At 34.9% G+C, this 72,089-nt stretch overlaps 3 protein-coding genes across 3 annotated transcripts; 1 reads left to right on the forward strand and 2 right to left on the reverse strand.

Annotated features, from left to right (window-relative positions):
- Nucleotides 1-21,049: 21,049 nt before the first annotated feature.
- LOC133315742 (squamosa promoter-binding-like protein 14) lies at nt 21,050-26,445 on the forward strand. The gene is made up of 10 exons (XM_061517402.1): nt 21,050-21,214; nt 21,306-21,980; nt 22,066-22,865; nt 22,990-23,064; nt 23,205-23,312; nt 23,391-23,508; nt 23,736-23,871; nt 23,957-24,101; nt 24,237-24,839; nt 25,375-26,445. Exons 2-10 carry the CDS (start codon nt 21,308-21,310, stop codon nt 25,801-25,803), a joined length of 3,087 nt encoding a protein of 1,028 aa, XP_061373386.1. The 5' UTR covers nt 21,050-21,214; nt 21,306-21,307; the 3' UTR covers nt 25,804-26,445.
- A 14,506-nt stretch (nt 26,446-40,951) lies between these two features.
- On the reverse strand, nt 40,952-56,386 carry LOC133315749 (structural maintenance of chromosomes protein 2-1-like). Its single transcript, XM_061517413.1, has 20 exons — nt 56,069-56,386; nt 54,920-55,600; nt 54,633-54,776; nt 54,230-54,520; nt 53,952-54,137; nt 53,708-53,872; nt 53,498-53,557; nt 53,222-53,284; nt 52,662-52,753; nt 52,329-52,425; nt 50,681-50,797; nt 50,327-50,545; nt 49,493-49,633; nt 49,249-49,416; nt 48,988-49,172; nt 48,777-48,870; nt 48,616-48,704; nt 43,710-43,935; nt 41,515-41,589; nt 40,952-41,195 (listed from the first exon to the last, which is right to left on the reverse strand). Exons 1-20 carry the CDS (start codon nt 56,384-56,386, stop codon nt 41,076-41,078), a joined length of 3,531 nt encoding a protein of 1,176 aa, XP_061373397.1. The 3' UTR covers nt 40,952-41,075.
- Nucleotides 56,387-68,262: 11,876 nt separating this feature from the next.
- On the reverse strand, nt 68,263-68,937 carry LOC133315728 (pentatricopeptide repeat-containing protein At3g04130, mitochondrial-like). Its single transcript, XM_061517390.1, has one exon. It carries the CDS (start codon nt 68,935-68,937, stop codon nt 68,263-68,265), a length of 675 nt encoding a protein of 224 aa, XP_061373374.1.
- Nucleotides 68,938-72,089: the final 3,152 nt, after the last annotated feature.

Below are 72,089 nucleotides of genomic sequence, written 5' to 3' on the forward strand. Positions count from 1 at the left end.
AACTTAAAGACAACGCCTTTCCTTACGTTTTACGACTTAAGGCTCCATACCAAGCCATAAGTGCTTAATCACAACGATTCTGACTTAATTCATTAATTACAGAAGTTCAACTTCATCAATCTAGGGTCCACAAAACCCCCAATAGCCTACTGTACACACATCACAACTACTGTTTTACGAAATCGCAGAATATCCGGATATTCCTCAGGACCATATCCGGATATGCAATATCCAGATATCTCACTGGACATATCCGGATATGCAATATCCGGATACCCAGAATCCCATATCCGGATATCTAATATCCGGATGTCCAAATCCCATATCCGGATATCTAATATCCGGATATTTCTCGGGCAGATATCCGAATATTTCACGACAGAATGCAGAAACTGCATTTCGTGAAGATATCCTTCCAAGGTTGGGTTTTTACCGATTTTAAACACCTAAACATGCATTTCTAGGTGTGTTTGACCAATCCCAACATTAAGTTATCATCTTTTAACCTTTACATCAAGGTTCCATTTTTAAGCTCAAAGACTCAAGATCAAAGGTGGTGAAGCTTACCAAGCTCAAACTCAGAAAAAGGGTGCTCTTGGAGCTCACACAACAACTCCAAGGTTCTGTCTCTCACTATACATGAAAATAGTGCACAAAGGTGGTTCTTTTACACCACAAGGAAACTCCTCGAAGCTTCAAAACACCTAAGGAAAGCTCCATCCTTCCCAAAACGTGAAAACAACAAGCTCACCCTCTCAAGACAGAAGCCAAACTCAGAAATGAAGTCTCTTTCTCACTCACAAGGATTGTTCACACTCACCCAATGTGTTTACAAGAGAAAAGGTGAAGAATCAAGGAAGAAAAGGCCTTGGACCTCAAGAAAAGGAAGGAGAAAACCCAAAGACTGTGTTTCTGGTCAGCCACCAACACAACTCACGTAGCAAAATCTGGTATCTAGGGAAATGTGCCCTTAATAAGGGTATTTATAGCCACTTACCCAATTAATACACAGTATTAACTTTAATTGCTACGCTTAGCATTTTAATACCAAACTTTGGAATCTGAAACTACACATTTTTCCAAGAATTATCATATTTTTCTTATAATTTTCTGAGCACCTTTCTGGTACGCTCTTTTCAAAGCCAGTGCCGATTTCTAGCACCAGTTCTCATTATTTGGACTTGAAACTCGTTTTACAAGTCCTACATATCATTTTAGTAATTATCATGCACTTATTATAATTTTTCGGGATACTTTTTCGGTACGCATTTATACCGACTAGCAGAACCGGTATCTGCACTTTTCTTCCGAAAAGCGACTTTCAGCATTATTACCCACTTACTATAATTATTAAAGCCTCTTAATAATTATTAGGGTCAATTATGAAATCATTTCCTATTTTCTCATAATTTATTAATTAAATTCTTTAATTAACGGTGCAGGTTCTTACAACATACGTCTTAGATACTTGATCAGCTCCTGTGAGTTGTATCTGTACTTTGAGCCTTTTTGGCAAAGTTCTATCTTTCAAACTGACATTGTAATTTGGAAAGTTGGTTAAAATCACACTTCCCTCATGAAGAGTCGTCCGGACAGTTCCAATGACAAAATTTTCATAATGGATAAAGCTAGAGTCTAGCAGAGCAATATGATCTATAACTGGTAGGCATTTTCTTCTATGAAGTGAAATGATTAGTCTGATTGCACCAAAATGAAGTGCAGTATAGCCTTCTTGCCTCTAGTTAGTGATTAACTCTGTCAGAATCTTCAGATCTACATATTATTCTTGAGAAGTGGCTTGTAGTTCACACTGATCGATTTTGGAAGACTGGATACAATCTTTCATGGTTGGTCTCCTGGTGGATCAACTTAGTGATACTTTTAAACACAGATCTCTGTCTTTTGAAAATATTATAAGGGCTGAGCAATGGTGGTACTGTTTCAAGGATCTTTGCATCTTCAGGGACATAAGAGTATTCTATGAGATTTTCTATCTTTGAGGATATTTTTGAGGGAATGTGTTTAGGAAGGGACAAGGAAGACTGTAACATAATCGACTGAGTATTTTCAATGCCATGATCTGAGAAGTTCTTCTCCTACTCACCTCATATAATTTTTTACTATCTTTATCCTCTCTCTTGAAGAAACTCGAAGAGTTTCCTTAAAGCTGCCTTCATCAGGCAGAGAGCCTGTCATCGGAGATCACACAATGTTAGGCTATGATACCAAGTGGTCGGGAGCCTCACAATCCATAAGAAACCATGGACTAGTCTTTCTTTTACTTGAGCATTTCATGGCACCCTTTAGCCTCTTAGCTCTTTTACCGGAGCCTATCATCATGAATCCTTAATGATGAGAGGAGCGTAATACTGGATCATTTCATAGTCCATTTTTTGATACACAGGATTCCTTTGTAGGGCAAGTGCAGAGCATACTATATAATTTTACTGTGAAATTTGATAAAAAAAAATATATTACATTATGAAATTTTTATCTCAAGAAGTTAAAAAATATGAGTAGGAGCATAGAAATAGATATTCTGGTAATTTTTGTCTTGTAATAATGGAAGTGACCACATAAATGTAGATACAATGTATGTTTTGATGATAACAAATTGGCAACAACAAAAAGGCAAGATCATTGGATCAAGAGCAACAATAGATGATTAGAAGAGCAATAACATGATCAAAGACAACTAACCATGGACAACATCTAAGATAAGCTCAATATCATAACCATGATGAAAAATGATCAAAACCAACAAAGTGTCAAGCATTGTTATATTCAACAAGTCAAAGCATCAAGTTCAAGAAAAGATCTAAGACACAAGACATGAAGCTAAGTCTAAAATCATATTTAGAATATATCTTTAGGACTTAGAATATATGTGAGGGTATATGATAGATTGCATTGCATGAGCTCAAAGTTTTTCTCAAAGTAAATGTGTTTTTCAAATTGCATAATCATAACCTTTATATACTTGAAAGAAATTTGAAAAATTCATGGAAAAGATCCTTGACATATTTTATAACTTCAAAACATATTTATCAAGTCAAGAACTTTCACAAAAAGTGGTTGGAAGCAAGCTAGAACACATTTGAACTTAAAATTTGTTGCTTAATTTTGTTGCTTCCTTCCATACAATTTTTCATATCTAAGATGATGGATTTGGATCTTGTGTTCTTCATAAAAGTTGTATATCTCTATTTTATCTTTCCAACGAGACCAACATCACATTAATCTGACAAGTATAACTCAAATTATACCAAAATACGAAATAGTGTTCTTGCTGTCAAGTTGGAAATCGATTACCACTGCGACAGATCCCAATGGCTATAAAACGGCTAGTTTTTCAAAGGAGATCTCAACGGCTATAAACGACTATAAAATGGCTAATTTTTCAAATGAGATCCCAACGACTAGTTTTCCAACAGCTATAAACGACTAGTTTTTAATAAAAACACTATATATGCATTCCCAATTACTCAAAAACATTTGGGCATCATTCCTACACATATTAAGCATACTTTGAGAGCTTCTACACTGTCATTTGCATATTCTTTTATATCTTTAAAAGATCAAACATATTTGAGCTCATATCTTGAAAATTCATATACCCATAGTACTTCAAGTTGTATATCCACACTTTGAGAGTGTATATTCATTTTCAAATATTTCTCTCCTTGTATTCTTGAGTTGAAAGAGTTGTGAGATCCATTGTTTGAGAGGTAGTCAAATCCCTAAGTAAATTTGGAGTGAATTGTAAGGTTGTCAAGTACCCGTAAACTTGGAGATTGTAAGGTATCCAAGAACCCGAAGTCTTGGAAGATTGTAAAGGTTTGTCAAGCACCCATGAAGGTTGACCATTAGTGAAAGAGTTGATCGAGCGGCTTCAGTCTGGATGTAGGTCACAAGTGGTGGTGACCGAACCAGGATATATTGTGTTTGCAATTCTCTAAACTCTAAACTCTTTATTTCTAGCACTTTAATTGCTTCTTTGATATCTTGTATGTGTTAGAATAAGTTCTATAATTGCGATATATTATATATTATATATTATTTGAATGTATTGATTAGCTTTTCACATATCAAAGTTTGTTTCAAATGATTATTTAGAAACTAGAAGGGGGCGTTTGCGAAAATCTTGTAATACTCAATCCCCCCTCTTGAGTATTGAAGCCACATTCCTAACAAGTGATATCAGAGCCTAGTGCTCAGTTAGAGGTTTAACCGCCTAGAGTTAAAGATCCTTGTTGGGGCTTCCTATATAATTTATTTTTAAATCAAAAAAATGCAAGCCTTTGAATGTGATAAACCACCATTCTTTGATGGTGAGGATTTTGAATATTGGGTAAAAAGAATGGAAGTTTTTATTCAATCAATTCATCTTTATATGTGGCATGTTGTAGATAAAGGTTTTTCATTGAAAATAGAAGAATGCATGAATGTTTTCAATAAAAGATGTTTTGTCTTCAATTTAAAGGCTATGCAAATGCTTAGAAAAAGTTTATATGATGATGCATATGTCAAGATCAAACATTGTAAGAATGCTAAAGATATATGAGATACTCTTGTTGCTATCTATCTTGTTAATGATAACTTTGTGCATGAAGATGTATATAGAGAGCAGGTAGACCTATTGGAGGAAGACAATATTGATAGAAATATTCAAGAAGGAATTGAAAGTAATCAAGGAATCTCAAAATCTCTTTTTGAGGACGATGACATTCAACTTAAGGTAACAAATACCAAACTTGATTATATTCCTTCACATGATAACTTGCAATGAGCGTATGATAATTTGAATGATAGCTTGTGGAACTTGAAAAATAGAAATTTGGCTTCTATACAAAGTATTTGCTTCTTTGAAAATCAAATTGAATCTTTGAAAAATATATATGATTTTCAAGAAGAGGACATATCCTTGAATTGTGAACCCTTAACCATTCTTAAAAATTGCATTGATGTTGATAATCAAGTTGAGGAATTATCATCCAAACTTTCCATAATTGATAATCTTACATGCTCATATTCCATGTTTGAAAATAAAAATAATAATGATACTTTTGTACATGAAAACCTATAAATGATTGTGGAAATAATAGCTTGGATAATGATAATAGTAAGAAAGCAAAATTTTTGAGAGTTGAGCTTGAAAAGAACAAGTTATCTTGCAAACACATTGTATGTAATTATTGTGATAAAGTAGGACATATTTCTCATTTGTGCTATCATAGAAGAAATTCTTGCATGAGAAATAAGTTGGTTTGGGTTGTCAAAACTTCTATAATTGTTATTCCTAACACTCAAGGACCCAAGATTAAATGGGTACCAAAAAGTCCTCCTAGTTTTTTCAATGTGCAGAAATTATTCAAAATGATAGACAAAAAAGTTAAGAGAAAAAGAAATCATCAAGGAAAATGCTTCCTAGGCCGAATGATAAAATTATCAATCAAAGAAGTAATGAAACTTCAACTGTAACGCCCGGCCACTTGCAAGCATCAACGACTATCCTCACACACTAACACGAGACTTTTCAGCGTGCTTTGACCTCGCTCGCACACTTTCCGGGAAAACTTCCCAGGAGGTCACCCATCCCCGAATTGCTCCAAGTCAAGCACGCTTAACTGTGGAGTTCTTCCGATCCAGGCTACCGAAAAGTAGATGCATCTTGTTAGTATAGGTAGTACCAATTAATTCTTATAAGCTATCCTCAGCTGTGCTGTCCTATACCAGCACAATCTCTGGAATCCCTCTATTTCCAGTGTTATTCGATTCATTCATGTACCCCTCCCGCTGATAGTACGCTAGCTCTTCCACTAATCATACATTCAATTGTACATTAGCTCTTCCACTAACCATACAATTGTCAGCACTCAGGATGTTACATGCCCACCAGCTTCCGCCTGGTTCGTCCTCGAACCACACCGTACTGGATGAGAGGCCCTACTCTGATACCACTTGTAACGCCCGGCCACTTGCAAGCATCAACGACTATCCCCACACACTAACACGAGACTTTTCAGCGTCCTTTGTCCTCACTCGCACATTTTTCGGGAAAACTTCCTCGGAGTCACCTATCCCTGAATTGTTCCAAGTCAAGCATGCTTAACTGTGGAGTTCTTCCGATCCAGGCTATCGAAAAGTAGATGCATCTGTTAGTATAGGTAGTACCAATTAATTCTTATAAGCTATTCTCAGCTGTGTTGTCCTATACCAGCACAATCTCTGGAATCCCTCTCTTTCCGGTGTTATTCGATTCATTCATGTACCCCTCCCGCTGATAGTACGCTAGCTCTTCCACTAACCAAACATTCAATTGTACATTAGCTCTTCCACTAACCATACCATTGTCAGCTCTCGGGATGTTACACTAGCCCTCTTTAGGGTTCAAGAGAATAAATCATCAAATTAATCCAGGAGAGGTGTTGAAATATACTCACAAGCTTGGCCTAGGACCCCTCCAAGTGATCTCTAAGCAATGGCTTGAACACACAACTCCAAAATCACAAAAATCCCTCCAATTTTCGTGGCTGGTTTTCGCCCTTTTCTAAAAAATGAGAGGGTTTCAAGGGAAACTAATCGGTGGGTTGTGTTCGGATGATGATTTACAACAACTTTGCTCACAAACTTTTCTTGAATCGGAGGTGTATTGAAGGAGTTATGATGAAAAGAAATTTTGAAAGTAAATCTCCCCTTCCATGGAAGGCAAGCACGGTTTGGAGGAGGAAGGAGGAGAGAGAAAAATCAGATTTGTGGTGTTGTCCAAGTGGCAAGGTCCACTTAAGTGAGGTGAGTCCCACATGCGATTTAACTTTAATTAATCACCTGATTTAAATCACCAATTCATAACCTACATATTTTTCTCGTCCACGTCATATTTTTACTTCCTAAAAATACTGATTATATTTTCACGCTTATCAGTACAATTATACCGCAGTATTTTACACCGGAAAAATCACTATTCATCAAAATTTTTCGAAACTTGCCTATCCACTCGATTTTTCGTTTTGAATTCATTTCCAGTGTTATTTTTATCATCTGAGACCTTCTACTCAATTTTTATCTGCCTAGGGTTGCGTGTTGGCTAATTACCGTTTTGCCCTTTCTTTGTATTTTGGCCTATTTTTCAGGATTTTCACTAATCCTTCCCTTTAATTCTCATTTAATATTTTAATATTTGATTTAGAATTGCGAGGTGTTATATCAGCCAAAGCTTCTCACATGAAATATATGGAACCTAAAAGGTTCAAAATCCAAAGAGAAAAGCAATGGGTAAGAAAAAGTTTTCACTTGATTACAAAGGCCAAGATATCAAATATCTTTACCTCTTATGCTTATTCACATGTGAATCTAATGAGTATGAGGTATATATCCTTTAGGCCTTAGGTAATGGATAAAATCATATGTGCTTGGTTGGAATGCTGAAAATTATGAATAGCACATATTATATCTCTAGTTGTTCACTTATATGTTGATTTATGTCACAGTTGAATTGTTTTACGCATATCTTGAGTTACAGAAATTATTTTTAAGTGAAACCAGTGGTCATTGAAAGCTATCTTGATAAAATTTAATTCTGAAATTTTCATAATTTTTTAGTCAAGTATAATGCTCCAAGAAATCTCGTGAACACGGTTGTTCTGTCATAAACTCTATTCTTGACTAGTTTACTTAAAATGAGCATAACTTGAGCTATACAAATCCTTTGAGCATGAAACCAACGACATTACAAAGATAGCTCCATCAAGTTTAATACTGGAAATCTCTAGAATTTTTGCATGTGTACATTGTTCCAGTAAATTCGTGATTGTGACTGTTTTGTCAAATACTCTATTTTTAATGCAGTAAATTTAACTGATCATATCTTGAGCTATAGAACTCCGATTGACATGATCTATATCTTGTTAGAAAGCTTGAGATGCATACTATAACATATCAAAATTTAGATTTTTGAAGTACTAATGAATTCCCAATTTTAATTACAAGATTACGGGTTTATGAAAAAGAAACTGTGAAAATGTTATTGACTTTGTGCTTAATGCTAAATTGATTATTTAACTTATTATGCTCAATTTGTGTGTGATATTATTGATCTTCATGAGAGCATAATAAATTGATAATCAATGACTAACCCCTATGGATCCAAAGCGGATACCAAAAGTGCTTTGAGTTATAGGATTACATCTACCTCAAGAATGTATTCAAATGAAATAAGTTTATTCAACTTGAGACTTGGAAAGCATGAAAGTATCCAACATATAAGAGGGATGCAAGCATAATAAAGTACAAGGATATTGTTGATGATCTCAAAGAGCCATATTCTAAATTGAAAGAATTCAAATTCGGTTACTTTTATCCCTCTTTGTGCTCTAAATGCTATATACATGATAATTAGGGAATTCTTTGAGATTTAGTTGCTATGTTTACATATTCTATTTATTGTGTTATTCTAGCAATATGCCCTAAATGTTATTATATATGCTAGTAGGCACATATATTTGTTACAATAGCATGATAATCTTTTTGAGCTTGAGCTTTAGAGTATATCCTTGTTTTTATTTGGAGTTATACATGCACAAAAATGATTTCACTTCTTTGTTATGTGCTTAAATGTATCACATGTTTACTTGAAGATTAGAAAATTAAATATCTTCTTGTATTAATTGCTTGACATATGTCACACTCTTTGAAACAAGAAGAATATGATTAAAATGCTATTTCCATGATCTTTCAAGTATTGCTTTTTGAAAAAGAATTGTATCTCTTGGATTGGCATGTGTTTGTGTTTGAAATTGTTTATCTATCACAACATGCCTTATATGATCATTACTAATTTCAAAATGTTTCAATATGTTTTGATGATAATTGTGTACTTGTTAATCTTTAACATGCCTTAACCATGCTTAAAATATTCCTAAAGATTCAAGTGCATATATTCCATGGTTGATAATGTAATACATGTTTCATATTGTATATCAACCAAAATTATGCTTGGAGATGTGTTTAAATGATATTTGATGCTAACCTTTGATTTGGAAAGCTTCAAGAGATAGCTTTGTAAATGGTAAACAAATATGACAACAAAATCTTGAAGTGTCAAGCATACATGACTAAGAAAGACATGCATGAAGGGAAACAAAGGAGACTTTCTTCAAATGCTCACAAATGAAAAACTCAAAGGAAGAAAGCTCAAGTGGCTAGGACACTATAAACAAGAAGCTTCACACTCAATCAAATTTGATAAGTATCATCAATCCTAAACTTTATTGGTATTCTATAATTTAAATAGATGATTGTATGATACTTGTTGAATTTACACTCTTACATGACAGATGCTTTCTTTACTTGATAAGTATACTTAGCATGATAAAAATGCCCTATTTGATCTTACTACCTTGAGCTTGTCTTTGCATATAAGGTAAATTTTGCTAGAATATAAATGCTTTGAATGTTATAGCATATTTAACCGTGATGAGATTTTCATCCATAAATCCCTTGTTTTTTTTTTTTTAAATATTATGAAAATAATGTCATTGTTTTAAAATAAGTTTTTGAAGAAGGAAAATCTCCTTAGGTCATTTGAAAGAAGCTTTTAAAAATCTTATACCCTTGAGAACTATTTCAAGATGTTGAAAGTATCTTTCACCTTTTTGTTATCTTAAAAATTGGAAAAATGTTTGGATATATGATATAAATGTAATACTCTTTCCAATTGCTTTGAAAAAAAAATGTTATCTAATCTTGAGAGAAAATTTTAGAAAGTTCCAAACTTCAATCTTTGAAAATCTTTACAAATGAGAAATTAAGGAAAGATACTTCAAATGTTCTTAGTTTACACTAAAGGAATATGTGCTTTTGATGCAAAACATTTTCATCTTTCTCACATGCTTACTTGGTTAGGCAAAATATGTTTTATTTGATCCATCTTATGTTATAATAATGGCTAGTTCAACCTTTTCGTTTTGAAATTCTTATGACTTGCCATCATCAATTATTTAATTTTTAAAATATCTTACATATCCATTATTGATTGATATTTTTATATGCATAACAATGGATATATTTCTCTTAATACGTGCATGTGTAATCACGTGACTTATATTTTACTAGTATGCATGATTTGAGGGGGAGCCTAGCATTTATTTGTTATATCTATTACTTGGCTTATAAAATAATTATGACAATGGAAGGTTCAATAACTTTTGCTTTTAAAGAGACTAACTCCATTGTGCCTAGAAAGGATGTTTGTGATGATTATATTGTAGGAAAGTTGACCTACATCCTTTTGGTGATAAGAAAAGTGAAAAAGAGGAGAACAAAAGAACGAAGTCATAATTGAAAATTCACCTCAACAACAAGAACAAAGCTAAGAGCTTACAAAGGAATGGAGAATAACGATATTTGAGATACTTCAAAAAGGTTTAATTTGCAAAATACTCCATAAATTAGCTAAGTTCCTAAGCTCTCTATTTGCTTGCATATGACATGATATTGCTATAAATATTTGTGTAGATATGTCAAATGATTTATGCTATTAAAGCCACTTGCTTAATACATGTCTACGAATCTTATGCTTGCTATTATCAAAGTCATGATAGTCATATGCCTACAACTTGCACATACTATTTTATGCTAGCAAAAATAGGAGAAAATAATTTGTCATATCTCTTGCCATATTCTATACAATGTTCAACTAGGATTTGATGCTTAGTATTGCATTATTATTTGCATATCCTAGATCTTTGTGATATAATTGCTTTGAACTTGGTCTCCCTGCTTATATTTGTATGTTTTGACTTGAATGGATCATTTATGTTGGATTTATGATATATTGAGCACTTGATGATTTAAATCAACTTCCAAAGCATATTTGCACTTACTTGAATCATTTGAATGCTTTGTTATATATCTTGAACTATTCAATCTCATTGATGTTGCCTAAAAGGGAGAATCAATGCTAATAAAAAAATAAAAAATAAAAATAAAAATGTAGCACACCTCTACCTAACATGTTGAGAAAAGGTAAAAACAAATATGAAAGGTAAAAATGATGTTTGTTGACCCTAGAATTCTCACACTTTTATCTTTGAAACCATTCATGGATTGAAGGGGAGCTTTCATAGTTGCTTTGACATTATTATTTTGTTGCTAAATAACAAGTGTTCTATACTAATATGCTCAATGGATTTTATTGCTCACAAGTTTGCGTGCTTATCTTGGTTTATGCTTTTTGATGTTGGCAAAAGGGGAGGAAAATATGAAAATTGAGAAAATTATATTCTCCCACCATAAACATATATAATGGTTTGAAGCTCTTATGTTTGATAAACATAATATTATAAAACCATTTATAAATTGAGGGGGGGTAATATTATACATTATTAGAGAATATTTGTTATGCTAACCATTTCTCAATTTTAAGTTTGTCATCATCAAAAAGGGGGAGATTGTAGATACAATGTATGTTTTGATGATAACAAAGTGGCAACAACAAAAAGGAAAGATCATTGGATCAAGAGCAACAATGAATAATTAGAAGAGCAATAACAAGATCAAAGACAACTAACCATGGACAACATCTAAGAGAAGCTCAATATCATAACCATGGTGAAAAATGATCAAAACCAACAAAGTGTCAAGCATTGTTATATTCAACAAGTCAAAGCATCAAGTTCAAGAAAAAATCTGAGACACAAGACATGATGCTAAGTCTAAGATCATATTTAGAATATATCTTTAGGACTTAGAATATATGTGAGGGTATATGATAGATTGCATTGCATGAGCTCAAAGTTTTTCTCAAAGTAAATGTGTTTTTCAAATTGCATAATCATAACCTTTGTATACTTGAAAGAAATTTGAAAAATTCATGGAAAAGATCCTTGACATATTTTATAACTTCAAAACATATTTATCAAGTCAAGATCTTTCACAAAAAGTAGTTGGAAGCAAGCTAGAACACATTTGAACTTAAAATTTGTTGCTTAATTTCGTTACTGCCTTCCATACAATTTTTCGTATCTGAGATGATGGATTTGGATCTTGTGTTCTTCATAAAAGTTGTAGATCTCTCTTTTATCTTTCCAACGAGACCAACATCACATCAATCTGACAAGGATAACTCAAATTATATCTAAAATATGAAATAATGTTCTTGTTGTCAAGTTGGGAATCAATTACCACTGTGACAGATCCCAACGGCTAGTTTTTTAAATGAGATCCCAGCGGCTATAGACGACTAGTTTTCTAACAGCTATAAACAGCTAGTTTTAATGAAAACACTATATATGCATTCCCAATGACTCAAAAACATTTGGGCATCATTCCTACACATATTAAGCATACTTTGAGAGCTTCTACACTATCATTTGCATATTCTTTCATATCTTTCAAAGATCAAACATATTTGAGCTCATATCTTGAGAATTGATATACCGATAGTGCTTCAAGTTGTATATCCACACTTTGAGAGTGTATATTCATTTTCAAATATTTCTCTCCTTGTATTCTTGAGTTGAAAGAGTTGTGAGATCCATTGTTTGAGAGGTAGCCAAATACCTAAGTAAATTTGGAGTGAATTGTAAGGTTATCAAGTACCCGTAAATTTGAAGATTGTAAGGTATCCAAGAACCCGAAGTCTTAGAAGATTGTAAAGGTTTGTCAAGCACCCGTGAAGGTTGACCATTAGTGAAAGAGTTGATCGAGCGGCTTCAGTCTGGACATAGGTCACAAGTGTTGGTGGTCGAACCAAGATATATTGTGTTTGCAATTCTCTAAACTCTTTATTTCTAGAACTTTAATTGCTTCTTTGATATGTTGTATGTGTTAGAATAAGTTCTATAATTGTGATATATTAAATATTATAGATTATTTGAATGTATTGATTAGCTTTTCACATATCAAAGTTTGTTTGAAATGATTATTTAGAAACTAGAAGGGGGCGTTTGCGAAAATCTTGTAATACTCAATTCACCCCCTCTCTTGAGTATGGAAGCCACATTCCTAACAATAAAGAACCAAATGAAGGGTTGACAATAAGAGTTACCAAGCGCCAGGTTGTTTTATTGGTTTCTATTTAGGATTTAATGTTTCTTATGTTGTAAAAAATAATTTTGTCTCTTATATACATAAAAGTCTATGGACTCATTTTTTTTTTCTTTTTATCTTCTCTTCATGTGACCTTACATATACCCCTATATATTTTTATGTTCATTTTTTCTTAGTCAATGTGAATAAGTTTTTACATTGAGCTTAAAACGATATCGTTTTGGGACCAAAATCAAAGTATTTTTATAATTATAATTTATTTTAGTATTATAATAGTTTTCTCATTATAATTTTTTAATTTTTCAACCAAAAATGACGTTGTTTTGAAAGTGAATATAGATAACTTATCTACATTCACTGTAAAAACGTTAAAGCCATACTTTTATGGGAAAAACACTACTCATATTGCATGAGAAGTATTTTGTAATGTTGTGACCCTTCGATTTGCGTGCAATTTTTTTTTTAATTTTTTTAATAAATATAGAGTTCACTACTAGTTGAGTGATAACATGAGAATTGAATTCTCATGCAATATGTGTTGAGTATCACTCAGTTAGTTAGTCGTTATGTTGAGTTAGTTAACTGCTTGTATAGTTGGTTAGCCGTTTTCTGTTTTGAGTCTGTTCTACAGAATTGTAGAATGATCGATGAATGTCTTGATTAACAACTATTTCATCTACCTTCAGTTGCCTCTCTTGTTGCATGACCAAAGAAAATACTCTATTAACTGATGGCAAAGGATCCATCAACATTATCTGAGACCTTACATTCGAATACTGATCATTTAACCCTTTTAGAAACCGAATCGAGTAATCCCTTTCTCGAATTCCCTTGACTTCTGCTGAAATTGAACAGCAAGGATGTATGCATCTGCATGTCGGTGTTGGCTGCAAAGCTTCCAATTCATCCCATAGTATCTTAAGCTTGGTGTAGTAATCATAAACAGTACTATCACCCTGATGCAACTTGTACAAGTCATCTTGTAAATCTGAGATTTTAAAAACATCAGATTGAGAGAACCTCTCCTTAAGATCATTCCATACATCTGAAGCTCTATCCATCCATAGTATCAATTGAGAAATTGATTCTATTATTGATCGATGCAACCATGAAAGGACCATGGTATTGCATCTCTCCCATGCTTCATACCTCTGTTCTGTTGGATCAGGTACTGATATCGTTCCATTCACAAATGAAAGCTTGTTCTTGGAAATTAGAGCCATCTTCATAGCTCTTGCCTAACCATGGTAGTTTATACCATTCATGAGCGTTGAAACTAATACAAGAGAAAGATTCTCATTAGGATGCAGAAAATAAGGACTACATGTATCTGAAGAATCGAAAGCCTTCGATGCATTCCTTGAAGTTGTGCTCAAATTCGAAATCTGCTCTACCATTGGTCCTTGGTCGTCGGAGCTCTGATCCGTCATTAGAGAAATTCTCAGAGGATATCAAAAGATCAAAAGATGATTTGTGAGAAACTCACGAACGAGAAACAAGAATCAAAAGAAAATGAAGAATGGCAATCAGAGTTCTGTGTAGAGCTCTGATACCATGTAAAGAACCTTGTGATACACCACCCCAAAAGCTAGCTCAAAGGATGGGAGTGACCAAGGCCTTATAAACTCCACATTAGTTGCTCATACAACCAATGTGGGACTATATATCTCAACAATATGAGAAAATCAAAACCCTACTTTTATATATATAAAAGATGGGAAAAGTATTTGTCATTTTAAATGACATAAAGTTATGTCATTTTTTTTGTGAAAGAAAGGGCTTAAAAGCGCAGAAAACAACTAAACAATAACAATACTCCTACAGCTACTAACAACACAAATATCAGCAAAAAATAAACAACTAAGCCCAGGAGGAACTTGAATAAACTCCTTATATGCAGAATCCTCAAAGGAGTGAATCAGATGGTTGGCAAGCCAATCAGCACACTAGTTGCCTTCACGGTAGGTGTGTTGTAACTTAAGATCCCACTCTTTACTCATCCAAGCCCGAGTGCGAGCAACAATATGTGACTCTCGGGCAGCATTAACATCTTTGGTAAGCAAAGTGATCACCGAAGTGGAGACACTTTCAATAATAATCTTCCTGTAACCTTTCAATAATAAAGTTATGTCATTTTAAATGACATAAAGTTATGTCATTTTAAGAAAGAGATAGACACAGAATAAATTTTTTTATTTAAATTTTAAATTAAAAAACCACCCACTTTCTCTCTCCCATGATTTCCATTTTCTGTGTCTATCTCTCTCTTAAAATGACATAACTTATGTCATTTTAAATGACAAACACCAAGCCCATAAAAGATAATTTCTTCTCCTACAATATAAAAAACATAAAACTGTTTTTTTATAAACATAAATGTTTAAAATATACACGTATATTAAGATTGAATGTGATACCAATAACATGGAAAAGAAATTGATGTCGAAACCGTAAGTAATAAATATATACATACTTTTTCAAAAGTTCAAGCTTGAGTGAGTTATTTAATATTAGATTATATCACAATTATTAACAATCACCTGTAATGATATTTACAAATTGTTTATCAAAATTTAATAAACAACAATTTAAATGAAAAGTGAATTTAAATTTGACAATTAAGGAACCCTCACGGCATTAACAATTTGAACTTGTTGAAAAGTATTTACAAATGGACAATCTCAATATTTTAAGTCGAAATTAGCTTCCTTTTGTCTTTGTTCCAGTCTCTTCACTGCCAACGTCTGATTCCTCAGCTTATGGACTAAATGGCTCACAAGTCTCCATATTCCTATGGCTCTCTTGACTCCAACAGTTACTTAGCACAGAACCTTAAAATGAACGAGGTGGTCCCTTATTCCTAAGGCAACCAACAATGTTGTTTCCACAACACTACCTTCCCCCTCTGGTTAAGCTATCTGAAATCCCTTCCTTATGGAAGTTCCTTTCTCAGTATGTGTTCAATTTCCATTGATACACAATGAATATAACTTACTTAACCAGAGAAATACAAAAGCTCAGTATAAAAGTTTTGAAAATAAGTCTTTAAGAACTTTGTAGTTTTTCCATTCCACAAATAGTTTAGCCCATGGCTACTAGTTTAAACATAATTATTCAAAACTGAAGTCCCATAGACCCGAGATTCAGTTCTGAGATAACGAATGGAAATGGGAGAAATAACACTTGTATTTAAATGAAAACAAATTGATTACAACAAAATGAAAAGTGGAGAATATGATTGCTGCTCGTGAGGAGTCTCAAGTGGGTGATATAGAATGAAGAAGAAGTGTTGTCACTTAACTAAAGTTAAAACTATACAAATACAAAGAAAACTATAAAATAAACTAAGTGATCTCAAATTAAGGAATTTGATATGTTCTTCGTGCTGGAACGTCCTATTTATAGGCATAAGAGTGAATAGCAAAGTGAGTAATTCCCTTGGAGTTGTTTTCTTGACTGCATGAAAGGGGCGGTGTGAACAGTGCTTTGAGGGGGGGCACACGTGGCTGGATGTGACAGTTATTGCTGAGATTTGTCTTTCCTTCTGATCATCCCCATGCCTCGCTTTCCTCTTTAGCCAATAGGAACCGTTTATTCCCTGCTTCGCACGTTTCCTCTTGCTTGATCACCGCTTATGCTTTATGGAAACTTCTTTCCAACGTTTCCTGCAAAGTGGTCGGAAATATTAAATGAGTGGAGCAGGTGTATTTAATGTTCCCAATCCGTTTCCTTTTTTATATATTTTCCAAAGACTTACGTCACCATCCGTTCCCCGCTGTGTTTTTGTCATAAATATATTAAACATGTTCTTTTAGTGCTAAAGTTGCTCATCAGGTGAGGGAACAAATGGTATTTTGCTATCAAAATGGGCTTAGATGGGAATAATTTTTCGTCCCATCAGCGCACGCAGTTCTTTTATGGTACGCGATCATTGTTTAGCTAACGACATAGAGAAGGGACCTTCTAATAGACCTTCAATGATGAGATGAAGGGAGACTAGTGGGTCCAAGTCTCTGACTATGAGTGCTTCATCAAAGAATCTGTTAAGGTAATCACGCAATGTTTCATTTGGTCCTTGTCGCACAGTTTTCAAAGTGTGCGTGGATTTGTATTGTGCTTTGCTTGTTGCAAATCGTATAAGAAATTGGTTGGTTAAGTCCTCCCAACTGTGTACTGAATTGGGTGATAACGCGGAATACCACCTGAGTGCTACCTCCTTCAAGGTTGTTAGGAAAAACCGACACGCTATCGGATCAGCAACATCTTGAGCCATCTTGTTGGTCTGGAATTGTTCCAGATGTTCCTGCGGATCTCCCTTTCCGTTGTACTTTTCAATTGTAATTTTGACGTCTCTGGGAATTGGGATGTTCATTATACATGGAGTAAACAGGTGAAGAATTCGAGAAACTGTCCTAGAATTCTCATGAGAATTCTCATTCTCATTAGTACCTTTCATTTCTTCACCTTTTTTTGTTTTTGTGACCCGAAGGTCCAGGATTTCCCGTTGAATGTTCCTGCACCGGCTCACTTTCACCGGAATTTTCAGGATTTTTTTCTTTCTCAAGCTCTTTTTCTTTTTCTTTTTCTTTTTCTAGATTTCTTTCTTTAGCCTTTTGTGCTTTTTTTCAATCGAGCTAAATCTCGATTCTGCTGGGCAATTTTTTTATTCTGCTGCGTGATAAGGTCCAACAAGTGCTGGGTCGTCGGTGGGTTATCTTGATGGACGAAAAGTGGTGCCACTGACGAAGCTGATTTCTCGCGGGAGGCAGGAGTCTCCTTCCGTTTTCCTTTGGAGCCGTTATGAGATTTGCTTCTGGTATCAACCATGTTTTTAAATTAAGAAAATAATGGGTTCTAAATGATAGATTCCCACAGACGACGCCAATGATTAGACCAAATACAATATGGACTGGCCAAAGTATATCAAGCCTAATCACATACGGTTGATGTGGTGAGGAATATACACTTCGTCTTGGGCTTGGAGTTGTTGATGACGATCTGTATGCCCTTGCCCTTTGTTGGCGCGATGAGTCCGGATGGGAGGGTACCTGCGAAGACACTCTAATGCTTAAGTCAGTATCAGAGGCAGATGTATGTGTATTCTTAATGAATTACATAGATGTACCTGGGTGTGTATCCTCAGCTTATATAGTGGTTCTGATGCCGCCTTCATAAGGCGGTTTGGCCTCTGATTGGCCATGTTTAGGCTGCAGGTTTGGCTAGAATCTGAATAGCCTTATTTTCTTAATGTTGAGCTATCCTGATAGAGCTGCGGAGAGCTGGTGATGTCCTTTGTTTATTAGCTTAAAGGCGCGATGAGTTTGCCTTGGCTTTTAAGTTAGCTTCTGTATCTCTGGAGTTTATACCAAAGGGCGGTTTATGCGCGATGGGGGCATCGCGTCATGCCATGCGCGCGATGATGGCCATCGCGCTTAGTTCTGGGCCTTTCATGAGATTGAGCTTCGTTATATGTCTTTGGGCCTCTAATGAGCCTCTAATGAGCCTACTATATTTTATCCAGATCAAATAACTTATCTATATTTTCTGTATAAACATTAAAGTCATACTTTTATGAGAAAAACACTTCTCATATTGCATGAGAAATATTTTGTCATGTTGTGAACCTTCGATTTGCATGCAATTTTTTTTTTTAAAAAAATGTGGGGTACACTACTAGTTAAGTCACAACATGAGATGAGAATTGAATTCTTATGCAACATGAGAAAATCAAAACCCTATTTATGTATATATAATTTATATATATAAAAGATAATTCATCTCCTACAATATAAAAACATAAAACCTTTTTATTTATTAACATAAATGTTTAAAATATACACGTATATTAAGATTGACTGTGATACCAATAACATGGAAAAGAAATTGATGTTAAAACCGAAGTAATAAATATATACATACTTTTTTAAAGTTCAAGCTTGAGTGAGTTATTTAATATTAGATTATATCACAATTATTAACAATCACCTGTAATGATATTTACAAATTGTTTATCAAAATTTAATAAACAACAATTTAAGTGAAAAGTGAATTTAAGGGCTTGTTTGATTGTGTTCTGATTTTTTTTTGTTCTTAAAACTGTTTTGAAAAATAATTATGGAAATAATTGTTTTCTATATATTTTTCTTTTTGAAAGTTAAAAACCAAAACAGAAAACAAAAACAACTCAGACATGTTTTCTAAATTTGATTCTAAAAATCAAAAAACAGTTATAGTTTTCAAAATATTTTTTACAAAACATGTGCTACCAAACGAGTTTTTTAATTTTTTTTGTTTTGAAAATTAAAAAACTGTTTTTAAAAACAATAAATTTGACAATTAAGGAACCCTCACGACATTAACAATTTGAGCTTCTTGAAAAGTATTTACAAGAGGACAATCTCAATATTTTAAGTCGAAATTAGCTTCCCATTGAATAAATATAAAGATACGTTATAAGATTAAAAAAACATATAAAAAAGAATATTCAGTTATTTTACTTAAAAAGAAAAAAACTGAAGTGATGAAAATATTGTTCAAATTCAAGTTAGCTCTCCAGGGCTTAATAATTTCTCATAATAGACTTAAAACAACCCATTAACATGAAAGTCCCAAATTAGAAACCAAGTAATACATGCGTCACATACGCACAAGAAACTGCTTTTGATAACTAAGAAATTTCAATTGAACAAGTCTACCATAAACACCTGTAAAGGTAATGTCAGTAATAGTCTATTTCTTTCATAACTCACACCACTTCATCCATATATTTAAGGAAAATATTGTTTTCATTTTACATAAAATAATTATGTCATATTTTTTCATTTCAATTTTTTTTATCTTTTAATAATGGATACTATATAGAAATTGTTTATAATATGAAAGAACTACTATTATATAAGGGTTTGTTTTTTATGCAGTTACTGTAGATAAGTTATCTACAGTAAATTTAGTACGACATCGTTTTGGGGTGAAAATCACGGTATTTTTGTAATTTTAATTTATTTAAGGGTTATAAAAGTCTTTATATTTTAATTTTTTAAGATTTCAATACCAAAACGACGTCGTTTTGAGAATAAATGCAGATAATTTATCTGCATTATCTGCAGAAACATTTTTCCCATTATATAAAGTGAGAATAAGTATTCCCATACATCTAATACCAAATGATATAAGCATAGTGAAGAATATGTGGTTAATATTGTTGATAGTTTACTCAAAATAAATAAAGGGAAGTTATATTTATTATTATTATTTTTATTATCTTTTATAATTGATTTTATTATTATTGAATCAAAATCAAATTAATAAAAAGAAAAATATTTATCCTTTAAAATGAATTTTACTCTCATAAAAAAGTGAGACTCGTATCTTTATCTTTTTTGTCCATTCTCTCTTCATGATCTATCATTTTTTCTCACTTAAAATAACATCAACACATATTTTTCTTATTAATAAATCTTACTTGTGGTTATTTTGTAACTATTTGATAAATATAACGTATCTCAATAAATAAATAAGAAGTAAAATACCTAACGCCTATGGATGGGATCGATGAGGTACGGCAATAGCAGTGGAATTCACATCCAATCCTATCTTTAAGCGGTGGAGACTGTTTTGTTAAAGGAAATAATTATCTTATGTGCATGTTTAAGCAGTGCATGATAATTATTTTATGCAACAGAAGTAGTGAGATTCACTATTTGTAAAAAAATAAAATAAAAAATAATGTGAACTCTACTACTTTATCTCTGTTGTATGAGATAATTATCTAATGCAACATGAGATTAATAGATCCTTTTGTTAAATATCTCTTTTACCCCCAAAAAGTAAAAGAAAAGCAATTGTACGGAATGGTTAGTGGTACTCGGAAAGCTCTTGGATTCTTCCAGAGTGGGCCTTCTTTATACAAACCAAAACACCCCCAAAACTCCCTTCAATTTACGATATATGCCATTCCCAGCCAATAACGTACTTGATGCAAGTTGGGGACAGCAACAACGACTTCCTTCACACAAGTTCAGCTTCAACAAGGAACCAAATAACCAAACCCAAAAAAAAAAAAAATCACCCGATTCATCTTTCAGATCTGAAGTTTCAACCAACCTCATGGATTTCCATTAATCAATCCTCTTCATCCTGCAACAGAAGGAAAAAAAAATTGAAGGTATGTGATGCTTATTTTCTTTCTCTATTCAGTTCTATAATCAATTCGAATTCGATTTAATTTTTTTTTTTGTTTTTTTTTTTAATTTTAGAAATGGAAAAGTTAGCTCCGGGTCCTATGTTGATGCACGCAACACTGGCGAGTTCGTTTTACGATTCGTCTTCGTCGTCGATGGCGAGCAAGAAGCGCGATCTGTCGTACGGCGTCGTTCGGAACGATGATAATTGGAACCCTAAGGAATGGAACTGGGACAGTGTGAGATTTGTAGGGAAACAGGTTAACAACAACGAAGTCGAAGAAGAAGAAGAAGAACAAGAAGAGAGTTTGCCTTTACGATTGAATCTCGGTGGTGGTTGTGGCGTGTCTAGACCTAACAAGAGGGTTCGTTCGGGTTCACCTTCATCTGGTGGTGGAACGGCGTCGTATCCTATGTGTCAGGTTGATAATTGTAGGGAAGATCTATCCAACGCTAAGGACTATCACCGACGCCATAAAGTGTGTGAACTTCACAGCAAAGCCTCCAAAGCCTTACTTGCTAACCAAATGCAACGTTTCTGCCAGCAGTGTAGTAGGTTTCACCCTCTCTCCGAATTTGACGAAGGAAAGCGCAGCTGTCGCCGTAGACTCGCCGGTCATAACCGTCGCCGGAGAAAAACCTTGCCGGAAGATGTTACCTCGACGTCTCCCCCTCCCGCCGCAGCAGCCGCCGCCGCCGCTAATTTAGAAATTTTCAACTTGTTGACCGCTATAGCCGGTGGTTCACAAGGTAACTTTATTTTGAAACGCTAATAGTTATTTTTATTGTTACGGAAAACATGTTAGTTAAGTTTGTTTGTGATGGTTATGTGTAGGAAAAATTGAGGAAAGAAGATTGGAAGTTCCGGATAGAGAGCAGCTTGTTCAGATTCTTAATAGGATACCTTTGCCTGGTGATCTTGCAGCGAAGTTGCTTGATGTTGGTAATTTCAATGGGAAAAAAGGTCATGTGCAAGTTCAAACGCAAAATTCAGCCTCCTATAATGGTCATGACCGAATGAACGAATTGAACCACGTGGCCTCTGGCCCCTTAACTAAGGACTTACTTGCTGTTCTTTCTGGCACTTTACCTGCGTCTGCTCCTGATCCTGTTGCTTCACTTGCTCAGAATCGCGGTGGCCGCGACAGTGAGGAACATCAATTCACTTCCGTTGGTGGAGAGAGAAGCAGTGGCAGTTCACAGTCTCCGGTTGAGGATTTGGACTGCCCGGAGGAGGATGTTCGAGTTAATTTACCGCTGCAACTTTTTAGCTCCTCTCCGGAAGAGGAAAGCGCGCCTAAGATGGCTTCATCTTCGCGAAAGTATTTGTCGTCAGATAGTAGTAACCCTGTGGAAGAGGGGTCGCCGTCTTCGTCTCCTCCTGTTGTGGAGATGCAGTTTGATTTGCAGGGTGGGACTAGAGGTATCAAGCCCGATAGCATTTCAATTGGAAGAGGAGTCAATGCAAATAAGGAAGCTAGCCAAAGTCATAGTTGTAATATCTCTCTTGATCTCTTTAAAGGGTCAAATAACAGGATGCAACAACCTAATTCACTTCAAAGTGTTCCATTTCAAGCTGGGTATACATCTTCCAGCTCTGATCATTCACCTCCCAGTCTGAATTCAGATGCTCAGGTTGGTAGTTCGGTATTTTACTATCTCTGGTTCATGTTGACTTTGAATTTGTACTTTGCTTTATTTGTATTATATTTAAGCAAGCTTATGTAATTCGTCTTTCGGGATTGGTTCTGTCCAACAGGATCGGACGGGGAGAATAATGTTTAAACTATTTGACAAGCATCCTAGCCATTTCCCTGGAACACTGCGAACACAGGTGACACTATTGTTGCACTGTCCTGTAAAATTTGTTCTGATCTAATGATGTTAATTTTATTGAATGTGACACAATGTCCTTTTGTAAGTGTGAATACGAGATAATGCAATGTGAATAACCCCTTTTTTTTTTTTTTTAAGATTTACAACTGGCTTTCCAATAGGCCATCAGACATGGAGAGCTACATAAGGCCTGGCTGTGTGGTCCTATCAATTTATGCAACAATGTCTTCTGCTTCCTGGGAGCAAGTAAGTGAACTGTGGTGATGCAAATTTTTTGCTTTTATGATTCTATCTTGCTGATTACTAGCATTTTTTTTTTTGCAGCTAGAGGAAAACTTCCTCCAACGTGTTCATTCTTTAATTCAAAATTCAGATTATGATTTTTGGAGAAATGGAAGGTTTCTAGTTCATTCTGGCAGTCAGTTAGCATCACACAAAGATGGTGAGTACTGAAACTGGTGCTGATTTGTACCTGTGATCTTTATCTCTTATTTTAGATTGCATATTTTTATGTTCAAGCTTTACTCTTTGGACTAGTATTTTTTTTCCATAAATTGGATATTGGTGATTACTGATTTCTGATCAAACTTTGGAAGATAAAATGCACCTGCATAGCTGGATTTTTCTTATCAAGTAGTTGAATTAGTTCCATTTGAAATTAAATTCCAGGAAAGATACGCTTATGCAAACCATGGAGAACATGGAGGTCTCCAGAGTTGATATCTGTGTCCCCTTTGGCAATTGTTAGTGGAGAAGAAACCTCTGTTTTGTTGAAGGGTAGAAACCTGTCAACTCCTGGCACAAAGTCAGTACTTTTCCCCCCTTATTTGGATCTTGTATTATGCTTCCTTCGGGTCTGTTTCCCTGATATTTGTCTCTAAATTTTACAGGATTCATTGCACAGGTACTGGCTGTTACACATCAGCCGAAGTTATAGGACCTGCCTATCCTGGTATGACTTATGATAAGATAAAACTCGGTGGTTTTAAAGTTCAGAATGCGTCTCCTGGTGTTTTGGGCCGCTGTTTCATTGAGGTAGATCTCTACACTCTATTGTCTTGCATTTTATTACTGTATAGAAATCTGTGTACTTGCTGACACATGCTAGTCTCTGGAAATTTTCATGTGTGAAGTATGTTTCTAAGAAATGCAACTTGTATTTATGCCCAGGTTGAAAATGGTTTCAAGGGTGACAGTTTTCCAGTGATAATAGCTGATGCAACCATTTGCAAGGAATTGAAACCACTTGAGTCCGAATTTGATACGGAGGAAAAAATATGTGATGCTATTTCAGATGAGCACGAATGTCATTTTGGAAGGCCCAGGTCAAGGGAGGAGGCTTTGCACTTTCTGAATGAGCTTGGCTGGCTGTTCCAAAGAGAAAGGTTCTTGTATGAGTACGAGGTTCCAGATTATTCACTTGACAGGTTCCAATTTGTACTCACTTTTGCAGTGGAAAGAAACTGTTGCATGTTAGTCAAAACCCTTCTGGATATGCTGGTTAATAAACACTTTGAAGGGGGATGGTTATCAACAGGGTCAGTGGAGATGCTGAATGCTATCCAACTCTTAAATAGAGCAGTGAAAAGAAAGTACGTAAGCATGGTTGATTTGCTCATCCACTATTCTATACCTAGCAATAATGATACGTCCAGGATATATGTATTTCCACCGAATCTTGAGGGCCCTGGTGGTATTACACCGTTGCACTTGGCAGCATGTACATCGTTTTCTGAGGGTGTAATTGACTCTTTAACAAGTGACCCACAGGAGGTAAATATTTTTCCTCATACTTCAGTAATAAGCTTTATAGATGAAATGATTCTCCTCATTGGGGTTTACTGATTCTTTTTGCCGAGTAACAGAAGGAATATATTCTAGTTTGGTTTCATTGACACACAGCTTGCCTGAGGTAGTTGGTGTTTGTGTAAATAACGCTTCTTTCCTGGATGGCAGTAGAACTCCGCAATTTCTATTTTAGACCTCAAGTAGATAGCATATTTCTCTTGCTTTTGTGTGTCTCCTAGCTCTGTTGTTCTTTTCCTCTTTTTTTAAAGGTGTGTAAGAAAGGGGGGGATGATGTAATGAAAACTAAGATATGAAATAGTAGAATTATCATTGGTGGTGTTGTTTGGACCTCAACTCACTTTTTCCCTAAAACTATGGATTATTATCTTTTTTCCTTGTAATTGTATTACTTCCAAGCACACTCTTAAGTCATTTTAGTGGAATGTTCAAAGAGCATAAAAAAATGCCTGCATGCCTCTCTTTTATTGAATTCTTATGTGTTTTTTTTTTGCTGGTGTAGATTGGGTTGAAGTGCTGGGAATCCCTTGTGGATGCAAGTGGGCAGACTCCACGTGCCTATGCCATGATGAGGAATAATCACTCTTATAATGTGTTGGTTGCCCGTAAACTTGCTCATAGACAAAGAGGTGATGTGTTAGTAACAATTGACAATGAGATAGAGCAATCATCACTAAGAGTTGAGCTTAAGCAAAAGCTAAGTAACCAAGTCAAACAAGGTCAGAATTCTTGTGCCAAGTGTGCGATTGCAGAAATTCACTACAACAGAAGAGTTGCAGGTTCCCAGGGCATGCTTCACCGTCCTTTCATTCATTCAATTCTAGCTGTTGCTGCTGTTTGTGTGTGTGTTTGTCTGTTGTTTCGTGGAACTCCTTTCGTAGGCTCAGTTGCTCCCTTCAGGTGGGAAAATTTGCATTATGGCACATTCTAATTGTAGTGCTAATGGTCAATGAAATTCAGATAAAGGGAATGGAAGGCATAAAATCGGGGGGAAACCCAATTGTTGCCTTTTTTCCTCACATGGCAAAACTGCTTTTGTGGGAAAATGGGGCATTTTGTGATGAGAGCCCCAATGTAAACATATCATATGTTAATGTGGAGCTATGTTTGGCGATCCGGGAGAAACAAGAAAACAGGGCTGGCTCGGTACTGATTCTGAATGTTTATCAGTTGGTGTTGGAATTTCAGAATCAAAGAAATCTTAAGCTTTTTGGACCAGATAAAACATGAGCTCCCAATTTAGGTTGCAATGGTGAAGTATGGCCACAAGCACAAACAATTACGAGAGCAATAAGCTTTCGGAATAAAGATAACCGTGGTGAGTAAATGTTGGTTGTTGATGTGGTCAATACTTTGGTTCATTGCCTCCTTTCTTTACCAACCGTCAAACGGGAAGAATTCCCTGCTTTATTGTTCCCTTTAATTGTTCAGTGTTAGTCGAAATTACAAGAACAAGGTATTCTGATGCATGTATTTCGTTACTGTAAAGTTAATTTCAGTATACTGATCATAGAGCTGACCATACTATATTATTAGAAAGTGTAATATATATTTTTTATTATATCTATTTTAATTCACGTTTCAGTTTTCTTTCTCCTCCTCTCACAGGCCCCTTGATCACATGTGATTGTTACTGTTATCTTTTTCCATTATGAATTTTTCATGTTGTACCACTAAATGCTTGAGGAATATGTGATCGCTATTGATATTTGTTTGGATACTACAGTTCTACCAAGCCTTTATTGACATTTGTTGCCGTTTATGGGTGATTTTTTTTTTTTTTTTGGCCAAGGGTAGTTTTCAACCTATTTTCCATAAGCTCTAAATTTTAATTGAATGTACTGTAACTGGACGTGCCTAGCTTAGGCCTATTTATGCAAGATGTCTAAGCCAAGGGGGCTATTTTCTTGAAAGAACATTTTGGAGGGTTGATCGGTTGTTCTACAACGAAGGCAATGTATCTCGTAATTAGTAGATCTTACTGATGAGGAATTACTAACAGGATTCGAACTCAACATACCAACCGTGGATGGGTATAATAGTCAACATCTTAATAGGCCAAGGCCTTATTGTTGTTTAACCATGCATGTTTATTTGTTCAAAGGCACCAGAACTAAAGCATAATTACGTCTTGGATCAGAACTGATTTTGAGCACAAATAAGGGCTTCGACCAATTTTGGGGACACTGAGCTTCTGTTTTCACTTTTCATCCATGAAACTCCTTCCAGCACTGAAAGTTGATTATGAAAGCTGCCATGGAACCTAGTATGACAGTCACGTGGGACGTGTCTAGCAATCTAACCAAGAGCTGGGTACTTGGTTAAGCTCTCCTTCCATCCATTAAGAATTCCAAAAACAAAGAGACAACTGTTCCAATCCACTTCTCGCTTCCCTCGCAATACTGTCTTGCACTTGCACATTTCTTTTTAAACTTACAAGCAAATTAATCCTTTTCTTTTTCATCTATTTCCATTTTTGGTCCACATGTATAGATTAGGGAAAAAGTCTCAGGCGTGTGTTGCGATTACGGCAAGTATACCGATTGTTTCAAATAATAAAGTAGTTAGAAAGAATATCGTCCCACAATAATTAAATCACCAAGTACTATTATAAAACTAGGGAAAAAAGTATCTAATGTTACTTTAGACAACTTTGTCTAATGTTCATCGAAACGACGTCGTTTTGGGGTTAAAAAATTAGAATGATAAAGACTATTATAATCCTGAAATAAATTAAAATTATAAAAACACCATAATTTTTGCCCCAAAACGACGTCATTTCGATGAACATTAGATAAAGTTATCTAAAGTAACTTTAGAAAAAACAAACCCATTATAACTATTCCCTTTAATTTGGACAATTCGATTTGGTTGTTGAAAATAATTTTTGAATTAAAATAAAATAAAAATTAATTGCAGTAAGTATCAAGAATATTTAAGAACGCAAAAATTATTTCACTTCAGATCCTTTTAGAATAATTTAAATTAATTTCAATATTAAATTATCTCATATATTTCAGATAATTCATCTTCTAAAAATTAGTTGGTTAAATCCTAATGTTGACTTTAATCCTGTACTCTAATTAGAATCTTAATGTCTTAGTAATCCCTCTTAGAATAAGCATTAGACACAATGAATTATAAAGTCTACAACTCAAGCAAGCCCATGTCTAGATCATGCAAGAATTGATATTTTATCCCTGTCGGGACTAAAACTCCAATATGTCTATTGTGAGCTCTAACCCTCAAATTTCCTGTAAGAGTGATCAGTTCATACAAAGATATAAAACAATTTATTAAAGAAATTAAATTAAACCATAACTAGGATTCACGTCGGATCTATAATCCTAACTACATAAATTAACTTAGCATAACATGTGCATAAATTCAGAATTAATAAATAATGACACATAAAAGGGATTCATGATAAAACTTGATTGATGATCAGTGATGAAACTTCAATCTTCTTCTCTTCTTCTGGAATTTCGCTCCAGAATTTTTCCTCCGCTTCTGCCTTCGTCTCCGAGTTCTCTTTTCTTCCATTTTCTGAATTTGTCATCTGAAGGCTTCGTCGCGTCTATTTAAAGACTTAAAATTGGGCTTTTAGTTTTGGGTCAGCTCACTGAAGCGAGCTATTCAGCGAGCCTTTTTTCCTTTCCTCGCTAAAGTGAGCAACAGATCGAGCTTCTCACTCACTTTCTCGCTGAAGCGAGCAGCAGAGCGCGGACGACCAAATCTTTATTAAATCTTTGTTTTCCTATTTTTTCTTTATCTTTAGCCGGTGCCAACTGCCTTCTCATCAGATCAGATCATATCAGTGGTTTGTTCTTCGTGAAACAACCTGAAACAATAATAAAGACTAAAATCTTATCTAGTTGTTGACATTTTAATATTCTTTAAGATTTTATTAATTAACATTATATTTTAATCATATTAATTATTATTTGAATTATATTTGAGATTAAAAACATAGTGTACACTTATCAGCGTGGAAATTATAAAACTGTTGGAAATTTAATCAGGGAAATGTGGAGTGGGAGCTGAGAATTCTAAATTAAAAATAAATGGATAAAATGATGATGTTTAGAAGTTTAAATAAGTGTGATGTGATACCCACAACGCCTAGTGTGAGTTTTCAATAATATTGAGTTCCTCTAATCTAAATAAAAATAACATATAATGTATTATATCAAATGTGTATTTCATTTTCCAAATTATTTAATCTGCCATGTCCACATCATAATGTTTTTTAGAACTCCACTAGACAAAGTTGAATTTGCAACCGAGATCAAGCACCACTATAACAAAAAAATTAGCCTATTGATATTTTCAGGTTTTCTCGTTTTTTATCATGTATTTGTTTCATAATTATAGCCATCTTCCCCAACTGTGAGTCATCGCTTTCACGCCAACCTTTCAGCGTTTTTTAAAGTAAAATCATGAAGAAAAAAAAAAGGGGATGAGGAAGTTAAATTAAATACTCTACAAAAAAACACCGGTACTATGAAATGCATGGTTTCGTAATCTATTTCGAAGGTAGAATGTATCATTTTCATGAAGCCATCGAATAGTGTGATCAATGCTTAATTGCTCATAAAATTAAAATCCTTTGATGACTCTTTGTCCATTTTGAAAGAGAAGGACAGCATACTCATCCTTCGTTATTGTTCGGTCCAAGTGGTTCACCGGGAAAGTGATAGCTTAATATTAGATATGTATGTTCACACAGATACTTGGTGTTCTTTGCCTTTATTAATAGTACTTGTTATTAGGGGGTCCAGGAGGAGATTGTGGCGGGCGATCATTATTAATAGGCTAAGGCTACATCACTATTATATCAAGTGGATTTAACATCATGTCTCAACTCAAAATCTTAATTCTCACTTATACGGACTTCACTTAGTCCATTACCAACCAACGTGAAATTTATTACATGAATATCTCAACAATCTCCCCTCAAGTGTGAAACCAAACATTGGTATAATTTCCCTTAACTGAGTATCCAGATTCAAAGTACTTAACCTGCCTCCTAGCCAATCACCAAACTAGTCGCTCTATCAAGCAGGTCCAGGAAAAGCCTGTAATGAAAAACCACCACTTATCGTATTGGGTTTGGGTCTTAACTATCGTCAGGTTGTTATCGATGTTGATTTCGTTGTTTGGACAGGGATCATATCCCTTAATCTTCTAGCTATCATGTTGTTAAGATGGGAATAATAGTTATTTTAGTATTTTGTTATATATTTTTCGTTTTTAATCTTATGTTGGAAAAATGTATTATAAATAGGGTTATGTTTATTTCATTTTACATAAGATAAACAACTTTCCTACACACATAAAAAGAGGTTGGATCCCACCACTCTCTTTTTTCTCTCCTTTTACTTGTAGGTCCCACTTATACTTTTATTTCTAAATATGAGTCAATCTTCTATTTTTGCGAATCTATCTTTATTCGTCTTAATTAAACCTAATAGCTAGAAAAATCTTTTTATGATTACAATAAGGGTAATTATCCTCCTCTTTCGTCTCCTCTTTCTTAAACACTAATTATTTGAACGTTCAAACACATTAAAGATATTGGAATGTAATATTGATCTTGTAAATTATCTATCAATTTTTCTTCTCTCTCCGTGAATGCATGTACATATACGCATTGCAGGAGAGGGAATGGTTTTTAATAATATATTTTTATCAAATTCAATTGCTGAATTCTGAGTGAGTTTTTTGAGATGATAGTTGATCAGAACCAGAGTTTTACAATTGACCTGATCGTGTGATCTTTCTCTAACAAATGACTTGAAACCGTCTTGAGTCGGAACAGTCTGCAGTTGGAGCAACTTTTAGCCATGGGTCTTCAATAGATCAAAGTGAGGGTGTACCTGCAACAAGATACTCTGACACTCAAGTCAGATTTGGTTCATACATATTTTTATTATGTAGAAGAAGATATGTACCTTGATTTGGCACATTGGTATTTATAGCAGGGGAATGAGCAACTTGGTGGGAAGACGCTTCTCAAGTTGGTAGCTCTTGTGAGGCAATAAATTATCTTCATTAGTTCTTGTGGGAGGCTTGGAGATAATGTTTGCAGAAGTTTGTAGAAAGAGCAGCTTGATTTCATGTAACCTTTAATGTTGAGAAGTTTACTGAAATGAGTATTTAACTATAGTAGCCTTTGTTGATTGTAATATTTACTTAAGGATAAAGGTTTTCAAAATGAGCCTGTGTTGTTATAATATAAATCCAGATCAATAGTTTATGGCAGAATTTCAAAATTCTCTCTCATGGAAGTCAACTCTTTGCTCGTGATTGCCTCCTTGCATTTCTTCAATATTTTCACACATTCCTCGTCATTTCAGTCATGTAATATCGATTGCTTGCCATTCAAAGTAACAATTAAAGATCTTGAACTTTTTGCTAGTTAGATCTAAGTGTATGTTTTTCCTAAGACGTGTAGTGTATCAATGTAACAGTGATAAATTACATAAATATTTTATGATAAATAAATTAATAAATTCAATAATTTATTTAAATCCCAAAAATATATTTAAAATTTAGAAGGTGTTAAACTTAAAACTTTTATTAATATAATTTAATGAATAATAATTTTTTTCTCTCATACTTAAGTATTCTTAACTATGATGTTAATGTGAAATGAATATGTTAGCTCTTGGATTAAGGAAGACGACCCCCCCAATCTCTGTTTGGGCATGTTTCATTCGCCCCAAATTCTTACATTGTCTCTCGTTTCTTTCTCTTTTTCATTCTTTCTGTCTGAAGGCTTAAAATAAAAAGTAAATTTTTTTTTGGGTCTCCAACAAAAAATATAATCTCCATTTTTTATTTCTTACAAAAAAAAATCAACTTTTGATTCCTCTACAATTTCTGTTTTTTGTGATCCTTCGAAAATTTAATGAACTTAAAAAAAAGACTGATATGAGTATTTTTTTTTAAGAGACGAAACTGAGAACCGCATTTTTTTTTTTGTTAGAGACTAAAAAAAGGTTTATTCTAAAATAATAAAAAAAGTTAAAAAACAAAAAACAAAAAACAAATATAAGCTGAATTTTCAATTTTGATGCGTGCACAAGGTCAAGGATTTGGTTCTGCTGGCTATTTGGTCGTAGTTATCTAATCAGATTGCAATGGAATTTAGTTTGAAGATGTATGCATTTTAATTTCGATTCTGTGAGTAATGATGTAACTGAAAATCTTTTATTGTTGTCAACACCCTATTTTGAACGGGTATTTATTTAATATTTGTCAATATCTTGATTTTATTGTCTTTTAATTTACTTGTTTTTTATTTGTTTTATTTGCTTTGTTTTTTGTTTTCTTTGGTTATTAAATACCATATTTTATCATTTTATCATTTTATTATTATTATTATTAGGAAAAAACATCTATCATTTTAAAAGATATAAGCTTATTCATTTTAGATCCTAATCGTTAAATTTCGTCCATCAACGATTATAATTTAGTGGGTCAAATTTATTATTAATTAATTAATAATCTTGATCCAATAAATTATAACCGTTGATGAATGAAAATCAACGGTTAGGATCTAAAAGGATATAAGCTTATATCCTTTAAAATGACAAATGTTATTCCATAATTATTATTATTAAAAGAAAAAAAGTCTGAAACCACGAGATTATTTTTTGTGAACCGGGACCACCATTTTTTAGGTAGTCCCTTAGTGTAAATAGGAGGATAAAATTGGAAAAGAGGAAAAATAACAGGGATAAAAAGAAAAAGAAAAAATTAATGATGTGAGAGGGAGCACCAAAAGATTCAGCCATCCCTGAACCAATAGGCGATATTATTATTATTATTATTAGAGTAAATATCATTTTTGGTCCCTAACAAAAAACAGGGTCCCCACTTTAGTCCCTTACAAAAATAAATTAGTCAGTTAGTCCCTAACAAATTCAAAGTGGACCCATTTAGTTGAAATCGTGGTCCCTCACAAATTCTAAAAAAACTCATATTAGTCCCTCAAAAGAACCAAAATGGGTCTATTTTGAATTTGTTAGGGACTAATTGACTAATTTATTTTTGTAAGGGACTAAAGTGAGAATCGTGTTTTTTGTTAGGAAAAAAAAAAGTGTTTACTCTTATTATTATAAGCTGTTCGCCGCCACCTAGACTCCGCCCACCACCAAGGGAAGACTGTCCACAACTGTACTCCACCGTCCATCATTGCGCTTCGATCATCCTCACATATCATCTTGTCGTCACCATCGTGCGACCTTCACGCGACGCGATTTAGGACTTGTACGCACGCACAAGGCAAGTTGCCATGCTTCAATGTTTAATATGAAAACAAATATTTTAGCAAACATGATCCGTTGTCTATGTCCGTCTGTCCATGCACTTCACGGTCCAACATTACTATCTTTAATTCATTTTTTTATTTTTTATTTCTTGTCTTTAATAAAAAAGAAAAGAAAAAACATGATTTGAGTACTTTAATTGATTTGTTTTGGGAGAAAAGTGTCTGTCATTTTAAAAAGATATAAAACTATGTCATTTAAATGAGAGAAAGAGATAGATCATGTGGGACAGAGAGTGGATAAAAAAAATAAAAGTGTATCTCAGTTTTTTATGAGAGTGAAATGACACAAGTTATGTCATCTAAACTTTATTTTTAATTCACGACCATTTTTATAACAGCTGGTTCATTTTTTTTTTATAAATAACGTATTATTTAATTCTTAAATATGTGGTTGATTTTTAAAAATAAATCACAAAAGTTATAGTAATAAGAGGTGTTAGTTGAGATGTGACGTCTTGCTAATTTTGTAGTATTTTTTAGAATCATTTGGATTGTGACAATCTATTTTAAACTGTTTAATAATAATAAATATTTATTTGAGGGTAATTTATAAAATAAAGATTAAAGAAGATTGCCTTGTTATTAATTAAAACAGGAGTTAAGTAAGCTGCTTGTTAACTTCAAATATTTTGTTTTGGGTTATTTTAGTCGTGATAGTTTGGTGATTCAAAATTCATTTCAATCCATCATAAAATATACAATCATAAAAATAATAATTTTTAAATTTATTGAAGGGAGGCTTAACCGCGATGACTTGTTAACCCCACGTGTTATGTTATGGTCATTTTTTTTTTTTGGTATCCTTGTTATGGTCATTTTAGATGTGACAATTTGGTAATCCAAACTTTTCTTTTAAAACTTATTATTTTTAACAAAAATATCTTTTATTTTAATAGGATTAGCTGAGTTGAGATAACTTGTTAATTCTGAAATTATCATTTCGGATTATTTTAGTTGCAACAGCTTATTGATCTGAAACTTTCAAATGAATTATTTTTCAATATTAAAACCAATTAACCCACAAATATTTTAAGAAATGACGTAGCTTTGATTTCTTCATTGCCTCAGAGGATACGTCATAGCAGAACTCTTTCCGTCAAGCTAAAATAAAAGTTTAACAATTTAGTTTTCTTCCTAAATAATCATATTTATCTTTCAAAAGAATAAAACAAATATTTTTAAAAGCTATTAATAATTTGCACAATTAATTTAAGGTAACTGTTTTGAAACGGATGTGTCAGGGATGCAGTGTGATTAAATTTTCACCCTTCCCTGTGCATAATTAGACTCCTGAACCTTGATTAAAATTTTAAAGACCATTTTTTGCTAAAATAAAGGGTTTTTCAATTTTTTCCGAAGTAAATAAAATTGGTGACGACTCCATTGTTTTAATTTTATTAAATTTCGAGTCTTTACAATTGTTACCCAATTATGGGAGAAAATTTGTCTCTAATAGGGACGGAAAAAATCCATCACTAATTGGGATGGGATTGTATATTTAAGTGTTATTGTTTATGAAATTGCAAAAATATGAACTTTTTGCTAGATTATTTAGATTGTATATTTGTGTTAAAAAAAATAACATTACGTGATTTATGTGGTGAGAAATATTTGAAGGATGGTTACTTCAACCTGCTAATGAATATTACCGAAGTATGGATTAGAGACGGAAAAAAATATTTCTAATGGGGATACATTTAAACAGTGGCGTAGCCACCTTGTCACTTGGTAGTGCCTTGGCACTACCTTAGTTTCAAAATTTTGTTCTTCTTATATATAAATACATATATAATTATATGATTAATTATAATTGGACATGCCTAAAATTATAATTTGGCACTATCTAAAAAAATATAATAAAATTGTAATATTTTTATCTTCAATTTTTAATTTTTAACTTTTCCCTCATTTTTTTAACCACTCATTTGTCATTTTACATTTTTAAACATTTTTTTATTTTTTATTTTTACACCCACATCTTCTTTTATACAATTCTCTTCCCCCCTCCCCCCTTTTTTTCTTTCTTTTTTCTCTTTTCCAATCAGCAAAACAAAATATCCTCCCTCCATATTATCCTAAGTCTTGTTCTTCTTCTCAAAACCAACACCAATCGCCGCCCAGCAACAAACTCAATCAACCTCCTTGATGCATAGCAAAAATTTGTTAGTTCTGGAACACAAGTTTTTAACAAATGATTATTAACCATATGGTTTAGCTGATTAAGGAAGATCATATCAATTTCATTTTGTCTCCACTTTCATCAAAGAAATTCGAATCCATTTGATGCATGACTGAATACAGCAAGGATCTATTACTGTTATAAATTCTTATATTTGAAATGCTTATTAGAAAATTTAGTACATTTTTATTGTTTTTATATATAATTATAAAAATTTCAATGTTATGTGATATTATTTAGTAAATAATTTAGATAAATATGCTAGAATTCATAATAAATTTTTTTTCCTGATAAATATGTGTAATTACGATAAATATTCTAATAATTTGATATGTCAAATTTTTTGACACTACCTAAATTTTTTTGCTGGCTCCGCCACTGCATATAAAGATTAAATCTCAATCTCTCGCCAATAGAAAAAGTTGATAAACTCATAATTTATCATATTTTATAAGACTTAAATCACAATAATTAACTCTCGAATAAAGCCTTGTGCTTGAAAATTGAGTTATTTGCCTAGGAAGCATTAACCTCATCAACTGGAAAGACTTTTATGAATTAAGTTTTATGCAAAGTTCCCTTGCTATGTACCCTTATGTTAGGCCACTAGTTGTTTTACGAAAAGGAATTTAGCTATATGGAAGGAAGAGTTTCAAACATGCAAGTTGAGGATATTCCACACTACGATTTTTAAATAGTAAAAGCAGATAACCGGACTCAGTAGTTCGATGTATTGAGGAAATGGGTGGAGCATAAAAGTATCTTGTTTTGGGGGTATAAACAATTTTCTACCATTATTTGTGGAAGAAGCATAGTGTCAAGAAATACTATTGAAATTCCATACAATACTTGTTCTAAGGCACACTCCAAGAAATGAGCAAACCAATGTGCTTCGTTCTCTTGCAAGAGTCCATACTCCTCTAAAAGTTGTGTTATCTGGCACTCTTTACCAAAACCATGTGAATGAAGTTTTTAATATTCTGAAACTTTTTGACCAGGCTTCATGAAGTCACAAACTTCTGCTATTGAAAGGCGCATAATGTCCAGAGTACAGATTTCAGGAATAAGAAACACTTCAAAAGCTGAGTTACATTTAGCATGACTTGGTGGAGAAGATACTGCAATAGAGGGATGATACCAAAATAGAGGAGATTACCCTTCACACGTCAATGGGTTAAGAAACAACCTACAATTAGAGGATATGTTCCCTATCACAACACAAACCCTAATACATTTGTATAAGCTTGATAGTATAAACTTATACTTACGTTATAACATTTTTAATTGTTTGATGTGATCTTAATATAATATAAATTTATATAAAAGGATTTTTTAATATATCAGATGATGTATAATTTAATCAGATCTAAAAAAAATGAAATTAGACCTGATAAAAGATTGATGTATTAGGTTAACTGTTTCTCATTTTTCTCTTCCCCCTTCTAACCCTTCAACCCTTTTCATCTTGTTCCCCATTACCCCTTTCTTTTTCTTCCCCTTTTCTTCTTCTTCTCCCTTTCTTCACCAAACATTGCTTTCGTTTTCAGTTTCTCTCTCATTCCTCCAAAACCATCACAACACACAGACTCTCTCTTTCTCTCTCCCAAAAAATTCCAGAACCTCCGTTTTCATCCTCCCAGAAACTCAAACAAAAAAAAAAAAGCATTCGCACTTCGTTGAACTTCACATCGTTCAGAGTAGCTTTCTCGCTCTCTGTTAATTATCTATTTATTTGTTTGTGTTGCAGTTTGTTGATACAATTTGATATTTCTAAGTTAGTTTGAGTCGGGTTTTGTTGATACGATTTTTTATTTTTTATTTTTATTTTTTTTTATAAAATTATTTATCCACTACGTCAGCATCACTTGTAGGTCGATGTAAAAATTATCTTATCCCCGATGCAGAACTTTCTTACTCATTTTTTATTTCCCAATGCTTGCTAGTCCTGTTGATTATAAACAATTAACCCGCATTGCAAGATTCCAAAATAATAAAACTTGCAAGATAGTTGGAAAAATCTTATAAACACGCGTGTTTTGATTAATTGATGAACTCCGGCACAATAATTTTTTTAATAATAACTCCTACAGACATTTGTTATAGCCTTTCTGTGAACAATTACAGATAAAGAAAAAATTACTACCATCATTTCCATTATATTTCTTCCTTTGGTTATCACTTTTTGTAATACTTTTATCCAATGTTATAAAAGCTGGATCGACCCGATAAACCCGAAAATCAGTGAATCGATCATATAATTAGTCCGATTTTCATATTGCATTGGCCATGTAATGAAACCGGTGCAACCAGAATGATTTTTGTAAAATTGAGTGATCCGACCCAGTTCATAAAAATAAAATTGATTTTTTCTCATCAATTGATGTCTTTTTTTTTTCACTCTCACACAAATGATTTATTTTCTTTTAAAATATTTGAGTGATCTATTGCTTATTAAATTACATAGGTTATATACATATAACACTAATTATTATCTTGATTATGCAATATGCAACAAATTTTGATTTGATTTATAGTTAGAGATGTCGTCTACTGAACCTGAAGCACCAATATCACAAGTATTATATGTTTGATTGATCTTTTATTAGACAATGATGTGTTATTTATTGTTTTCATATTAAAATATTTGGAATTGGTATTTTTTTTACAAGTATTTGAGTATATTTATAGTTTTTTAATATAAATTATATATTTACATATACTTACCGGATCATGTAGTTAAACCAATGACTCAATACTTCGATCGGATCAATAATCAGATTTAATAACATTGCTTTTATTACAAATCTGAACCCATTCTTCATTTTTCTTTTAGTTTCTTAAGCAGTTACAAGTGAACTCATGACACTGAGCAACTTGTGTTGATTTTCTGTTTGTAACAATGCTCTGACTCATTTTTTATTACTTGTTGAAGACACCTACACTTGCACGGTTGCACCAAGGTATTTGTTAATTATTTAGCATGCAATATATACATCCATTTTTAGAATTATTAAATTAACTTGTCAAAGATTTTACCGTTAATGTTTTTAGAGATAAAATATATGTCTATTTTTTTTCATGTCTACTCTACTTATTTCTATCCACACCATTAAATCACAATCTTAACTAATAGCGGAGAAGAAAGAAAATATGAATGTCTATTAAGATTATGATCTAACAATATATGTAGAAGTAAATAAGTATAAAAAAAAATAGACATAATGTTTTATCCCATATATTTTTTGGTAACATTTTATCCCATATTTTTATACATGTACGCTTTTTATTGTGTTTTATTTTTAATTTTTTTTTACAAACAAGTAATATAAAAATAATAAACAAAGCTAGTAAAAGAAAGAAAATCTAAAAAATATTTAATCCTTTCTCCTTTAAATAACTACAATGATTTAATGAAAAATATTTAATGATTCTTAACCAATACTTAACAAGATATATCATATCTTTTATTATTAATATCTACAATATCATGTCACTCAAGTGCGCCATATACAATGCAGGTATGCCTTCCCTCACAAGTTTGTCTTTAATTCCAAGTAACTTGTGGCCAAAGCTCATTCCAAATATCCGGCAGCCTTGTCAATCACTAATACATAATCCAGTCCATGACAAATAAAACTAGTACGTAGTAAAATCGAAAGTTTGTTTTCCTAAAGAGTTAATCTTACAAGGTTTAGACTTCATTAGACTCAATGCTAATGTAATGTTTACATGACCATATCTGGTTGACGAGGTCATTTTATGTGGACCGGGACTTCAAAGTCCTTGTCTTAAAATGGAAAACAAAAAGGACGGAAAGGGAATTTGAAAAGAAGAGAAGAATTTAAGTAAAAGAAATTGTGCACCTAAAAACTTGTACACCGGGTCTATATTAAAAAAATTCCTGGTTGACATTGAGAACCATTAGATAAACTAAACACCCAAAACTATAATTATCTCAAGTACCACCTGTAATGTCCCACATCGGTTGGAGAGGGGAACGAAGCATGCCTATAAGGGTGTGGATACCTTTCCTTGTAGGAGGCCTTTTGGGGGTAACCCGAAACGTAAAACCGTGAGCTCGACGGTGCTTGTGCGCGGGGCAAAGCAGACAATATCCTGCTACAGAGTTTGGGGCTGTTACATTTGGTATCAGAGCCTGGCCCTGGACCGGTGTGTACAGCGGGGACGCTGTATTCCCAGTGGGGGAGAATGTAATGTCTCACATCGGTTGGAGAGGGGAACGAAGCATGCCTTAAATAAGGGTGTGGATACCTTTCCTTGTAGGAGGCCTTTTGAGGGTAACCCGAAACGTAAAACCGTGAGCTCGACGGTGCTTGTGCGCGGGGCAAAGCGGACAATATCCTGCTACAGGGTTTGGGGCTGTTACACCACCTCTCAATGAAAATTCAATTGCATTATCAGCTGTCCAGATTTGCACAGACGAGATGAAAACTTTGGAATGCAATCCTAAAGCAGACACTTAATTTTGTTGGAAAAGGACTTACTTACAAAAGAAGGTTTAACCTATCCTTGATGGTTTCTCCACTATAGAATTTGTACAGATTAACACAAAATAACAATTTCATAAAATTAGTAAGTGTTAGTCCAATAACACATACCCAGTATTGATGGCCCATGTCTAGAACATTCCATAAGGCATCCCAAGATGACTGATAATGTCGGCTTGTCCCAATAAGGCCAAGCTACAGTGGCACAACTCTATCACTCCACTTTTCTCACTCTCTCCCCCACGCTTAGGGAGTCCAACCTTACCTATGAATACCCCCCTTTTCCACCCAAGGGACATCACTATTCTCTTTACTTGTATGAGTTGTTACTTTGTCAATCTAAAAAGCCACCGTAGCCGTTTACACTCCCGCTTTTTGATATAGTACCTGGGAAACTCTAACTGAGCCTTAGTTTAGATTATTGCTATTAAAAGTATCCTTAAATCAACATACTTCACCCCTTTGAGGGATACATAAACACACAAATAGTTCAGTAATATATACAGAGAAGCGAACAACATATTCTGCCATTCCTTTAGCTTCGGCTTACAAGTTAATCACGTGTTCCAAATTTGCTGCATTGGCCATCTGAACATAAGTGAGGACCATTAGAATATCTAGTTATTTACAAGTGCTGCATAAATGTGGGCAATCTTTTATAAAATATTAATTATCAAAATGTCAGGATGACAGAGCATTTAAAGCCTCGTACATTGGGAATTCCATATTGTAACCTCACCATAACAGCAGGATGAAGAATGCATATATTAATATTGTATAAAGAACCATATTAGTTGATTTAATTTGGGTTAGATCTGTAACCAAAAAAAAGAAAGAAATTGGGTTAGATCATCAGCGACAGTTATTAGTAGTTTGTCTGTAGTGGACATTAATATAAATAGTTCGTATATGGAGAATTAACGGATAAGCATTGAGTATCAAAAAGTAAAATTCTTGTTACCACCATCTCATTACCCATTGGTGCTATTAGTTACGTTACGATGAATGACATGTTTACTTCATAGAAACAAAATACTGTGACATGGGACCTACAGATACAGTGATGTTCAAATTACATAATCATTTCATTACTGATATTACCTTCATTTCTATTTTCTCAGAAGATGAACATGATTGTCAGACTTGTAGCAGGTGAAGCAATAATCCCAATATATATATCACTTGTTTTGCTTAGCTGCAACAGTTCGCTGAACAGTTGAAACCCCATCAACAAATTTAGTCCGGAAAAGAACATTTGCGTTATTGAACATGCCTTCCTTCAGTGAAACCACAATAAACTGCAAATCAAAAGAACGAAATGAAATGCGGTTGTTCAATTTCTTGGGTGCTGAACTATCACTTGCGGGAAATTTGAAATAATCATAAGGAAAATGAAATTAATAGTAGTAAAACCAAAAAGAAAATCACAATAACTGAAAATCGACAAGCTCAAATGATTTGAGTCAACAGAGTCAAATTTCTGTTTTTCTTTTAATCTTTTTAACTGATTTAACCTACTAAAAAGCGTTTGATGGCTATTATTTTTGGGAACTGGAAAGACAAAAGAATGCATCACATTAAGGAAATTACACCACAGTACCATAAATGATCATCTACCTGGGAGTGGGGAAAGTGTGCCTTTATCATTCTCCCTATGTTTTGTGTGTGGCTCAAATCAAGAGCTGCATCAACCTTCAACGATTAAACAAATAACATTAGGCTCAACCGCATAATCATTATTTCAAAAGTACAAAAAGTAGTACGTACGCATGTAGAACGGCAGTGAAATAAGAAATTCAAGAAATAAATTATAAAAAAAAGTTCATGTACTCAAGTATTTGTTTTATATACAAGCATTACATAGGCCATGAAGCTAAAAGACCAAGTGTTCGTGAAACAAATTTTGACATTTCTGCCACTCCTTATCATCAAACTTCAAATTTTCTACACAATCAATATCTAGATCCAGCCTAACATTATTCTGCATCTCCAAAACTTCTTCCATAACTTCCAAACCCTCCAGCCTTTCCAACGACACATTTTGACAAATTCTCAATCAGTTGCATATCATTGATCAATGTATTTAAGGTAATAAATATGATGGATTATAATATCTTCACTAGATTAGTTTTACTGGATTTAAAATTAGTGAGACAGGAAATTCAAAAATTTTACCAATGAATAAAATGCCAGCCAAATTTTCGGCAATATTTAATTGTTAACATAACGGACAATTCAATCAAAAGGTATTGACATTGATGATTGATCGAATAAGTCAATGAAAATTTATAAAGGATGCGGCCTAGGTTGCTAATTAAATAATAAGCATTAAATTTATCAAATATACCTGACAATCAATCGATCCTTAAATTAGAATGTAACTAATTTTATATCAGAGATTAGTTCATCATCTAGTTTGACTTTTTTTTTCCCAACTGGTCCATACGAAACCCAACTAATCTTGTTCGAGCACTACTAAACCCATATAGGAACGCTTTCCCAACAGCATTTTCTCTATTCTTTGGGATCAAACCGAGACTTCTAATTAAGAGAAACAAGCTCCTTACGACTTAACTCAATGGTTGTTGGTAGTTGTTTTCTTTTTAACATCGAAATAGGACATTTTACCCAAATAAAGAAAAAGGAAAAAACTACTATTCTGCATAAACATATGTATTCTCGTCAGTATTATAATGAAATATGTAATGATAAAGAATAAGGTAAATTATATTTCCCTCAAAGATATGTTCAAATTACACTGCCCAGTGCCCACCCCTCTATTTTGAAAAATTACACTCCTCTCCCCTAAGAGATGAAATTGAGTTAGTCTGTAGTCCATTTTAATTTAAACGAGCCTTTCAAGGGCAGTTTTCTACTCTTTGCAACTGGCAGCTAGTTTTGTACACCCCTACATTCAACTTTGCAACTTTAGATAGAATACGAAGATCTTGGGCAAAGTCCCAAAGTTGAAAATATGAATGTTCAAAACCTCATTTCATCTTCTAAAATTTCAAAATCAAAAGTAAGGGTGTTCAAAAATAGTCGCAGGTGATTCTAAGTTACAGAGAACAAAAAACTGATCCTGAGAAGCTCATTCGTTGCTGCTCTCCACCATGAAAAGTCATTCACATTAATTGAACTAAATTGTAGTACATTTTCATTTCTCAGGAGAAGAGATTGTAGTTTTTCAAAATAGAGGGGAGGGCATTTAATTTAAACATCTCTTAAGAGAAAGGAGTGTTATTTACCAAAAGGAATATTATGGACTGACTCTACCCTGCAATAATATATAATAGCTAAATAGCATGTATGAAATATTTCCTAAATTTTCAAGTCCATACCAATTGCATAGTGTTTTTAAATAGCTTGGAGAATATCGGTAGATAATCAGACCAGAATGGCAACAATTAAATTGACATATAACCCCATATTCCCACTGGTGCAATATTAACACAGGGAAGGACCAGCAGTACAAAATTATATAGCAAAATACAAACTTGTAAAACAAGCATACTGTTAAGGAAAAGAAAGAACAAATACAGACTAATCAATAAACATCAACTAAACTTAAGTACTTAGGGATACATAAAACGCAGGAAGGAAAATTCAAATATTAAATACAGTTTGTTGGGGATAGCTTAAGTGCCATGCATCTAAAACTCTGATAAGGTTCTTTAGGGGATTAAGTCCGTGCATAGAGATTATTTCAGCATTTCACGCCACCATTTTCAATGCAGTCTCTTTTAATTATTGCAGCAATAAGATAACTAGGACTCCAGGAAAAATTACAAAGAAATTCATGTAAAACATACCTCATCGAGGATGTAAAGTGGAGCAGGTTTGAAGAGAAGCAGTGCCAGAATCAAAGAAAGTGCAAGCAGTGATCGCTGACCTCCACTCAGTTCGGACAATGACTGTTTCCACACACCCCCAAATGCAACACGAACCTCAAGACCATCAAGAAAGCTGCATCCTTCTGGAGGTTCTAACTTAGCCATTGTGCCCGGTAATAGCGTAGAAAAGATGGATCCAAAGTCACTGAATGAACAGAAAAAAAACATGATATTAAACCACAGGTAAATCTAAAAGAATAATAAGAAAAAGAGTAATCAGTAAAAGACATTGCTAAGAACCACTTCTTCCTAAAACTTAAGTTGTTAGGTTAGGTGGTGCCTCATGAAGGGTTTTCACACAAGGGCCCCTTGGGTTTTAAGGATGGACAATGCCCAAGGCCCACCATACCTTGTGTTACCATACCTTGTGTTAGAAATGTAACATAAATTCATTCATGTGTCTTCATATAAAAGCATAAATTTTTAGGATAGTTTGTTGATTTGTTCATGACATGTTGATATTCAATTATTTACTTAGAAGGATGGGTTGGGCAACAAGGATTGATCTCTTGACCAAGTACTTGGTCACAAAAGACTTGATGCTATGTTAAGAATTGTTGTTGTACATAGTATAGAAGTCCCACATTGAGTGTGTCTCTTTGTATTCTTCAATTGGTTTGCTATATAATAGCACCAATGTTGTGTAGTTTAATAGAACAAGGATTACAATGAATACCTCTTGTCTCTTGGTGATTAACATGGTATCTAGAGCCTAACAAGAGGAATCCTAATCCGCGTTTTTTTTTTTTCGGTGGACCACTGTCTGCTGAGTAAAATATTTTTTTTTTCCCGGCAACAGTCATATCTGTCAGTTTCCGGATTCCGTATATCGTCTACGGACCTGTCTGATCACTGCCGCCATTAGGCACCACTGTCCACCGCCGTTGACCGCCGTCTCCGGCGACTTTTCCGGTGAGTTTTCCGGTGAAACCCATATCGATCTGATCGCCACGAGAAGGCGCTCCTTTCTGTCCAGGACCCATCCTCAGATCCTCCTCCACGCGCTCTCACGCGCGTCAAACAGCGGTTGCAACCCGTTTTGTTGCAGCGGCGCGTCCCACTCCGGTTGGCCGTTGGACCACCACGGTTCCCTTCGTCTTCTCCTTGCGCACTTGGATCTGTCCTCATTTTGTTGTTTCGACTTCGTTTCGGCTTCCTACGGTGTCTTTTCCCTTGCTGGTCACTATTCACAGGCGGTTCTTTGCTTTTCGTTGCTGGTTCCATCGCTGGACTCTGTTTGGTCTACGTTGCTTCGCATTCCACCTAAGACTTCTATGGAGCCTGCAGTATCTGCTCCCTCTTCAATTGACCCATCTGCCCTTGTCTCCAAGGGTTTTGCACGTGGAAGCAAACCCTCTACGGGACGCTTTCTCTGCACTCATTGCAAAAAGCCGGGCCATACTATTGATCGTTGCTGGGATCTTCACGGTCGCCCTCCTCGCTCCGCTCATTTTGCTCAGACTACTGTTCCTGCCTCGGACTCTGCCTTGATTGCTGGATCACAGCCACCTCCTGGTACCACTGCCTCTAGTGCACACACGGGTAATTCCTTTGCTGGTGTTTCTCACTCGCCCTCTCTTGGTCCATGGATTCTCGATTCTGGTGCATCTGACCATATTTCTGGTAATAAGTCTTTATTTACCTCTCTCTGTACGTCTGGTCCCCTGCCCAGTATCACTATGGCTAATGGGTCACTGGTTCAGTCCCAAGGGATTGGCACTGTTCTCCTTTTTCCTTCTATTCCCATTGAGAATATGCTTTATGTTCCTCATTCTCCTTTCAACCTTATTTCCATTAGTCGCTTGACTCAATCCCTTGACTGTATTATTTCTTTCACTAAAGAGTCTGTCATTTTGCAGGATCGGAGCTCGAGGAGGACACTTGGCGTCGGATTTGAGTCCAATGGCCTTTATCAGCTTTCAACTTCTGTTCCAGTGTGCTCTGTTGTGGATTCTCCGCTTACTATCCACGCTCAGTTGGGTCATCCAAATCTTGCAAAGCTCCAGAAGATGGTCCCACGTTTCTCAAATTTATCTAGTTTGTCTTGTGAGTCGTGTCAGTTAGGGAAGCACACTCGTAGTTCGTTTCCCGATCATGTCAGTCGTCAGTCTTCGTCTCCTTTTGCTTTAGTTCATTCAGATATTTGGGGTCCTAGTCGTACCGTTTCCACTATGGGGTACATATATTTTGTCACTTTCATCGATGATTATTCTCGATGTACTTGGTTATTTTTAATGAAAAATCGGTCTGAATTGTTTTCTATTTTTAACAAGTTCTTTAATGAAATCCTTACTCAATTTGGTGTTTCGATTCGCATTTTTCGAAGTGACAATGCTCGTGAATATTTGTCTCATCAGTTTCAAACCTTCTTTGCATCTCACGGCATCCTTCACCAGACATCATGTTCACACACCCCTCAACAGAATGGGGTTGCTGAACGCAAGAACCGTCACGTAATTGAGACTACTCGAACACTTTTGTTACATGGTCATATCCCATTCCAGTATTGGGGCGATGCTGTCCTCACAGCTTGTTATCTCCTAGTCTTCGTCGTTACTTTGTCTCGGCGGATTTACATTCTTTGAGTCTATTCCATTCTTTGACTCCTCCTCCCATCTCAGTGATTCTGTTGCTACTCAGCTACCTTTACCACCTGTTTCAGTTCACTATATACCTTCACCATCTCCTTCTTTCGATGTCCCCGTCCCTGTTCCCGCCCCTGTTCCCCCCCTCCAGGTCTATCATCGTCGGCAACGTCCCCCTGTTCCCCAGGACCCTGCCCCCACCGAGTCTGCCCCTATTATTACTGAGGCTCCTGTGGACTCACTTCCGTCATCATCTCCTCCGGCAGCTCCGATCCTTCCGTCTGACATTGATGTGCCCATTGCACTCCGAAAAGGTACTCGTGATTCTCGTCCCCCTCCCAGGTATTTAATAAATTTGAGTTATCATCGTCTTTCACCATCCCATTTTGCTTGCCTCTCTTCTCTTTCTTCTGTATCTGTTCCTAAGACTACAGGTGAGGCGTTATCACATTCTGGTTGGCGACAGGCCATGATTGATGAGATGAGTGCACTTCAGAGTAGTGGTACCTGGGATCTGGTTCCCCTTCCCTCTGGGAAGTCTGTTGTTGGCTGTCGATGGATATACACGGTTAAAGTTGGTCCGGATGGTCAGGTGGACCGTCTTAAGGCCCGCTTGGTGGCTAAAGGTTATACTCAGATATTTGGCCTTGACTATGGTGACACTTTTTCTCCCGTGGCGAAAATGACTTCTGTTCGCCTCTTTATTACTATGGCAGCCATTCATCACTGGCCTATGTATCAGCTGGACATAAAGAATGCTTTCCTCCATGGTGATCTGCGGGAAGAGGTTTATATGGAGCAACCTCCTGGGTTTGTTGCTCAGGGGGAGTCTAACCTAGTTTGTCGTCTCCGAAGATCCTTGTATGGTCTAAAGCAGTCTCCCCGGGCTTGGTTTGGAAGGTTTAGCACTGTTGTGCAGCAGTTTGGCATGACTCGAAGTGAGGCTGATCACTCAGTCTTTTACAGACACTCTGATTCAGGTTCTATTTATTTGGTAGTATATGTTGATGATATCGTCATTACAGGTAATGATACTCATGGCATAACTCAGATAAAACAACATTTGTGCCATCATTTTCAAACAAAGGACCTTGGAAGACTCCAATATTTCTTAGGGATAGAAGTGGCCCAATCCAAAGATGGCATTGTACTATCACAGAGAAAATATGCTATAGATATTCTTGAAGAAACAGCATTGTTAAATGCTAAGCCCGTTGATACTCCTATGGATCCAAATGTCAAGCTTTTACCAAATCAGGGGGAGCTATTTTCTGATCCAGAAAGGTATAGAAGATTGGTTGGGAAACTGAACTATCTCACAGTTACTCGACCAGACATTTCCTTTGCAGTAAGTGTAGTAAGTCAGTTCTTGAATTCTCCCTGTGAAGATCACTGGAATGCAGTAATCCGTATCCTCAAGTACATCAAGACTGCTCCTGGCAAAGGTCTTCTCTATGAAAACAAAGGTCATACCAGAGTTGTAGGATACTCAGATGCTGATTGGCCAGGTTCTCCTATTGATAGAAGATCCACTTCTGGGTACTGTGTATTCGTTGGAGATAACTTGATTTCCTGGAGAAGTAAGAAGCAAAGTGTAGTTGCTAGATCAAGTGCTGAAGCAGAATATCGCTCCATGGCCACAGCTACCTGTGAACTCATCTGCTTAAAACAGCTACTGAAGGAACTTAAGTTTGGAGACACTGGCCCAACATCTCTCATTTGTGATAATCAAGCTGCTTTGCATATTGCTTCAAATCCAGTGTTTCATGAAAGGACTAAGCACATTGAGATAGATTGTTATTTCCTTAGGGAAAAGGTTCTCTCAGGAGATATAGTCACTCGTTTTGTCAACTCAAATGATCAATTAGCTGATGTATTTACTAAGTCTTTGAGAGGACCTAGGATAGACCAGATATGTAACAAGCTTGGTGCATACGATCTATATGCTCCAGCTTGAGGGGGAGTGTTGTTGTACATAGTATAGAAGTCCCACATTGAGTGTGTCTCTTTGTATTCTTCAATTGGTTTGCTATATAATAGCACCAATGTTGTGTAGTTTAATAGAACAAGGATTACAATGAATACCTCGTCTCTTGGTGATTAACAAGAACTAACATCCCAATAGTTTAAGTTGTCAGGTGAAGGCTCACAAATGATTTTATATCTGACAAACATAAATTAAGTGGACCATATTACATGAAAAAACTTACGTATAATTTACAAAAAAAAAAAAAACTTACGTATTCACTTTGATCCAGGTAACACTTAGCGTTTCCTTCTTTTTCTCATCTAGCTCTTCAATCACCTTCTTGATTTTTGACTTGTCATTCTAGGCCAAACAAGAATATATTGAGTGCTCATACAAGAAGGTAGAAAAATGTGGAAATAGATTAAGAATCACCTCAATTATGTTTTTCTTGGACATCAAATCATTGTACTCATCTTCTGCCTTCTCAAACATTGCCATTACTTTCTTGTTAACCCTTTTTTCAAGCCTTAAGGGTGCAAAACAATAAAAGCAAAAGTGTCATCACAAGTAAATGAGCATATGCAATCATACTTGAACATAACAATTCTAAAAGTAAAGAAGTCAGATTTTCAAAGCAACATACCCAGATTGTTCAGCCTGAAGCTTCTCAAGTTCTTCCCTTGCTTTACCAGGATTTCGAGAAGAAAAATCATAATCAGTCCCACTTCTACCGAACAACTGTTTTTCTGAAGCAATCCATGCATGCTTCTCTATCAATTTATCCACCCTCACAGAACAGTCTTTTTGTTCCATCTCCATCCGTTTTACCTATAACAACAGAATGAGGAGATTTTTTTTAGCTCACAATTTCAAAGGGTATAGACTAGAACAGTTAAAATATTACCTCATTTTCCATCCTCTTCTTTTCAAGATTACTCTCACTAAGTTTATGTTCAAGTTTTTGCTGCTCCTTAATAATACCACTGATTTCCTTGTCACATTCCTTCATTTTCAGGCGAACTGAATTCAGCTGTGACTGAACTTCATCAAGATTATTCCTTTCAGCAGCAACCTACACCTTGGAGTTTTGAGGACACAATTCTTGCTCTAGAGAAAGAGATCTAATCAAAATAATTATCTATGCTTACTGCAGATTGTTGTTCTTTTACTTCTGAGGCAAGATTACTAATCTGCATTCTCAATGATGTTAATTGATTCTCCAAGGATGCTTGCTCCTGGATAACAGCTTCCATTTCCATTACAAGCCTCTCCTTTTCATTATCATGTCCCTAACAACCAGCGAGCAAAACCAAGTAAAAAGGCATTACACAGTCATTATCTAATAGGACGGTTGACAACCCTGACCCATTCATTATCACACCCGTGATTATTTAATCATTTGGTTACATTATTTACTTTAGGTTTAATGATTTTGAGCACTCAAAAATCTTAAAATTTTATTCCAATAATTTTTTCACTTTATAGTTGATAGTTAATTCCACAATTTAGATCAGTAATTTCCAATATGCTAGTTTACCCATTCAAATTTTTGTCTCTAAAACAGATGGGAAGGACAGACAAAAAGAGTATGGAAGTTCTATAAATGCAAGTATGCAGGATAGTTTCAACAAATGCAAGCGTCAAATATTATATGAAAGACAAATGCAAGACAATATCCTCAAACAATTGAGGACACAATGAGTATGAAAGCCATTTTCCACAATTGCAAATGTTGGCTCATCAAAAGCTACATTGCACGTTCGGCCACACAATGGAAGTATCCAATAGCACTTCAAAGAAAACCCAATATTTCATTCCAACAAGATTTTAACACATTACTTGTAAAACTGGAATTCAACAAGGGCAACTACTTGACCATCGACTTAGAGTTGGCAATTATTCAGTCGTTATAAATCAGTTCAAATGAATCATAATATGATTAAAAAAAAAATTAAAAAAAGCCTTTTAAATTTCAAGCATACCTTCAGATCTTTTAAAGACGACTGCATTTGGGATTTGATTGACTTTATCTTTTTCTCCAAGTCTTTTAGCCTACTCTCGCGATTATTGTCATGTTCTTTGATTGATTTCTCAAGTGATGAAACAGTCTTGACACAGTCCTCATAAAAGAGTTGTTTTTCCTTGACTGCAGATTTTGCTTCTTCAAGCTCTTGCTCAATCTTCTTCACTAATTCCGCAAGCTACAAAGAGAAATGAGATGATGACAACGAGCAAACAAAGAGGGAAGGATAACATGGAGAAAAATAATACAACCAGGGTGAAACTGCAATGTTTATTCATGAATCAGTTTTGGACTGAAAGAAAGGAATCAAAACCTTATGATGCTCATTTTGCTCAGCTCTGCTCTGAAACAATGAAAGATCATATGACTTGAGTTCTAGTTGCGCTTTGAGGTCTTTAAATTTTTTCTGAAGTGGAAGGAGCTTTGTAATCTGTATGTTAAGATACAAAGACAAAACAGAGAATTATAAGATTGAGATTTATGTTCAAAGTTTGAAAGACAAAACAAAGATTAGTAAGATTGAGATTACGTTGAAAGTTTGAAACCATGTGGTTATATATAAGAAACGGGGAAGGAAAAATGAATAGGCTCCAAAAGATAATAAAAAAAACCCTCTTGTACAAGGCTTCTCGACTTGAGAGGGTAGGGTAAACACTCAGACAAAAAAAAGATTTTAGACCATTCTACTTTAAAGCATATACGTGAAACTAAATGAGCCTAGAGACAAGGTTTAATAGACACTAAACCAAAAGTCCAAAACAATGACAAACCAACTTCCAATTACTTCTTATCCCCGCCATTATCGTTTATCCTCTCTGCACCATCATTCCATATGCACTTACAGCCTTTATTCTCTCCAAAAATTTACCATCTCTTGGAATTTTCTTCTTGTTGAAAGTTGAAACCTTACTGATGGAGAAGGTTACCAATTTAAAGTTCTCCGAGGGGTGCTTCACTCTTTTCGCACAACTTCTTTGTTGCCCAGTAGGATTTGGACTTGAGATTCCTCTAGAGTTTATTATTGCACTCCAGGTCCTATTTTCATGTCAACACCCATTCTCCAGATGGCCCAACCGGCTAAACTATTTTAAAAGTCCAAGGTCCCCAACAAGGAAAAATCTTTAGTTGGACTGCTGTACTTAACAAGATTAATATATATAACTAAAGGTTTAATATTTCTCATGTTATAGGAAATAAATTTATCTCCTACACACACGTAAAAATATGTGGAGCCAATATTTTCTCTTTATATCTTCTCCTCACATGGATCCCATATTTTCTCTATCTGACCTTTTTCCCCCTATATTCAACAAATTCCCTTTCTCCCTCCCCTAACTACTCTTCTTTCACATCTATTTGCTCTTTCTGTAGCTGCCTTTCCCTCCCCTAATTTTCATTCTGTCCATCTATTTTCCTTGCCTTAGGCCTACCAGAGTATACTTGCAGGACTTTGGGTTTTGGCTTAGATGACCAGTAAATATCATTTCTTTCTGTTAACTTATAAATGCAGTGACAGACAAATAAAAAAAAAACCAACATACAATTTTTGTTTTACAACGTAAAATCCAAAAAGGGGAAGAACCGGAGCAGTGGTAAAATTGTTCTTTCATGACTGAAAGGTCATGGGTTCAAATCCAGAAAATAGCCTCTTTGCAATTATGCAAAGGTAAGGCTACGTACAAGGATTTCCTCCACACCCCACACTCGCTAGTCGGGTTTAACAGGGGGCGAAATGGAACAGTGGTAAAACTGTTCTTTCATGACTGAAAGATCATGGGTTCGAATCCAGGAAACAGCCTCTTTGCAATTATGCAAAGGTAAGGCTGCGTACAAAGATTTCTTCCACCCCACGCTCACTAGTCGGGTTTAAAGGGGAGTGGTTTAACATAAAATCCCAATATTATTGGGTTTTCTAAATATAAGTTTCCATATTATTTTTAAAAGGGGGTTTCAAGGTCTACCTTTGCTTCAATCTCTGATAACCTTCTTTGATGCACTGAAAGTTTTGATTCAGCCTCCGCCAAAGCATGAAGTTGCCTCAAAAGATCACCACTGCCCCTGTTACAACATACCAAGAAGCATATATAATAGCCTAAAATATCATCAGGTATAAGCATTTAAAAGCTAAGTGACTGCATCAGTTGGTAGAGAACGGAACCATGTAAAGTAAAATACAAAAAGTTCTACAAACTTGTCGAAATATTCTATGCTCTCTGCTCACATTGGACAGAGAATAAGTGATATATGTGCATTCCAGTGAAAATTATGACGATAAAAACAAAATAGCACCGTACTTCCGGCTTCCACCAGTCAGAAGACCACTTGGCTGAAATATATCTCCTTCAAGAGTGACACTTGTGGTGTGAATCTCCCGATTAAATGCCACCTATTAGACATCCAACAAAGTGCAAGCTGAATTGAGCATCTATATAGGTGGGTAAGAAATGATCATGTGCCAGATTAGACAAGTATGAGTGTATGATCAACAAACAGTTTAAGTATCACATAGTGGAAACAAATAGTACTCACGTAGTTACATAGAGACATTGAGTAACAGAATCTAGAAAGTAATTCTATTTAACATTAGGCAGATGTACAGTAAGCAATTTAGTACGTTAAGAAAAACATTAAAAGAGCTGGGCATACAATCACCAAATACTTATGCATGGATACGACCATCAAGCTGTTATACATGACTAGTAAAAAAAATGCAAGGGAAAAACATATTCCATTACCTCCTTTGCAGATTGAAAGTGCAACATGTGGAAGGCATAATATCAATAAAGGGTTTACACCACAAAGTAAAATTAATGCTTCAAGTAACTCGGCAGAAAAAATTATCACTGCTCATTACCTCCTTTGCAGCGTCGATAGTTTTGCATACAAAGGTTGAACCAAATACATATTCCATTGCATTCTAGAACAAATATAAAATTTTGTTAGAACAGAATTGAGTTAACATAAAATGAAAACTACAATCTGGAAATTTAAATGAAAAGGAAAATGCTTTCGGTACCCATGGTTGCATTATATATATATATATATATATATATATATATATATATATATATATATATATATATATATATGCATGAAATGTTATTATGAATTGAAATTCAAGAAAACAAACCTTCAATTCGTCTTCATAACCAACCAAAGAAAGTGCTACTTCAGCATTCTCCTTACCTACCTGAAATTGAAGTAACAAAAAACTTCATCAAAGCTAGTTAGGCAATCTAGACACTTAGATAGCAAAAAATAAGTGGATAAATAATTTTTAAAAAAGAAAAAAAAATATGTAGATCAGTAATTTTTAAAAATAAAAGTTGCAGTAACCAACCAATCTGATGGCAGCCTGTTGAACTCTGGAGGGAACAGTATTGGATTGTATTTTGTTCAAAGGTATAATTGTCACTCTTCTTCTAAGATCGCCATTCTGTAGTAGTTGCTTTCCAGTATTTTCTGTGTCAACTACTACATTAAACAACTTTCCACCAGCTGTAACCTGAAAATGGTCACATTCAAGGGATTACCATAAGAATTTTCATTTATAAATTCACATACATGTTATCATGATGTCCAACCTCTAGGGCAGTCACTGTGGACCTATCCTTTACTTTGATTAATTTTGCAACAACACCTTTCACCTTTGACCTATCAAAGTTCTTGACAGGATCACGGTATGTAAATTCAACATTCGATAAGTATGCTGAAATATTGCGTATTTCATCCTTCCACTTTTGCACACAATCCATCTCAGATGCCCGCTCCTGGAAGTTATTTTACAGAAGAATTTATTGAAATGAGACTAATAAACCTCACTAGATTGAAAAGAAACTAACAGAAAAGAAACCAATCTAACCTTTTGCAAAGCTTCCATCTCTCCCTCTTTATAAGGAAGAGACTCCAATCCCATTTTAACATTTTCCACATCTTTTTGTCGAGTGTTGAGTTCATTTTCTACAGCAATAGCTTCCTCACGTTTTGACCTTAATTGTTTTGTTTTCTCTTGCAGTTCCTTATCACAATGGCTAATTTTGGTTTTCAGCTGTTTCAATTCCGTTTCAGCACTCCCAACTGCTATCTTTGCATCACCTAGTTGATCCTCTAAACATTTCTCCTCATTACCACTGCTCTTGCCAGCTACAACACCCTACCAATAATTTTGAACAAGAGGATAAAAGGAAACGCCTCAATCTAACTGAAATACCAGTGATAGAGATCATAGGTCCTGATAACATCAAGCCAGCATATGTTTCTTTTACCTGGTATTCCTTTTCATGCTCCTCCAGACTTTTGGAGAGCTCATCAACTCTCTTTTTCAGATCAGCTGCTCCCTCTTCAGCCTTTTTAACCGCAGAGGCCTTCTCTTCAACAGATTGCTTCAACTCTTCAATATTTTTAACAATCTTAAAACATCAAGGTTTAAAATTGAAGAATTAGGTTCACAAAATGGAAGTATTTCAAAACATAAGTAGCTAGAAAATTAAAAAAGTGATTATAATCATCTTGAAATTGAGCAAAGAATGAATCAAAAACACCGCGTACATACATTTTCTTTGTTGGCTTCTTCACTCCTAAGAGTGTCTTCTTTATGATTTAGTATAGACGTTTCCCTCACAAGATTCTGGGAAAGTGCATCTACCTTCTCTGACAGAGATTTCACTTCTCCACCCATGCTTGCTTCCTTTTCAGCAGTCAACTGAGCTATGTTGGTCTCCATTTCCTTTACTTCCTGCAGGGTCGTCTTAGTAAAGTCATCAATCTCAGCTATCTTGGCTTTTATTTGTTCCACCTCAGAGGTAGCATTGTCTTTAATCCTCTCAGCTTGAACATACTCATAAGCAATACAAAATCTTCTCAGCCTATCCAACTCAGCATTGCCATTAGCCCATTGCATGTATTGTGTCCTTTCTTTCCTTAACTTCTCCAAGGCAGGCAGTATCTCCTGGTCAAGAAGCTTGTTAATCTCATCAACCTTACTCTGCTTCTTCTCAAGTGTTTTTAGAGCAGCCTCTTTCTTTGTCTCATACATTCTCGTCCCTGCAGCTTCCTCAAGCATAGACAATATCTCTGGCGGTTTCATATTTAAAACTTTGGTGATGCGGCCTTGCATTATGAGGAAATGCGGATTATTAACATTTAGCTGCACCGAATGAAAAAGGTTCTGGACTTGACTAGGCTGTGCAACTTTCCCGTTGATCAAATATTTGTTTCTCCCTCCAACCACAATCTGCGTTGTACCCGAACACATATCATAACACTCAAAATGAGAAATTGCATAGCTGATAATTGATAACTAAATTTTAATTTTAAATTGAATAGTCACTTAACCAATGATTAAAACAATCACTTAAGTTAGAGACAGTAAATCAACCCAAGCAACTACTAAACTTAAAACCCACAATGCTTAATTTTCTTATTTTGAATAACGTTTAATTTTTATAAATAGTATTTTAAAGAGAAGTTGCAAAGTTGATAATAGATAACTTAAACCCGTAATTAAAACAATCACTTAGAAAAAGGTAGTGACAAATATCAATTTAACCAACTATTTAGACCAAAACCCATAATTCTCTTTCGCCAAAATGACATAAAAATGGAAACTCCAGAAGCAGAAATAAATAAACCAGAAATTCATACACAAAAGCAAAAATAATAATAATAATGAAAATAATAATAATAATAATAATAATAAAACCTGTCTTGTTACTGTAATCTCTGAATGGTCTTCATATCCAAGAGGGCTTCGAGTCCTTTCGGAATTATCGAACACAATGGACACCGTAGCTTTGGTAATTCCTGCTTGGCCTTGCTTATACACGAGCTCCTGAAGATTTGAAGCCCGAACCTGCTGCAAGTTCGTGATGCCAAGAACGAAGCAAATCGAATCGAGTATGTTCGATTTGCCGGAACCGTTCAACCCTGTGATAGCATTGAAGAAGGGATCGAACCCCGGAACCACGGTTCTCGTCGCGTACGATTTGAAACCTTCCAAGCAGATCTCCTTGATGTACATCGTTAGAATCACAAACTGTCAGCGACGTTCGGAGAAATTGATGACAGAAAAATGGAGTACGAACCGGCTCAGGGTTTTGGAGATCGAAACCCTAAGCGGAAGTGTTTGCTTGGCGTGTGTGTTTTCTGAGTGCTGAAGGTTGCAGAGAGTGAAAGGGGAGAATTTGAATTTGTGGTTGAGTGCTGGGTTTTTTGTGTCTTCAAGTTCAAGACGGGGGAGTGGCAAAAAAAAATGCGGGAAATTTGTTTAGTTTATTTGAAAAAATAAAAATAAAAAATAAAAAAATAAAAAATATATATATATATATATATATAAGAATGCTATACTTACAATCTATCTTCGTTTACAACCTCTTACAACCATATCTTAACCATTGATTTTCATCAATCAACGGTTATTATTTTCCGACGGTTATTATTTTCGCAAATTAATAATGAGGAAGGTTATACTTACAATCTATTTTCGTTTACAACCTCTTACAACCATATCTTAACCGTTGATTTCCGTCAATCAACGGTTATCCTTTATGTGAATTAATAATTAATTAATGAGTTTAATTTGGAAAAATAATAACCGTTGATTGGCAGAAATCAACGGTGTTAAGATATGGTTGTAAGAGGTTGTAAACAAAAATAGGTTGTAAGTATAATCTTTCTCATTAATAATTTAATAAAATTATTAATTCACAATAAATAATAACTATTGATTGATCGGAAATCAACGGTTAAGATATGGTTGTAAGAGTGTATAAACAAAAATATGATGTAAGTATAACCTACCTATCTATCTATCTATATTTGTTGAGAAATAATATTTTATCTATTTTTTTCGTGCCTACTGTACATATTCATTTAAGTAGGTAGAATACAGATGAAAAAATCAACCACAATATCTTATCTCATATTTGTTAAAATTAAGATATTCCAAACATGCATTTTCGGTGGTTGGTATAAAGCAATATTATTAAAATCGGCTCGGTTATTTACCCAGTCAAGGTACCGGGTCACAGGGTCATTGGAAACCAATGGGCCACTGGTTCAATTGCATGACTCGGTAAATATATATAAATTTATAATTTAAATATATTTAAATATATGTAAAAGTTAATATTAATTTAAATATTTAAACTTTATTAATAATACATATCACGCTTCGTATTGCAAGAAAAAAGAAAATATCATGTTTCAAATGCAATGGCTTAGCAAACTACCCATTGAAGACAATAATAAATGCAATATGTACATACCATGCCATTTCCCAAGAAACCCATTATATTCCCATTTCACACGATTTGTATTTCAAAAAAAAAAACCATGTTTCAAATGCAATGGCTTAGCAAACTACTCATTTAAGACAATAATAAATGCAATATGTACATATCACTTCCCAAGAAACCCATTATATTCTCATTTCACACGCTTCCTTCTTTTCAAGCCACTGGTTATCTACTCTCTCTTTTTGGGTAAGCACTCTTCTTCTTCTTTACCATTGTTGCCATGGCATGAAGCATCACCATCGTCTGCTTCGTTGTGCAACGCTTGCCTCCGCCACCTCTACACCAACCAGGTTCTCTGGCGAGAGATCCATACGCCATGTGGCCTTTTCCTGGTGGATCCACTTGCCGACCAAGTCATCTCCACCATCTCCGGCGACGCTTTCCCTTCTTTTCTTTTTTCTGTTGTCTATTTTTGACCCGGCGAGTCACCAATTTTAGTAAAATCGGTTGGTTCACACCGGGTCACACCAGTTTGTTTGCATGTCCGATCCATCACGCTACCCGAACTGGTCACATGACCGGTTTACCGATTTCCGGTTCAAACCGGCCGGTCCGGTCCGGTTCTTATAACACTGGTATAAAGAATAAATAAGTGACTGCGGTTGTAATTTATGTCCAAGAACAATAGCACTACCTCATATGAAACTAATGCAATACTAACCCAATTTGTGTGAGTGATGGCTCCTGTACTTATCTCCATTGCAACTTATTTAAATAATAATATGAAAATTTTACTCTATTCCATTATAAAATATCTAATAACATAATTTTATTTTACTCCATGATTTCATCTTATTCTTACTGCTATTAAATATTTGGGGAAGAATTCATTTACAAATTTTTTTTTACAAATTTTGCAAATTACATTATGTACTGTTGGAAGTATATATTGTAACTTAGTGTACTTCCAGAAATACATAATGTAATTTATAAGAATTTATAAACAAAAAAATTATAAATATAATCCTCCCCTAAATATTTAATTGAACCTGTAAATTCATCCATCGTTGTATACTCACGTTTTAATAGGCTGACAATTTTTAATCAATATGCTAGGATGACTAGAATATTGTATGGAATTTTTGCGTGATGTTCACTGCTGGAACATTCAAGTGTGATAAATTTCAAAATGACTCATTTTGTCAAGTGGGTACAGGAGAAGCCTATGGCAGGGAACCACCATTAATGGGTTAAGCTATGCCAACCATACCAAGTAGGTTTGACATTATTTCACAACCCAAAATCTTAAGGTATTGGTTTCATGACAAAACAAATTAAAATATTTCTATTTTAATAAATAATTATGAAAATATAGTTATTTTGAAATAATTTACGAATTTATTACACTCAGTCATGCCCAAAATACGCGTGACCTCTCACTCATTCACGCCTAGAAAAGGGGGACCCATCTGATGTTGACACGTGGCATAGAAAAAGTCAACAGATTAATCGTAAAATTTTGAAAGGCCATAACTTTTGATTCAAGTGTTCGAATCAGTTGCTTTTTTTTATATTCCACATAACTTTTTTAGAGCTACATGTCAGCAAATACCCGAAGGGGATTTTGCCAAAAAAAAATCGCAAAAATTGCTTTTTTGTGCCTAATTTGGTAATTTTTATCTTTGTGAATTATTTTATTTAAATTTTTACTTCCAACACTAACAAATAATTCTCTTGGAATTTTTCAGTGCTTAGATCTCAAAAAGTTACGTGGAATTAAAAAAAATGCTTAATTCGGACTACCGGGCCAAAAGTTTTAGCCCTTTGAAGTTTTATGATAAACTTGAGCTCATGCAATCAATTACATAGGCCATGTAATCGATTACATTATCCAGTCAACGATCAAACATGTATTTGATAATTTTTGTTTTAAAAATGGGTAAATGGGTCAAAAAGTTAAATAAACATATATTGTCCTCTTTTTTGGAAAATTTTGGGAGATAAATGCTCTTGTGGTGGCATCGTTATTTCAAATTTGAAAAAAAAATTGGAATTTTTTTTGACCAAATCTTATTCAATAAGATATAATTGCGTACATCTCAAAAATTTATGTGGAATAAAAAAATTACCTGATTCGGATACCGAGTCAAAAATTATGGCCTTCCGAAGTTCTACGGTCAAACTGTTAACTTTTTTATGCCACGTGTCAACACTATATGGGTCTAGGCGTGAATGAGTGAGGGGTCACGTCTAAATGAGGCATGAGTGGTCACGCCCATTTTAGGCGTGACTGAGTGTAATAGATCCGTAAATTGTTTCAGGACAACTATATTTTCGTAATTATTTATTAAAATAGCAATATTTTAATTTTTTTTGTCTTGGGTTCGTAGGTCCATATGTTGCATCGACACCGACACGGGATACGAAACACGTTAATTCTAAAAAATGTTAAATTTCGACACGTTAGGACACGTTTTGATATTATATAATATTTTTAATTTTATGTAGTGTATATTATATTTAGTATTCAATAATTTAACAAAAAAATAAAGCTAAACTTATAATATCGGTCAATTTTGCAAAGAAACATAAGATATCCCAAATGTTTACATTAAACTCAATAAAATCGTAATCGTAATCTAACGAATCTAATAGTTGGAACTCAAAATACAACGCAACGTAACTTTTGAACCTTTTTTAAGTCTTTGCAACGAGTATTGGAGTGTCGGGAAGTGTCGGAGTGTTGGAAAGTGTCGGACACGACACATCAGGATTTTTGAAGTGTCGATGCTTCATAGGGTCCATCCATGCCTATTATCAACCAATATGGGACTCATCACTCTTGAATATCCCAACAATCTCCCCCTCAAGTGTGAAACTCACCATTGATATGCTCCCCCTCAACCGAGTACCTAGGCATAAAGTACTCAACCCTCCTCTTAGCCAAACATCTGGCTAGCCCGAGCCCAACCCGGCTCTGATACCACTGTCAGATGGGTCCAGGAGAAATCCCTGACGGAGGACCATCACCAATGGCTAGCTAGGCCAACCACACCAAGTGAGTCCGATACCATGTCATAATCCAAAACTTTAAAATATTGAGTTCATGGGTCCATCCACACCCATTACCAAGTTCAAGTGAGACTCATCATATTTGTATATCCCAACATTCATAAATCCAAGACTCACGTGTAATTATATAATTAAATATTTAGCCTCATTTTTTTTATTTATTACTTTAAGGTTATTGTGCTCTAATACAATGAGCTAGGTCTATATTACTTGAAAATATCTTCAGCAATAAAATGATGGTATCACATTTGGTGAATGAGAGTTGAGCATGTGGGGATAAAAGTATGTGTTCGATCCTCTCCAATACTATCTTTGAAAAGCGTTTAAAACCTTAATTTTGGACCCGTTTAATCTATATTAAACCTATGGGATTACAGGGAGAGACTCTAAAAAAATATCTTCAGCACTTTCTTAGTATTGAAAATTCAGTACCTCTTTTATTAAATTTAGGGGGTAAAATAATGTATGAGAACAGAGACATGTTAGGTGAACAACATGTTTCTTTGGTTACTTGTTGGTGACCTGCTCCTTACAAATGGGAGAAGGAAACAATGACACACAGTGCCCCAAATGTCCCCACCCTTTTGAGAATCGCCTTCATACAATAAGGAACTACGTTGGTTCTCGCATGATTTGGCAAAGGATGGTGAAGCACAAACCATGGAATAATTTCTTCAACCTTAATTTGCAGGATTAGGTGCTAGTCAATATTTCTGTCAAAACAATTAATGGTGCCATCTCATGAATATTTTTCTACATGTTTACTCTTCCTCTACAAGGGTAATTATATACATAAATGGGGACTCTAGGTCCATTGCAAACTAGCTGTCAATCAGCTACAAATAAGGAAATGAAATAACCTGTTACTATTTCTATTTAATACAAATTTCTCCTATGATTATGTAACTGTGTAATAAATGATAAAAATTCCAATAATTATACAGCTCAACAAATATTATCTCATTTCAATACTCCCCTTCAAGTTGGTGCATAGATATCAATCATGCCCAACTTGCTAATTGCTTCTTCAAACACTTTTTCTGATACAACTTTTGTCAAGATGTCGGCTAATTGATCTTCAGATTTGATGTAGGAAAATTGAATAACTTCTTGATCCAACTTTTCCTTGATAAAGTGCCTATCCACTTCTACATGCTTGATTCTATCACGTTGAACTGAATTATGTGCAATTTCAATAGTAACTTTATTATCACAATGTAACTCCATAGGTTGATTGTAGCAGATTCCTAAGTCTTGTAGGATGCTCTTCATTCACACACTCCATGTGCCATTCCTCTAAACTCTACTTCTGCACTCAATCTAGCCACAACTTTCTGCTTCTTACTCTTCCAAGTAACTGGATTGCCTTCAACAAAAGTAAAATATCTCGAAGTTGACTGTCTGGTAGTTTTACCTCCAGCCCAATCTAAATCTATGTAGCCTTTAATTTCGGGACTGTTGTTTTTTGAGAAAAACATACATTTCCCTGGACACCCTTATAAATACCTCAAGATTTGATTCATAGCAGTCATGTGATCCTCACTTGGGTCGTGCATAAATCCGCTCACAACACTAACTGCATAAGCAACATCTGGCCTAGTATGTGATAAATAAATTAGCCCCCTTACTAGCCTTTGATATCTGCCAACATCAGTTTGTACTCGATCAGGATATAAGCCCAACACATGATTCATTTCGATTGGTGTTTCTACTAATTTACATGCTATCATTCCTATTTCTGCAAGTAGATCTAAGATGTACTTTTTTGTGACAAAAAAATCCATTGATTTGATCTAGCAATTTCAATTCCAAGAAAGTCCTTTAATGATCCTAGATCTTTCATTTCAAACTCATTTGCTAAATATTTTTCCAATAACTCCATTTCAAATAAATCATCACCAGTCAAAACCATATCATCAACATATAATGTTAACACTATTACCTTTCCTCCATTGTGTTTTGTGAATAGGGTGTGGTCTGCATTACTTTGTTGTATCCAAACTTCTTCATGGCTAGAGAGAACCTGCCAAACCAAGCTCTAGGTGATTACTTGAGGCTGTGTAGTGCTTTTTTTAATCTACACACTTCATTTCCCTTCAAGTTAGCATTTTTGATGTCTGATGGAATTTCCATATATACTTCTTCTTCTTCTAATTCTCCATTTAAAAATGCATTCTTTACATCAAATTGCTTGAGTGGCCAATCTCTGTTAGCTGCTATAGAAATTAGAATACAAATTGTGTTCAGTTTTGCTACTGGTGCAAATGTATCTTGGTAATCAACCCCGTATTTTTGTGTGTATCCCTTAGAAATTAATTTGGCTTTATATCTGTCAAGGTTGTCATCTGCTTTATGCTTCATAGTAAACACCCATTTGCATCCAATTGGTTTCTTCTCGGTTGGTAAAGGAACCAAGTCCCATGTTGAGTTTTTTGTAAGGCCTTCATTTCTACATTCACGGCTTCCTTCCAATTTGGATCATCCAAAGCATCCTGCACATTGTTAGGAACAAATATACTAGACAATTGATTAACAGATGCAATATATGATTCTAACAACCTATGATTGGACATGTAGTTACCTATAGGGTATTTGACCTTAGCGTTTGGATCTGGTTCATATAGTTGTTCTGGTACACCTTTGTTTGGTCTTTGTGACACTCTAACAGGTAAGATTGGACCATCTATGATAGTAATAAAAGGTTCATTTGAAGAAATAGGAGTATGATTAGTGTTTACCTCATGTATGGATTCATGAACATCCAGGGATGATGCCTCAGTTATAGGTGTTAGACGTATAGCAAAGTCATTCATGGGAGGGGTAGCATCCGGTTCAGGAGTGTGTTGAAGAGCTGTAGGGCAGTGAAAATGAGGAGTAGCCGTTTGAGTTTAATTATTGAGCAAAAAAAGGTGGACATTTCTTCTCCAATAGTAGGTATCTCCCCCTGAGAAGAAGTAACAAAATCTCCCCCTGAATAATATGGTTCCAATTCTCAAAAAGACACGTCTATGGTGACATGCATTTTGTGGAGAATGGAATCATAACACCTGTAACCTTTTCGTACATCAGACGAACCCACAAATACACATTCTTAGCACAAGGATCCAATTTGTTTCGTAATACCTTGGGGATATAGATATACACAGTGCACCCAAAAACACGAGGCTCAAGGTTGGGAATATAAGGAATGGAGAAATAAGATTCCAGTGTCTGTTGTGGAGTTTTAAAGTGAAGGGCGCTAGATGGAGTACGGTTGATGAGGTAGGCAGCAGAAACAACAGCTTCACCCCAAAAGGTTTTAGGAAAATTCATACAAAAAAAAGAGGCACAAACCACTTCTAGTAGTTGTCTATTTTTCGTTCAGCGAGGCCATTTTGTTGGGGTGTATAAGGGCAAGAGGTTTGGTGTCGGATCCCCTGTGTTCTCAAGAAATCAAGAAATCGGTCATCTAAATATTCCATGCAATTATCAGATCGTAGAAATTTGAACCTTAGACTGATGTTGGGTTTGGACCTTGCTGTAAATTTTTTGAAGGCAACAAAAACATCACTTTTGTGTATTAACAGTGACAACCAAGTCATCCGGGTATATTCATCAATAAAAGTCACATAATAGTAAGCAAGGCACCTTTGCAAGGCCCCAAACATCGGAATGAACAACTTGAAATGGAATAGAACTTTTATTAATACTAGGAAAATAAGGAACTCTATGACTCTTGGCCAATTCACAAGTGTTGCATTTGAAATCAGCATTATTAAAATGGAAAAAAAACTGAGGAAATAACTTTTTCAGATAACTAAAGGAAATGTGACCAAGTTTTCGATGCCAAAGCCAAATGGTAGCACATGACTGTTCTGGACCGGTTGTTGCACATGTAATAGCCAAAGAAGGATGGCTAGGATCAGGGACCTCCAAGAAGTAAAGCTGGCCACATTTAACACCATAACCAAGAGTCGTCCGAGTGGGGATGTCCTGAAAAACACAGTGAGAGGGAAGAAAGGTTACTGAACAGTTAAGCTTTGAAGTTAATTGGCTGACTGTAATACCCCAGATTATATAAAATAATATTAATAATATAATAATAAAATTAAAGTTAAAATTTTAATAATATTGGTATTCAATACTTTTTTTGTAATTAATAACAATGAGTCGACAATAGTCGAAATAATAAGAAATTAAAAAGAAGAGAAAAATAATTGTGCGAAGCCCAGCCTATGCCTGAGCCCTAAACTTAAGCTATAAATAGAGCCTACCCTGACCTAGCTAACCTTCAATATTTCTCTTCTACTCCTTTTCTCCTCTATTATTCTATCTCTTCTTACTTCAAAAGCTTATTTTATTTCTATATTCTTTTGGTTATCAACCAGTTCTCTGCCCCAAATTATTTTTCCTTTTAGAAGTTAGCGAAACGGAGACCAGGTAATCTTAATCCCTAGGTTCTCTTATGTTGTTTGTGCCCTTAGGTTATTTTCTTTATATTTGAAATTTGGTATATGTAACCCTAATCCCTAGGTATTTGTAGGTTATATTTTGTATGAATTTTGTTTGTAATCCTAATACTTAGAGCACTACAATTTTGTTTTATAAAAATTTATCCTAGTTCCTAATCTTTAATTATTTTTAAATTTTTATATTATTTGGGAACTTTATTGGGTTTTGACCCCTAGAAAATAATAGGGTTATTTATAAATTTAGTATATTATTTGAGAACTTGTTGGGTTTAACCCTAGAAATTTATAGGATTAATTAAATGAGTATTATTAGGGAACTTTATTGGTTTTTTTTTTTGGTTTCCCAAGGTATCCTCCAGTCGACAGCCGAAGACTAATCCTTTCGAGGCGGGAGATCACATTAAGTGGGTAAACCTCTCCCAACAAAGCCGTTTCCATACGCACGGTCAGGGATCGAACCCCTATCAGCATGCTTAAGGAACCCAGCTATCTACCAACTATGCTGGGTTTTACTTTCTATGGAAAAATTTATTATGTGAGCAATATGTTTGGGAATAAACTTAATACTTTGATGGTGATAGATAACAAATGATAATATAAATTTTACCTTTGATAAAATGATGAAAAATTGATTTTGTGCGATATATGTGCGATATGAGTCCTATTGAATAATTATGGAAATTGATTTTGATACCCTATAAATTATGATGATAGACATTTGGATTATGATAATGGATATGAGTTGAACTTTATTTTGAATATTTTAATACTCTTGAATAGTATGGAAAGTTATGATGACCTTGAGCAACTGACATATTGAAAGAAGAAAATTTCAAATATGATAATTGTGACATGATTGAATTTTGATGATTGTGTGTGATTGTAATTAATTAATTAGTGAGAGGATAGCTTTGGGATGGTACCTCCTAAAGTGATGAACACAACCTTTGGGCTTTATGCCTCCAATATATTTATACGATGTGAACAGATATTATCCGTTCTTCCCAAAGTAGTGTTTGGCAGTGTTTTCCGAGATACTAGTAGCAACTTTGGGAAAAGGTGTACATACTAGGAAGAGATGTTTTGATAATGACCTATTTGATTATTTGTGACTGGCAGAGTTTCTTGGGTCACATGGTAGACTGGTAGGGTTTCCCGGGTCTATGGTTCTCTTCCCACTAAAATAATTTAATAAAGATAATTCATGAATATTAAATTATTATTTGAGTCAAATTATTATTTGATTACATCTTTTATATTGAGTTATATATTTATTTTTGATTAAGATTACCTGCTCTGCTGACTTTTGTGTTTGTGTTTGTTTGACTGCAATGATCCTTCGGGAGAGCAGACTTTCAGTGAAACAGGTTCCAAAGGATGGGGCTAGCAGTGGGCACTGGGCAGTGAGGATAACAACTCATATATTTCTAGCTAGCTCTAGAGTTTAAAGACTTTTATGAGTTTCAATAAATATATAAGACATGTTTCTTTCAGTTAAACTTTAGTTTTTGGTTTTATTTTAATGTAATAAAGTTAGACTTGCACGTGTCCCTGTACAGGTGCAGCGATAACAATTCCCCAAATTAGTTTTAGATTAGCTTCCGCAATAGTTATAAGATCTTAATAAATAATTAAATGTTGTTTTGTTTGAGAATTTCTCTATTATAGGAATATTTTATTGTTGTTAAAATTGTTAGAAATTTTAGGGTGTTACACTGACAGAGAGTAAGTTATATTCAAGAGAGGGTACAACCAACACAGAGTCTAGAAATAAGCTATCAGAAAGGGTTAAGGATCCTTGACCAGTAATTTTTGAGGTACCTCCATTGGAAGTGGAAATAACGGATTCGAAAGAATTACAGAGATTGAACAACTGGGAAGAATCTTTAATCATATGATCAGAAGCACCTTTGTCAATTATCCAAATACTGTTGTTTGACAATGTAAAGAAAGCAAGAGACTTACCAAAAATACCGGATTGAGTAAAATTGGCAGCAGGGACAGGAGCATCTCTAGCGGAGACAATGGTCATGGCTTTGGCAGGTATTTTCTTCCGGGGAATTAATTGAAATTCCACCATTCAGGATACTCAATCAACTCATAACACATTTGTTTAGAATGACCAGAATCACCACAATAAAAGCAAACCAAGGAGAATTTACAACTAGAGAGATGCTCTGCGCGAGATTTTTCGAACTGAGGAAGTTGTCCAGTGCGAGAATTATGGGCCAGCAAGGCTAAAGATTTAGAGGAGGTTTTGGGATTGTTCATGGGAAAAGAGAAATTCAAAATGGGTAACAGGAAAAAGAAATTCGGGTCAGGCAAATTGATATTGAGTAAAAGAAAAAGAATACGATGTGGGAGTTTTAATGAAAATAGGTTCCTGGATCAGAACACAACTGATACAATGTCAAAACAATGGTGTCATCTAATGAATATTTTCCTACATGTTTATTCTTCCTCTACATGGGTAATTATATACATAAATAGGGACTCTAGGTCCATTACAAATTAGCTGTCAATCAACTACAAATAAGGAAATGAAATAACATATTACTATTTCTATTTAATACAAATCTCCTATGATTATGTCAATCAACTGCAAATAAGGAAAATAATCTATTTAATACAAATCTCTTATGATTATATAACTGTGTAATCAATGATAAAAATTTCAACAATTGTACAGTTCAACAAATATTATCTCATTTCAACAATGTCGACACCTACAAACATGGGAGCGGAGAATAGACATTCGCTGTAAAGAACCAATTCAACCTAAAATCTTAAAGTTTTGAGTTGAAGTGATTCTTTATATGATATTAGAGCTTTAGTGATCACATGGTCACAAGTTTAATCCTCACTACCTCATTTTCAAGTGGAATTAAATAAGTACAAGGTAAAACCAAAAAAATTGAGACTGTGCAATATTCACACCTCAAGTCTAAAAGGCTCCTGCGTGAGGGGATGTGTTTAGAGCTGTCAAAATGGGCCAGCCCGGCCCGTTAGGCCCTTGCCCGCACGGGCCAGGGCCAAAAGGCCCACGGGGCCAAAAAGCCCGCATATCATAGAGCCTGCATGGGCCAAAAAATCATATAACCCCACGGGTTAGGGCCAGCCCGCGGGCCAAAAATCAACTATATTTTAACAACACTGTCCAGTTTCTTCATAAGATCTTTAATTTTCTCAGCAGCTTGATACATATTTTTCTGTTTGATTTCTTCCAATAGCAAACGACAAGTTCTGTATCTAGGCACAATATCTTGATCAATCATCTCCTCAAACAGAGAGTAAACCCACTTGCATCTATCTGCTCTACAAAGCCCGTGAATTAGCAAAGTATAGGTTGAAACATCAAGACCAATATGATGTTTATTAACCATTCCATTTAATATATCATTCAACCAAGTATCTATTTTTCTAGTTTTAAAGCATGACTTGATCAATGGGTGGTAAGTCTGAACATGAGGCTTACAGAGGCCTGAATCTTCCATCTCCTTCAGTATGTCAAAAGCTCTGTTTTCTTGTGCATAATGACAATACATAGAAATCACTGAATTATAGGTGGATGCATTTGGGGCAACACCAGCCTTAGGCATCTCCACTTTGAAAACATAGGTAGCATTATCTATTCTGCCTGCTCTACCTAATGTATAAATGAATGAATTGTAGAAAAGTGTATCAGGCCTACATCCATTCGACCTCATTCTCTCAACAACTTGCAAAGCTTCCTCAAATTTTCCAGCCTTTGCTAGTGCACACATGATGGTAGTAAAAGTGACCACATTTGCAGAGCAATCTTGAGCTTGCATTTCATCAAGAAGCTTATAGACCCTGTTAAAATTCTGTTCTTGACAATAACATTGAATGATGGTGGTAGAGCCGGCAAAACGGGCTCGGCTCGGCGGGCCAACCCGCCCAACTCGTCAAATGGGGCGGGGTGGGCTGAGTTTTTCAACCCATCTCAAAAGCGAGGCGGGACGGGGCAGGCTCATTTTTTGGCGGGTTGATGGCGGGCATAGGCGGGCCAAGGTGGGTCAGTGAAAAATAGGCTCGGGCTGGCGGGCCAACCCGCCCAACCCGCCAAACGGGGCGGGGCGGGCTGACTCATTTTTTGGCGGGGCGGGGCGGGCCGCCCACTTTGCCACCTCTAGATGGTGGAATAACTTTCAACACAAGGGCGACAACATATGCAAAAGGAATAACGGAGAGTGGCACAAAACATTGACTGCATTGGGGATGGCTTCAGTAAATTTCGAAAAAACCATGGTCATGAAAAGAGCCATAGGTGGTGATAATTAGGAACTGAATGCTTCACAATATAATCACACAGAAAAAAAAATAGCACCGAGTCTTTGAGCAACTTGTCAATGAGAACTGACATCTTATGTGAGCAATTTATATAGCCATATATATTGAACCATAATACAGCTATGTAAGTTAAGTTTTCCATTTTTTGGTAGTTTCATCAAGTTTGAATGAAATAAAACTAAAAATTGAACTCAATGCAGGAAATCACAGAAACAAAAATGAAAAAAAAGGATTCTAACAAGGAGCAAAATCTAGATATGCCGCTATACTAACAGTCTAAACTTAAAAAAGGAGAAAAAGAAAAATACAGAACAAAAAAAAATACAGAGGGTTTTATGCATGGAATTGAATGAATTGCTGAAAATAAGAAAAGGAGATTAGGGACTCACCACCATGGTGTTTCCCGAAGAAAGAGTTGTGGCGGAGGTTGGTTCGTGGTGGCTCGGCCTGATGGATGAGATCTTTCGAAGAAATCGGAAGAAGAAAACCATGAAAGAGAGAGAAATGAGAAATTGGGGTTTTAGGGTTTAGAAAAAAAAAAGAGTGAGCTGGCTGGTGGTTAACCCCATCCTAACCCAAAAGAAATGAGGGTTAATGGGGTTAGGGTAAAAAATAACCCTCTTATATGTAGGCTAAAAAAAAGGGGCTAAAGATTGGGGCTGTAGGGCCGAGCCTGCGGGCTAGGGGCTGTTTTGAGTTGAATTGATTTTTTACAGACTCGCCGCTGCTGGTCTTTCGTATTGTGTGTTGGCATGGCATATATAGAAGGATAGGAACCAATTTGTGTTTGAAAATTGATCATCTACGGATTATAGCATTGTTCGTAAGTCCATATCTATTTTTGTGACATGTGTATTCCTCAAATGAACTGCTGCAACTGACAGGTTGGAGAAATGCTCCTAGGACAGAACACTATATCAATTGGGTGTTTCCTCCAGACGGATGGAATAAGATCAACGTTGATGGCTTCTACAAGTCTCAAGACCAATACTCCAGTTGTGGTGGGGTCTTAAATGAATAGTTCTGACCACTAGATCCTCAGCTTTTACAAGAGGCTTGGGTATGGAAATTCCCTGTCTGCGGAACTATGGGGATTCCTTTTGGGTTTGCAACTTCCCTGTCATCACTCGTATCCCTTGTGAACGGAACAAGTGATCAGGATTGGGGCGTGCAAGAGTTCGTTACTCCTTCAGATGGATGTTTGAGTCTCTTGGTCACTGATGCTATGGGAGTGGGTCTCCAAGAATGTGTGTCCTAGTTTATTTTTTGTTTTTTCTTGTTAAATTGTCCAAGAAGAAAAAAGTATTAATGGAATTGACTTTACCCATTTTATCTACCATTTTATGGTTATTGCTATCTAAGTCCCATTTTTTTTGAGTAAATAAGTACCTACTCATGTAATACCAGAGATATATCACTCAAGGAGCTGAGTATCTCAATGTGTGGGTGCTTAAGCAGGCAATGGTATAGACCAAAGTTCTTGAAGAGTTATCTTGAGTGCAGTCTCGAAGGAAGCTAAAAAAAAAAAGGAAATATGTATAGGCCACGATGGCTCTAAAATCTGGCAAAGTAATAGTTCATAAAAATGTAGAATATAAAATACCTTTTTGATGGGAGAAAAGGTATATATATATATATATATATATAGGGTTTTATAAGAGTTATGTTGTAGGAAAAGTTATTGTGTAATGTTATAGAGATTCGTTTTGCGTGCCTTAATTTTTTATTTATTTTTTTGTTTTAAAAAGTGTGGGCCCCACAAAATGTTGTGAGAGTAGGAAAGTTTGTTGTGTTATGTTAAAAGATAAAATGAAAACCCATATATATATATATATAGACGGGAAATATTCCTTAATGAGGAGGTGTGAGCCTAACCATTAGCCAATTACTCGCTAGTGCAATGAAGGGTTGCTTCACCATCGTGCATATGCAATGATGAGCTATGCACGGGAGTGAGGGATCTCCTATGGTAAGGTCAATGTGCTCATTATAGGGAGGCATTGATGGGTCCTTGCAGCGCGACCCAATATATAGGCTCCAATATATAGGCTATGAAAACCATCCAGAACTATTATTTACATCATTTTCATACAACACACAAGTTGTTTATGTCACATTATGTCAACCCATGTAAGTTAGTGACGAGAATATACAATTTTCAAGTTGAATTATTTATGTTGTGTCGTGTCGTCCCATATATATAATATATAAATTGTGTTTGTATTAAAAGATATTTTAACATATTTATTCATGTCGTGTTCGAATTGATTACATGTACCTCAACTAGATATATCCGCTTACATGAATTCTCACCTATGTAGCACCGATACGGACATTGGACACGTGACACGATACGACACGACACTCTGACACGTTAATTTTAAAAAATGTTAGATTTTGACACGTTAGGACACGTTTTGATATTAAATAATATTTTTAATTTATGTAGTGTATATTATATTTAATATTCAATAATTTAACAAAAAAATGAAACTAAACTTATAATATTTATCAATTTTGCAAAGAAACATAAGATATCCCAAATATTTATATTAAACTCAATAAAATGGTAATCGTAATCCAACAAATCTAATAGTTAGAAATAAAAACTCAACGCAACGTAACCTTTGAACCTTTTTTTGAATTTCTATAA

This window comes from Gastrolobium bilobum, unplaced genomic scaffold, assembly GCF_033153095.1.
Source record: "Gastrolobium bilobum isolate Gb01-03AN ecotype WA unplaced genomic scaffold, APGP_CSIRO_Gbil_v1 utg31796, whole genome shotgun sequence".
In the NCBI taxonomy this organism is placed as follows: Eukaryota; Viridiplantae; Streptophyta; class Magnoliopsida; order Fabales; family Fabaceae; genus Gastrolobium; species Gastrolobium bilobum.

Coding starts and splice junctions, on each gene's coding strand:
- LOC133315749 (XM_061517413.1), bottom strand. CDS start 56,386: ATGTACATCAAGGAGATCTGCTTGGAAGGTTTCAAATCGTACGCGACG. Junction 54,777..54,919: donor AAGAAGCCAACAAAGAAAAT/GTATGTACGCGG, acceptor TGATGTTTTAAG/ATTGTTAAAAATATTGAAGA. Junction 50,798..52,328: donor TATCAGAGATTGAAGCAAAG/GTAGACCTTGAA, acceptor CTTAACATACAG/ATTACAAAGCTCCTTCCACT.
- LOC133315728 (XM_061517390.1), bottom strand. CDS start 68,937: ATGCAAGCTCAAGATTGCTCTGCAAATGTGGTCACTTTTACTACCATC.
- LOC133315742 (XM_061517402.1), top strand. CDS start 21,308: ATGGAAAAGTTAGCTCCGGGTCCTATGTTGATGCACGCAACACTGGCG. Junction 23,313..23,390: donor CTTCTGCTTCCTGGGAGCAA/GTAAGTGAACTG, acceptor TTTTTTTTGCAG/CTAGAGGAAAACTTCCTCCA. Junction 24,840..25,374: donor TAACAAGTGACCCACAGGAG/GTAAATATTTTT, acceptor TTGCTGGTGTAG/ATTGGGTTGAAGTGCTGGGA.